General features: G+C 39.0%; 2 protein-coding genes across 2 annotated transcripts in view; both read right to left on the reverse strand.

Annotated features, from left to right (window-relative positions):
• Positions 1–1,021, reverse strand: part of LOC118802206 (class I histocompatibility antigen, F10 alpha chain-like) — a 9,249-nt gene extending 8,228 nt beyond the window's left edge. The window contains exon 1 of the mRNA XM_036562693.1: positions 854–1,021. Coding sequence (XP_036418586.1) covers positions 854–908 — 55 coding nt within the window. The 5' untranslated portion in view covers positions 909–1,021. The remainder of the gene's footprint in view (positions 1–853) is intronic.
• Positions 1,022–41,410: 40,389 nt separating this feature from the next.
• On the reverse strand, positions 41,411–52,268 carry LOC118802205 (H-2 class I histocompatibility antigen, Q9 alpha chain-like). Its single transcript, XM_036562692.1, has 6 exons — positions 52,193–52,268; positions 51,374–51,424; positions 47,248–47,508; positions 44,300–44,572; positions 41,639–41,932; positions 41,411–41,496 (listed from the first exon to the last, which is right to left on the reverse strand). The coding sequence occupies exons 1-6, from the start codon at positions 52,266–52,268 to the stop codon at positions 41,426–41,428; spliced, it is 1,026 nt and encodes a 341-aa protein (XP_036418585.1). The 3' UTR covers positions 41,411–41,425.
• Positions 52,269–61,362: the final 9,094 nt, after the last annotated feature.

A 61,362-nucleotide genomic window follows, 5' to 3' on the forward strand; every position in this document is an offset into this window, starting at 1 on the left:
AACGATTGATTAATCATGTCACACTCTTTACATCATGGAGTTTAAAAATGTGTGATCTGCTTTACTATGGCAACCCCTTACAAAAACCTCTGTCCAATCACACTTAGAGGAACTTAGCAGCATAGTTTCTTACTAAGATAAGTGAATTCTCCACATTGATCACAGAACTGACAGTAGACCAGAGGTGTGAGCAGCTGGTTTCCTGTCATACACTCATCTCAGCACAACCTCCCCCACCACACTGGTGTTACTGCTGCACTGACAGCCAGATCAAAGGGTTGTGAAAGACATAGTAAAATAATAGTTCATTAACTGCCCATGGAAATTAAACATTTTGTTAAAAAATAAGCCTTTTTCTGTTAAGAGATTTATAATTGAGCTTATAGAAAAAAAAGTGCTATTACTGGAAAAATGTGCCCAAATTTTTGTCAACACATCTGTATATTATACCCTGGATAGCCTGTGGTGTTTTTGTCCATCCTCAGCAGGATCTGAAATAATGCTTTGACTGTCAGACTCAGACCCACAGCAGCACCTTCTGCTTGAACATAATGTTGATTTACTGCTTTACATGATAGACAGACTTCCTGTTTACTCTAGTTCTACAACACAATCTGATGTGTTATTTGTAAGATGAAACACTTTTTCCCAGTCTGAATATTTCAGCACAGATTTAAGATTCCAACTCGACTTATGAAACAATAATATAGTTTAATCATGTGATAAACTACATGAATGAGCATCATCATCAAACACCACACGATGCAATTTCACATAGAAGAAGTTCGTCACGACATCACAGACTGACCGCATATTTAAGTACAAGATCATTTCTGACTCAGATCTGACTCACCTGATGACGCAAGATTAACATTAACCACCAGAAACAGCCAGAAAAACTTCTCCATTTCACTGCAGACCTGCGCCTCTTTGGGTGTATTGCAACATTCAATATCTACTCAGACAGTTCTTTCTCGGACACCGAGAACACGGTAGTAAATGAGGAAGTGACTAAGGTTGCCAGATTTTAAGACTTGTTATGCAAGTTAAGACTGTTTTAAGTCCTGTTTAATCCCTTTTTATAATAATTTCTCTTAAAGATCAAGAGAACATTCAGAATTGAAGTTCAGAACTGAAAGTGGAGCAGTGCAGTGAGCGGCTCCACCTTCAACGCATTATGAAATAAGTCAAATCTATTCCTTATCGCTCATTTGTAACTGTTTAAACCTTTGTATAATTTAGAACTCCAACCAATATTAAAAGAGTAACCAACTGCTTGACTGTCATAACTCCCAAAAAGAGGTTTCCTACAGGGCCAGCCACACCGAACACAAATATAGAAATACAAGTTCAACTGGGGGGAAACAGTTTTCGAGAAGATTCGAGAAGATTTATTACCCTTCTTTAATAAATTAACAAGAAAGAAAAGAACATTAAAAGCAAACAAACAATAAAAGAAACAATAAAAAAGCCTTAAAGTCCAGGAGCGGTCTGAACGGTGCAGGTGGCAGTTACAAGCAGTCCTTCACGGTCCACAGCGTGGGTGCGAACACCTGCCCGGAACAAGGAAAAACACTGGCAGTAACAGAGCAGAGTTCTCAACGCTAAAACATCGTTTACAGCACAACATCGGCGGCTTGATCGATAAGAAACTGGCCCAGGATTGATTCTTCACTGTCACTACGCACCACTGCATTCAGAGACTGTAGAAGAGGCTGCAGATACTCACGCCTGTCCAGGTAGCGATCGCGACCGCCACCCGGAGCTATAGCAACGCGCCAGTGGTGTGTGGCGCTGCTGTCGTCACCGCACGCTGGGGCTTTCGCCGAGGCTCTCGCGGTGCCACGTTTAACCGTTTTCTCTCTCTCTCTCTCTCCCTCCCTCCCTCTCTCCCTCTCTTCCTCTCTCTCCCTCCCTCCCTCTCTCCCTCTCTTCCTCTCTCTCCCTCCCTCTCTCTCTTCCTCTCCCTCCCTCTCTCTCCCTCCCTCCCTCTCGCGTGGCAGCTCTCCACTTCGTCCACGTGCTCTCCACGCCGCAGCCCCTTTAGCCACCCGCTTCCCGCTCTTCTCGCTGCACCTTGCTCTCCTTTACACAATTCATACCCAACTGGCCAAATACGCCTCTCCTCTGGACTGAAAAACAGCAACAAGGGCATTGGTGCATTATTATGTGCATCATTTCAAAGAGATGTTATTTTAGTTCTTTGTATTCTATAATACATTTGTGAAAGATCTGAACTGGAAGAAACTCTGGACTTTACCTCATATATTTCTGGTGACTAATCAAAAAAAAAAGAAGGCTTCATTTAAATTATTACACAGACACCCAACAGATCATTATTTGACTAAGTTTGAGAAAGATCTTAATCCAAACTGCTTCTTTTGTGATGTGCACCCTGATTTTCACTGTGAATGAGTAAAAATGTTTTGGAAAGACTTGGCCAGACTTCATTGATCATATTGATGCTGATTTTTCTCAGTACCTGGAAAATGTTTTGTTTGGTTGTAATAAAGTTTATGAAGATAAAGTAAAACAATATTATATTATTAACAGATGGACTTGTTTGCAGCGTAAAGCCCAGCAAATCGAATGTTACGGTAATGAATGCTTAACTTAAATTTCAGAAAGCAGATTCAGTCATATGAGTAACACTAATTAATAGTTTTCTTGAGTCCAACATGGTGAAGCTCCACTGCTGCACGCTGATGTTGCCATGGGAAAATCCTTTAGCTTTCACTTCTTGTCAGTGTAAGTTCTTTGATGGTCATTTCAACTGACTACCAATTTTTTAATAACTATTCCCTAATCTGTGCAGGGCACACAATCCTCTGTCTCATTTGAGTGGACTCTACCCATGATGATGGACAAAGGGGTTTCAGAGGTGTGTAACCTCATATTAATACTCTAGAGAAACAGGAGATTGTGCTAGATGACAGTGGAATACCAGGAGTAATAAAAAGGCAGATTTCTTCAGTTTTATTTAAAATATTCTTTAGGAATGTCAGTATTTTAGCCCCACATGTGAAAGATTTAAATAACACTCTTGTAGGAATGTTTTTGTATTATTATAAATGGTCAGCAATTTCTCTGAACATTGAGGAACGTTTGAAGATTTTATGTATTCTTTATTTTGAGGGGTGCTAATAATTCTGGAGTTGACTGTATGAATGGTAAAATGTCTTACAGTTGTACTCATTGCTTCCTGAAACAGAATTCACATCTTCAGAACAAAACATTTTGTTCATAAACAAGATTTCATAAGATTCATAACACTCAGCAGTAACAGCGCAGTGTCACACAAAATGTCCAGCATGATAAATAAGAGCTACTCATAAAGTCACTGTGAGCTCATACATATTAAAGAACCAAGCAAAGCTCCAGTTCGTGGCTAAATGGGACACAGTGAAATAAATGAAAACAAAGAAAACCAAAATTCTCAGAAACAGAGCTACATATTTGAAGAAGTGCTGTATGTAACAGTAAACTGTTTCTAAACATATTTAACTTTTAATCAAGAAACAAAGTTTCTTTATCAGAAAACACTATTGATATTACATAAATTACATGCATATAAAAATCAAATTCTAACATCTTTAAATTCAACTTTTAATTGTGGGAATTATGTTTTAGCATGTAAAATTTCCTTTGTCATTGGTACGAATTCAAGTGTGTTTCAAATTCATTATAATCGCATTAGCAATTTTTGCTAACATGAATTAAAGTTTTACATGTGGTTACTATGGGAAGCCATTTTAGGTTTTATTCCTTATTTTTCCTGATCTCAGGAATTCAGTTTACACATGCGGAAATTAAAATTCGACTACTAAATGTTTAATTCTTGATCTCAGGAATTCAGTTTATGTGTATTTTTCACTTGTAAAGGATTAAAGGCTAAAACTGCTGGCAATAAAGTCAATTCAAAGATCTTAACATTTCAGATTACTCTTATTTGGATTGCAACTTCTAAACCTACTTTCCACACTTAGGAAGGGATTCACCATTGAATCTGTGTCAGGAAGAAGAGGCTGTTTTAAACAAAGTGACACTTAAATCAGCTGATCTGAAATCTGCTGCTGTCTTTTTTCTACAGCAGTTAGAAGCATTACCATAATGCTCCATTCAAACTATGTCTTTAATATATGTAAACAGCGTGTGTGTGTGTGTGTGTGTGTGTGTGTGTGTATAATGTGTTGATTACCTGCATGTGTAATCCCACATGTTTTTGGAAACATTGTGGAAAATATTGTGGTGGCTGCCGCTTGCTCCATGTGAGAGAAGGGGCTTTTGGGGTGTGGTATGCAAAGCTGCTGAAACTAGAAATGAACATCCAGGAAAAGTCCAGAGCTATTATTGGGATAGAGCCTACGAGTCACTGTTAAATTCTATTGGTTCGTATACATTCTTCTTTGACATTTGCTGAGCATTTTACAAAATAACATCAGCACACATGATCCATGATGTGCCTCGTCAAGAGTTAATCTGTGGAACTGCTTGTCTTCTTGATGTGTTTGAGAAGATCAGCTGTGTTGTGTGGAGGCAGGGCTGGTACACAGTTCTATAGTTCTGTATTGAACTTTGTTCCTTCATAGTTTTGATGTCTTCAGTATTAATGTACAATGTAGAAAATGATAAACATAAAGAAAAAACACTGAATGAAAGGTGTGTCTTAACTTTTGACTATAAAAATACTTTTAAATCATCACTTTTAGTGAGCTCTTGACTTCTACTTATAACAATTATGAATCATTAAATAACAGAATAATTAAAGGTTACAAAGCCAGATAACACTGTGATTTGAGCTGCTCAGAAGGCAAAAGTGCGTGTCTCAGATCTTGTCGCAGCTTGTCTTCATCAGCCAGAGACAATGGTCTGGTAAATGATGTTATCTCTAAGGACAAACACTGTTTATCCAATAAATTGAGAATTAAAACAGTGCAAACCTTTTTTTAACGGTACAAATGGAGCACAAATGAATGAGACCATTTTTGAGAGATTTGGCTGCTGATGCTCTCTGAGTGACATCACTTATTAAAAAGTTATTCTTTAGCTTATGACTTACAATAAAACAGCACAAATGTTTAACAGCACAAACACAGTACAAATAAAAGATTTAGACGGTGATGGAGGGCTAAGTGATGTCACGTGAAATAAAATATAATATTTTTCAAGAAGGGTTGCAGCACAAGCGATGATTTGCAGGCACAAACCAGATCCAACACTGCCCAAAAGAACAGCAGTGTTTTTATTCAGTTTCTGATCATGTGGGGTGGCAGCTTCACAGAGGTGATTTTACTGCAGTAGTTTTAGTTTTCATCCTATTTTTCAATTTACATTTGATTTTAAGAAGAATTCAATTTGGAGATGACATTTATACTAGTAAACATTCATTTCTTACAAGTAAAAACTGAATTTTTACTCATCAAAATGAAATATTTGTGAATTGAATTTTAATGTTCACGTGTAAAATCTTTAATTAGTTTTATTTGTAAATTTGAAAGATATTTCCTTTAATTTTTTAATGTTACATGTTTAATTGTTACTCTGATGTTAGAACAGTTAATAGGAAATAGGATAAAGAAAAGAAATGTCAAATGTCAAACATAAAATGTGTATTATAGTTTTTGTAAGATCACATTTCAGGAGCTCCTGTTGGCTTTCTGAATGGGATTGGTATAAACAACTACTTAAATAATGAATTGTGGGTTAAATTTGAAGTTAAATATTTTAATATAGCTTCACTTTTCATATCAGTCATTTTGCAATTTTATTTCATGCATTGATTTTAGTACAGAAATCAACAAAAGATTAAGAAGTTATAGATTATTAAAAACCAAAAAAGGAATGAATAAATATAATGAAATAAATAAAAACAGTGATATATTTATTAAAAAAGATCACATACTACACAGTGTTCTGGTCTATTTCAGGTCAGTCTACAGGTCAGCATTCCTTACCATGCTATAGCCATAATACTGACAAGAAGTAAATCTGTCATTGAAATAAAGAGCAAAACAGCCACATCCAGCCAGTCATATAAAGACCAACCATTGCAGTAAACGATCGTAAGTAGCAGATATCAAACACTAAGATCAAAAAGCCTATACTCCTTTAAAAGATACAGGACTGCACAGCTATCATAAAACAATAACAATAACATTGTAAGGATATTCACTGGCTAACATTAGTTATGCTCACAAGACTGAGCTACAGTCGTACGCAAATGTCTGTGCACCCCTGGTCTCATTCCATGTTGCTGATTTTCTAAGTAAGAAAAAAGAACACATTTCTGCACATTTTAATTCACAATTACGGTTTGTTTACTGAATTTAGTATATTGAAAAATATTTATATAAAATGTGGCCTGGGCAAAAGTTATGGGAAATTATGTTGAGCTCAGCAAATAAATAGAAACTGTGCACTAAAATTTAGAGAAAATGTCACATTTTATTTTGTTCATTGATGTTAGTACAGCAAAAAACGGCTCTGTATCTATTAAAAAATGATGAAACACTATTATTTACTGGTATGTTATAATATACATAGCGTTTACTGAATTCAACTTTTGCGCAGGCCATATTTTTATTTTAATTTTGTCCCCAGTGACAAATTCAGTAAATAAACAGTAATTGTGTATAAAATTGTGCAGAAGTGTGCAGAAGTGAGAGATGTTCTAACATCTCGTCGCTGTCCAATGAAGAACATGTATCTCCATTTTTAGCGATTTCTACATTTCTGCATCATTTGACTTTATCAGCTGTCCTTTACGTTGTGTGAAATTCATGATGATTGGACAAATAGAAGTGCTTCAAAATTGCTTAGAATAAAAACTTTTTTCATTAACTTACATTAAAAGTAAAGAATGTTTTTGTCCTCTCCTGTGAAGTTACTATTTTGGAGATACTTGTTTTTCATTGGACAGCGACAATATTTTAACTTACAAAATCAACAAAATATGCAAACTGTAAATACAGAAAACCTGAAGCTTCTGCACAAAATCTCCATGATTGTGCTCTGTGTGTGCTGAGCGTTATTTACAGTTATTGTAAATGAACATGCTTTCAGCTGACACTACAGCTGGTTATAATAATGTAGAATTATGTATCTGTTCAAACACACAAAACTAATCACAATCCATTAGTAATTTACTGGATGTTACTCACAGTAGAATATATAACATTTGGATCCACATTTACATTTCTCTCTGATCTCTTGTTTTTCCTGTTGAAGTGTAGAGCAGCGTAGTTCACCGTTTCACCATCCTGCTCCTGCAGTAACACAGAACACAGATCACAAACAGTTAGAGAAGGAAAAATAACTGAAGAATTAAGCTATAGTCTGTGTATATTATTCATTATACCAATGAATCATTGTGTGGTTCGCTGAAACGTATGTTAAACCATTTAATCCCTTAACATTCCAGGCCTATTACATATAAAACCTGTTATTCAGTCTCTACAGGGACTTCAATGCAAACTCATGGAGCTCTTCATAGGTTATAGAAATGTTTAATAAGACTTTGGGCCCACCGACAGGCCAAGGCTTATTAAGGGTTAAAGAATGCGCTAAATCGAGTTTGTTCTTATCAAATTTACAAGCAGAGCTTAATGTAAGAATCAGGAGCCAATCAAATGAACAAACGTTTGATTTGTTCTCATTCTTTGATTAAGTGGTGGAACTGAATGTCTTGGTGTCAGACTTACCTCATTCTCTTCTTTCAGTTTAACATTAGAATCTGTGGAAATCAGTACAGATCAAAAGTTTTTTAACCCTTTTCTCGCCTACCTAGATACTTCAATCCATTATCTATAATGTGTTTTTAAATACTTTAATAAAAGTAGAAGCTGAAAAACAGATACACTCTCGATGTGCTTTAATGTTACAATACATATTACATTCATATATATTACATTATCATTTTGTTAAATGACCATATTTGACTTGTTAAAACTATATTTTACCATCTCTGTATTGTTTTCTGATGTACTTAACAAACATCCAGATGAGTAGAACTACGGTCACGGCCCCGAACGCCACAGTCAGCATTAAGAGGACAAGAGAGGGGTAGGCAACTGAAAAAACACCAGAGGAACTTTTTTTCATTTTCAAAATGTAAGTTTTGTTTAAGTGATGCCCAATTCATGAATAACGCAATAATAAGTGTGGTTGCTACGTGTAAAGTAGCCAAGACAATAAGCTAAGCAGTATCTGATCAATAAATGTGTGTGTTAATAAAATAATCAGCAAGCTTTATGATCAATATGGTAAAAGACAGACCTTCTTCGGGTTTATCTGGTGCCTTGGAAGATGTTTCAATTCTTTCTGAAAAATAAATGTTTATTGTGGATTGTTTTACATGATATAATTCAGTATCACGTTACAGCTTAATACCTTTTACTCAGTAACTCCACATCTTTGTTAATGACTAATGAAACAGTCAACATACCTCTGATTTGTAGATGTGTTGCGGTGCTGAAGATCATGTGTTTGTCCTTCTGACTGCTGCAGTAATAGAGTCCTGAATCAGAGTGATTAACTGCAGTTATAGTGAGAGAGGAGTTCATAGAGTTCACTCTCATCACTGATCTGTCACTGTCAGTTATAAAATTACAGCGTTTAGAGGAGGATGAGGATGACGATGATGATGATGATGATGATGATGATGATGATGATGTATAATATTTGCATGCAATGTAAATTGGTGTAGAGCTACATGTTTGCTTTAACCAGTATAAGTAATTTGCTGGAGTTACACTGTGTTGACACCAGAGGGTGACATCATCACCAGGTTCTGCTTCTACAGTTAAACCAGCCTGAGGACTCACACACACTGACAGCACACCTGAAACACACACAAATATGCAAAACATTTGTAGTGGATTTGAAGCACTGCAGGCATGTTCAATATATTTATTTGTATCTATTTGTTTTTGTTGGGTTAAAAACTCAGTGTTTAGCAGTGCTCTCAGTAGCCACTGTACAGTTTAAAGAGTTCTTGCTGGTGCAAGAAAACGTAGCATTTTTAGTTCTGTCCAAACAATCATTTGTTTCAGATTCAGGCACTGTATCTGCAAAACACTTCTAACAAAATGTTTTAATAAAAAACTCAAGATTTAATAAGATATGAATAAGCTTAGAAACACTTACCGATCACACAGAGCAGCAAAGCCATCACTGAAACGGGACCCATCACAGTTACACAGCGTATCAGTATCACAGAGGAAGGTTCATTGTCCTGGTGCTTATTCGTATGGAGTAGGCGGGGCCTATACATAACCTTGCAGTGATAAATGAGGTTAAACGGTGGTTAAACAAAAATCTTTGTGGTGTTTACAAGATTTGATCATTTTATACAATTCACTGGAAAATCAGTCCCAAACTCCCTGATAGTTGTTTATGGAATACCCCTAACAATGCAAATTTGTATCAGCCATAGTTATCATTGCACTTTCAAAAGCAAAACAGATCAGGGCTGTACCCTTTCGGGAGCCCTAAACAGGATTTTGCTAGCTGACATGTTGTAAAATTAGTGACTAAATGGTGACAATGACTATCACAAGCTACCACAAGCAATGTAAATGAGCAAAGAATTAAAAAAAAAAATAGCTACTTATCTGGAATTGTCCATATGCAGTGTCAGAGCAATGACTGAGACGTTTACAATAACTGAGGCTTTAGAGAACCTGCCTGGAAGAGAATGCAGGTTAGTTTTAGATCACTCATAGTGAGGAGAATGACAAGAAACATAAAAATATCTCCAAGGATCAGGGTTGGAGATTTGAAGAAGATGATAGGCTTTTGGTCTCCAAAACTACAATTATATGCCATCTCCATGACAGCCAGCTTTTTTAGACTGTGTGCCAGAAGAAAGCCTTAGTGGTTCACACATAGTGGTTCAATGACACAGAACCAATTTTTTGTTATGGTCATCCAATCCCCTGACCTATCCCCTGACCTGTTCTTGCTTCATTCGAACTGTTGTCCAATCACAAGTCATAAAGCCGTCAAGGGTAAACAAATGCATTGTGCTCTTTTACAATTTATTTAATTCAGCAAAGTAACTGATTTGATTATTTATTTGTGTGGAAAAGGGATGTATGTAGAATTTGCCTGCTGTACTATTCTGCAGAGCTTAACTGTATGTGTGAATGTGTGAAACTTATTCTGAATGGGTTTATGTTTGATGCAGAATGACAGAAGTGTGTATTTTAAAAGATCTAAATTTTACAAGGTTTAAATAACTAATTATTACTAGAAGTGTGGTACTTCACCCTCTCTCTGCTGCTCTCTCTGATCTTTACTGTCACTCTGTCCGATAAAGATCAGGAACAGAAGAGCACTGAGCAGAACCGCAGTCACAGCTCCAAACACCAGAGTCAGCATGGAGAACACTTCAGGAGGAGAACAGGGTTCTAAAACAACAGAAAAACACAATTTCAGCTTTAAAAATACACAGATTTAGAATAAGGTGTAAAGAATTAAGATTAGTTTCAAAACTGTCAAAACTGTGTCTGCAATTATAACAGCTTAACACTGTAAGTGGAGTGTTCTGTAATATACTCCACTCTTCTGGGAAGCTTTCTACAAGATGTTGGAGAGTGTCTGTGGGAATTTTTGCTCATTCATCCAGAAGAGCATTTGTGAGGTCAGACACTGATGTTGGACGAGAGAGACTGGCTCACAATCTCTGTTTTAGTTCATCCCAAAGGTGTTTGATGGGGTTGAGGTCAGGGCTCTGTGAGGGCCAGTCAAGTTCTTCCACACCAAACTCACCCAGCCAGGCCTTTATGGAGCTGCTTTGTGCTCTGGGGCTCAGTCACGCTGGAACAGAAAAGGTTCTTCCCCAAACTGTTCACACACAGTTGGAAGCGTACAATTGTCCAAAATGTCTTGGTGCTGAAGCATTAAGATTTCCCTTCATTGGAACTAAGGGTTCTAGACCAACCCCTGAAAAACAGCCCCATATCAGTGCAGTCCGGCAGGTAATGTTCTCCTGGCATTCGCCAAACCCAGACTCATCCATCAGACTGACAGATAGAGATGTTTTTTTAATGATTGTACTTTTATTCTATTATGTTTGTAATTAGGGTTCAGGCATGCAATGCATTGAACCCTATTGGAATTGTCAGGGTTTTTCTTATTATTATTTTTCTTCCCTAAAACGGAACGCACAGCCCAAACCGTAAGTCCTAGAGACACCAAACTTGGTCAATAGGTAGTACTCACTCCCGCTACTCAGGCGCAAGGAATCAGCCCATGGCTGCCATATGCAAATGAACCTTTCTGGATAAATTCAAAATAATTCAGAATTAATTTAAAATTCTGTAACTCGACAACCCTTCAGCCAAAAAATTTCAAACTTCAGAGGCGTAGTCAGTAGCCCATTCTGAGCTAGCAATTCGATTTTTGTGCGCATATGTAATTAGGGGGCGGAGTTAATGCTACATGGCTGTTTCTCAGCATTCGTACATCCAATCAGGCTGAAACTTTGTAAATACCATCTGTTGGCCAGACAATAAGTGAATTCATAAGGACAATTTGATTAATTGAAGTACATGGTCGCCATCGGCCAATCAGCATTTAGCAGGCTTTTGACAGGCTTAACATTGACCAATCATCATGAAACTTGAATGATCTCTACATATAGCCACTTTCTAACAATCAATAAAGTTTGAAAAAAATTGACCACTGGGGGCGCTATTCATAAAAATTAACATATTATTACATATTATTACTATTTTATTACAAGTTTGCTTGAAAATCCTTGTGTATCATATGCAGTACGTTATTCCAAACAATTTTGCAAATGCATATTTATTACAAAACTGCATAGTTTTTTTGTAATTCGTAACTGTTTAAAAAGCCTACTTTTCGAACTAGTCCCTGGATTTTGATCCAATCTTTTCGAACTTGGTCTGGAAAAATTCTTTGGCATGTGTAGGTAAATAATTATCAAAAATATTTTGACTTTTCTACTCAGGGTCGTTTGGATCAATCAATTAATTACTGTGACCATGGCATTGTTAGCTTGATTAGCTATAACTCAACAGTCATTGGTCAGATCATCTCCAAACTTTATGCATATATACAGGTTTAGCCTTGAATGGTGTATGCCAATTTTTGTCCAGATTGGCCTTTAGGGAGCGCTTTAGCACTCAAAAACACTTAAAAATCAATTAAAATGCTATTACAATGTTATTACAAGGTCTACAGATAAATACTTGGTGCCATGTGATTCAGTTCACTGACCTGAACAGCTTTCCAAGTACATGTTCTGTCACAAATTGTACTGGTTGTCTTGTATTTTGGCTTATTCATTCGAAGACTACATTATACGAAGGCTTATTATACAAAGGTCAAAAGGTCAATCTGACCAAAACTTGGTCCCTGATCAAGAATGGTACCATACTGTGGCCTTTTCACTAATTCTGACCCACTTTCACTGAGCTCCTCACACCAATAGGGCCTCTTATGAGTGCATTGGGCCTCATTATGGCCCACATCAAATCAATGGCTTAAATATAGAACCAATCCACTGTGCAAGTGCAACTTCTTGGATGTTCTACAAAGCAGTGTAGATCAGTACATATGAATGTATAGTACATATGAAAACCTATAATGTGTTTAAAACACCACTGCTTCTTGTTTATGGCAACTGAAGGCCTTTTGATGAACTGACTTCCTATCAGTTCTATTCACTCTGCCTATGAATAAGACCCACAGCTTGAGGCCTTTTTAGGCCTAATGAGCTAAACCTGCAGGAGGGCCCGTACTGCTGTTGCGTGCTTGAACCCGCTCATTGCCGCTCGCGGCTATATTTATTATTTTTCTTCCCTAAAACGGAACGCACAGACCAAACCGTAAGTCCTAGAGACACCAAACTTGGTCAATAGGTAGTAGTCCCTCCCACTACTCAGGCACAAGAAATCAGCCCAGTCAGCCACAAGGGGGCGCTATAGCACAGGAAAATCAGTTTTGCCTCATAACTCCTAAACCAGATTTTTGCTAGCTAAGTCATATTTTTTTCCTGGTTCCTTGGGTCCAAACAAACAACTTTGCCATTTGGACTATTTAGTTCCGCCCACTTAGATTTTTCGCAATATTGCCAAATATGCGAAACCTACTTTTGCGAACTAGTCCTACAATTTTCACCCAATCCTCATCTGTTTGGTGTCAAAAAATTCAGAAGAGCCTGAAGGTCAATAATTATCAAAAACATTTTGACTTTTCTAAACATCATGGCTGCCATATGCAAATGAACCCTTCTGGATAAATTCAAAATAATTCAGAATTAATTTAAAATTCTGTAACTCGACAACCCTTCAGCCAAAAAATTTCAAACTTCAGAGGCGTAGTCAGTAGCCCATTCTGAGGTAGCCATTCGATTTTTGTGCGCATACGTAATTAGGGGGCGGGGCAACAGAAACATGGCATTTTCTCTGCAGCTGTGCATGCGATCAAGCTGAAACTTTGCCTGCAGCATCCTTAGCCCAGACTACAAGTGACATTATAAGGACAGTTGGATACGTTGAAATTTGTGGTCACCATCGGCCAATAAGCATTCAGCAGGCCTTTTGACAGGCTTAACATTGACCAATCATGATGAAACTTGACTGGTGTCTAAATGTACCCACTTGCTAACAACCAGTCAAGTTTCAAAAGATTTGACCCTTGGGGGGCGCTATTCATAAAAATAAACCTATTATTACATGTCATTACTATATTATTACCGTTTTTTTGTGATCATTAAATGTTTGAAAACCATACTTTTCGAACTCTTCTCTGGATTTTGATCCAATCTTTTCAAAACTGGTCTAAAACAATTCTGTTGTATCTGTAGGTAAATAATTATCAACAACATTTTGAGTTTTTTACTCAGCATGGTGTGCAACAATCAATTAATTGCTGCAGCCATTGTATTGCTAGCTTGATTTGCTATAACTCAACAGCCATTGGTCAGATCATCTCCATTCTTTGTTGATTTGTGCAACTGAAGTCTATAATGGAGGATGCCAAGTTTGGTCCAGATTGGCCTTTAGTGGGCGCTTCAGCACTCAAAAACACTTGAAAATCAATTAAAATGCTATTACAATGTTATTACAAGGTCTGCAAACAAATAATTGGGGCCACTTGACCCAGTTCACTGACCTGAACAACTTTCTAATTACATATTGTTTGAAAATTTGTACTGCTTGTCTTTTATTTTGGTTTATTCATTCAAAGGCTACATTATACAAAGACTTATTATACAAAGGTCAAAAGGTCAGTCTACTCAAAACTTAGTTTACAGCCTCGTATATGGTCCCTGATCAATAATCATACCATATTGAAACCTTTTGACAAATTCTGACCCACTTTCACTGAGCTCCTCACACCATTACTGCGCCTTATGAGTGCATTAGGCCTCACTGTGGCCTACATCAAATCAAAGAGTAAATATAGAACCAATCCACTGTGCAAGTGCAACTTCTTGGATGTTCTACAAACCAGTGTAGATCAGTACATATGAATGTAAACCTATAATGTGTTTAAAGACCTCTACTCATTGTTTAAGGCAACTTAAGATCTTTTGATGAACTGAGTTCCTTTCAGTTCTATTCACTCTGCTTATGAATAAGACCCACAGCTTGAAGTCTTTTTAGGCCTAATGGGCTAAACGAAAAGCTTGAGGTCTTTTTAGGCCTAAAAATGTTTTCAGATAAAAACTCTGTATGGCTTTGATGCAGAAAAAAAAGGCTGAGGATTAACTCATTCTTGCAGGAGCTTACCAACACATTCAAAAGTTTGGCCACCCCTTGTCAAACTGCATATTTTGTTGATTTCTAACACAAAAACAAATACACTGTAGCAAAATGTTTTTTTTTTTTTAATTGTTGTTCAATTGTTGTTCAATTGTTAATGCACAGTTACTCCATTTTTGAGTGATAGAATAAAAATAGAACACAATAAAATAGTATTTTTAGAGAAGGTAAAAACTTGTAGTTTAATATCTCAGAACTTAATAAACTTGTTAGGCCTTAATTGACTCATTATTGCTGATTAGGCAGGTCAAGAACTGTGATGAGGATTTCTCAACTGAGCGTAATACATTTTAACTACCATGGGCTCCTCTTAGCAGCTGAATGAAGATTTGTAAATGAAGCTAACTGAAGCCTACAGTGCAGGGAGAGATGATAAAAAAGAGATTAAAGCACTTTCTATTGTCCAAAGTGCCATTAAGAAGTGGCAGTTATGTTACTGTGGAAGTGAAAGCAAGAGCTGGTAGATGATGAAAACAGGAGTGGTGGTGCACTGCTCTGCTAAGCAGTGCTGCTTGTGCAAACATGATGTGCATGGAAGAACCATCAGAAGAAAATCTTAGATTTAACCTCATCACAAAGTCAATATGTGAAGTATGCAAAACAACATCTCGATAAACCAGAGGCATTTTGGAAACCAGCGCTGTGGACTGACGAGTTAAATATTGAAAAGTTCGGATAAAAAGAGAAGCAGAATTTGATGAAAAGAACATCTTGCCACCTGTTAAGCATGGGGGAAATCTGTTATGTTTTGGGGTCGTGTGACTGACAGTAGCACAGAAAAAAATTGCAGAGGTAGATGGAAGAATGGCTTCTATGAAATATGAGTAATATCAGAAGCAAATGTGAGGCAATCAGTCATGAAACTGAAGCTGTAGAAGGCAGACTTCTATAACAGGACAATGATCCAAAACATACCTGAAAATCCACCATTAACTACATCAAGAAAAACAAGTTGAAGTTTTTAATGGTCCTCATGGTCCCCTGACTTGAACATCATTGAAAATGTGTGGGTAGATCTTAAACATGATGTGCATGCAAGATGGTCCAAGAATACTCCAGAACTAGAAATGTTCTGTAAGGAAGAGTGGGTGAAAATCCCTAAAACAAGAGCAGAACGACTCATAGCTGGCTACGAAAGGCATTTAAAAGCAATGTCATTGAAAACAAATGAATTGTATTTGTCAGACCGATGAACTTTTTCTGTGTTTTCCTGATGTGTAAAGGTGGTGGACAAGAGGGGCTTTTCTTTAAAAATACAACATGGTATCAAAAGGCCTCATAACAAAGAAGACCAAGAATACATACAGAGAATATATTGCTGTTGTCAGAAAAAAAACCTTGTATCTCCATTTTTGACATGATTTGAAAATGCCTGTTACCCTTTACATTGTGTGTAAATTTCATGATGAATGGACCAAAAGAAATGACCCAAAATGACTTGGAAAAAAAGTCTGGTTTCATCAATGTACATTAAAAGTAAAGTAGGTTTTTTCGTTCTCCTGTAAATGTATCATTTTGGAGATATAAGGTTTTTTTCTGACAACAGCGATATAATAATAAAGACTTTCTGTGGAGAAGAGTTGATAAGCTTATTTTGAAATCTGCAATTAGTAACATTCTTCCTAATGTGTGTCTTAAGACACTTCATGAGTGTTTTCTTAAGAAAGCTTTGATGCTTTTAGCTGCTGTTTGATGTTTGTTTCTGCTAATGGAACATGAGAGGTGTTGAAGTGTGGTTATGATGCAGCACACAGGTGAGAAAAGGTCAGTTTTGTGGTTGGAAAATGCTCAGACCAAGATGTGCTCACACAAACACCAGGGCTGCCAGCTTTTACATTTTCAGCCAGGTTAGGGCCTTAGCTTAGAACATACACTCGTGTTTTTTGGATTGTTTCTTAAAATGACTTAGTATCACAACAGTATCAATACTAAATACTGTAAAGAAAAAAATACAGGTACTTTTTTACACAGGGAATAAATGTAATTATTTTTTGACTGTTCATCACAAGTTTAAGTAGCTCATTATGTACTGTAGGGACTAAAACAGGCCAGTTGTACTTTCATTCTCTTTAGAAGGCATTCATTAACAATGAATAAATTTGTGGCAATAATTTGACTCTTTGTGTCTGACAGAAACATGGCAAAGGCGGAATGAGCTACTCTTTCTGTTTCTAAGTGAGATTAGCGTCTGTAGACAGAGTGGACATCTGGACTTGGATGATGACCAGAAGTGTGCTGTGTCTGGTTCCATGTAACATTCTGATGGATTTGCAATTTCCTGAGAATTTTCAAATAACACTTTTACTTCTACTAAAGAATATTAGTGTGGAAATTTTAACTTATTTACATTTTAGTTCCTAGTTTATTTGTTTATGTGTATTCTGTTGGGTTGGTGACATTGTCAGTACTGCTTTTTGAATAAACACACCTCAGCATTTTGTTCTAGATTGAGAGCACAACAAAAGAGAAGAACAGAGTCTAACAAATTTTAGTTTCTAGGCTGAGAGATGTTGGACAGGCCGAAAAGTTTCAGTGCAGTTCTGTAAGTTACCACAGCTGATGAAACATTTTGACCTTAATATGACGTAATTACCTAAAACTTATATTTTATATGATGAAATTATAAATTATAGAATGTAAAAAATCCTGCAACTCATAAAAATCCTGCTACTAACATGTTGCCATTTTGGTTCCACTTTGAGGTGGTAAAGTCAAACGGTTACACTGGACCCCTCACTTTTGACCATTCAGTGCACTTTTGACCATTCAGAGAGTGCTGTTTAGTTGGTTAGTATCTGCTGGTGAATCTTTTCAGACTGAGTAAGAGCAGAACATTCACCAAGCCTTCACACCGGTCACACACATTGAGCAGCAGCTACAGCTATAGCTACAGAATACAACATTCGTGCTGTACTGTGCAGTTTATATGCCCATATTCAAAACAGCATAGCAGCTGTATTTCAGCAGAATTACTCATTCACTACAAGAACGCACAGAAATGTGGACCGGACACTGATCTTCACTCTCTGTAAGTTATGTTTAGTCTGAATTAACAAGCCTCATGGTTCAGGGCTGACTGACTGGGTATACACAAGTTTGCAGATCCTGTAAAATCTAAGAAGCCTGATGAGAAAAGAATTTTCAATAATCTAATCACCTTGGTTTGCCCACTAACATTTTCCCCACTTTTTTCTCCTGTTCTTTGCTTACCTAAGCAAAAATGTGTTAATTATGTATTGTGTATTGTATTATGTAATGCAACACAACTGACTGGACACTTGTGGATGTAGATAGAAAAAGAGGCTTTACTATTCGAAACATGATCCAAGCTCATTGTCAGAAAACAGGCACAGGTCAAATCCAAAACAATCCAAAAATGCAAAAAGACAAACATCGCAGAAGCAGGCAAACAAGATCCAAAGGGCGAAGGCAAAAGTCAAAGTCAGAAGTCCAAAAATACAGTCCAAATATACAAAAGGCACAAACAATACAGAATGCTCAGTAGCTCATGGGAAAGAAGCAATACCTCACAAAGTTCTAACCTAAAAGCCCAGGCTTATATGCAAACTACTCAATCATGTGACAAACAGAACAGGTGTGACAGATTAATATTCGGGTGAAGTCCGGATGTTGGGCGTGGAAGTCCTCGATCAATCTTAGTCCACCAGGTATTGAAGTTGACCTCCATGTCTCTGGGAGTCCAGCAACCACCGAACAGCGTAGACTGGGGCTCCATCTACCACTGCTGGTGGGGAAGGGGTGTCATCAGGTGAATCCTCATCCAACAGACCTGAAACTATAGATTTGAGAAGGGAGACATGAAAGGAGTGGGACACATGATAACAAGGAGGTAAATCAAGTTTGTATGGGACATCATTCATTTTCTCAAGGATTTTAAATAGACAAATATACTTGGGATTCAATTTCTTACTCCCCTCAGCAAACCTTAAGTCCCTGGTTGAGAGCCATATCCGGTCTCCAGGTAGGTGAGAGGGAGTCTCTCCTTGACGGTGGTCAGCCTGGTTTTTGTGTCAGTGGAGAATGGCTTCATTCCTTTAAAACATCTCCTCTGCGCTGCATTGAACCAGCAGGAACATCTGAGGAGATTCCTGTCCAAGGGGCTACAGGAGGTTGGTAACCGAGAACACACTGGTATGGAGTGAGTCCAGTACTAGAGCTTATTAGTGAGTTCTGTGCCATTTCTGCTCAGATCAGAAATCTTGCCTATGGCAGTAAAGATGTGGAAATTTGTCTAATTCTTGGTTTACCCACTCACATTGATCACTGGACTGCAGGTGATACCCAGAAGTTAAACTCACTGACTCTCCCAAATGCTTGAAGAATGCTAACCATACATGTGATGTGAACTGGGGCCCTATCAGAGATAATGTCTTCTGGTATGCCAAAGTAATGAAAAACTTGGTTAACTAAGGTCTCAACAGTTTGGAACACAGTGGGCAAAGACGTGAATGAGATAAAATGTACACTATGGGAGAATCTATCTATCACGGTGAGTGTATCCCTGAGAGTTTGGTAGGACTGTAACAAAGTCTAGTGCTAAATGTGACGAAGGTCTATTGGGAACAGGTAAGGGTATGACTTTGCTTGCTGGCAGCGTTTTTGGAGTCTTGCACTGAGAGCATTTAGAGCAAGAGGCTATGAATTTATGAATGTCCTTAATCATGGATTCCCACCAGTGTCTACTGGAGATGAGTTGTTGCGTATGTGTTTCACCTGGATGACCAGCAGTGAGTGATGAATGGATCTGTCTCGAAACTCTTCAGGAATGTAAATCTTTTCTGAGGGACATTGATCAGGAACAGAAACATTCTCTAACGCCTTTTCTATCTCCTTATCTACAGACCAGCAAATAGATGAAATTGAAACATGTGGTGGCAGGATGTTTTCAGGGATTTGCTTTCTCCTGGTAGATCCTGGGTAGTGCATCAGCTTTGACCCAGGGCGAAAAGATATGTTAAAACTAAACCTGGAAAAGAATAGCGACCATCTTTCTTGACAGGGATTTAAAGGTTTAGTGGAGCAAAGATTTTTGAGGTTCTTATGGTCAGTTAGAACAATGAATGGATGATCAGCCCCCTCTAACCAATGTCTCCATTCCTTCAATGCTAGTTTCACAGCCAAGAGCTCTTGATTACCTATTCCATAATTACTTTTGGCTGGAAAGAGCTTGTGAGAGTAAAACACTATAGGATGTAATTTGGGGGGATTGTTCTCTGAGATAGAACTGCTCCCACCCCGGTTTCTGAAGTTCGTTGTTTGAGTTTGTTGAATGCGCTTTCAGCTTGTGAGGACCAAGACAAGTGACAAGGACTGCCCTTCAAAAGGGTCATTAACGGCACCGCTATAGTACTAAAATTGTGAAAGAAATGGCGATATAACTTAACAAATCCTAGAAAGCACTGTACCTGTTTGACTGACTTGGGTTTGGGTCAATTCACCACTGCTTCAATCTTATTGTCATCCATCAAAATCCCAAGATAACCAAGAAAGGCCACAGACCATAAATTAAATTCACATTTTTCACCCTTGACAAAGAGATTTTTCTCCAGAAGACGACTTCAGACAAATGAGGTCTATATAAGCAATCACAAACTTGCCTATTATGTCACGTAAAGCATCATTGATGAAGGCCTGAAACATGGACGGAGCCTTGGAAAGGCCAAACAGCATTACTAAATATTTGTAGGGCCTCCTAGTGGTGACAAATGCAATTTTCCATTTGTCACCTTCCTGCAATGACTCCTGCTGTGCCAGGAGAGTTGATCCAAATTAATGGATATTGATCAGCTTATCAACTGTCAATGCATCATCTTGACAAGCAGGTTCTGTGAGTATGTCTGGATTGAGTCCTTGATAGAACATAACTAACAAAGCTGGCTTATTCCGACCGCTACTAGCCAAGTATGAAACTCTAGTGTGTATTCTGCTACAGTACGTTTCCCTTGACGTCATTACAAAAGGAGTTCTCCACTAACCTTTCCATAATAGGGTGACTGAGTACAGAAACTCCTTTACAAACTGTTCATACACTAAGGACTGTAACTTGGGCCAGATGGCAGTAGCCCACTCCAAAGCCCTAGCATAAATCTGATAAACAACAAAAAAAAATTTGGTCAAATCTGAACTCGGTGGTGAGTTGTTAAAAATAATGGAACACTGGAGTAAAAATCAACCCCTGAGAGATGCCAACCTATATCGATAAAATTGGCTTTATTGGTGGCGTGGATCTCCCTCGACTCCCAAATAGTATGGAGTAATGATCTAGACCTGCTAACATTTCCTCCTCTTCCTTTCACAGATGATTCCTAGCTGGTGTGAGGCTTCAGGGCCTGGTCTTTTAAGTAATTCAGAATTTTCAAGTTACTCGAAGCCCATGGATGGTTTCCAAAAGGTTATTTCACTCACTCACTGGCAGATTTAACCCAGTTACTGACACATTTCACTCACTGGCATATTTCACTCAGTTAATAGAAAACCCCATTGTAAGTGGTCTTTTAAGCAGACAGTGCTTGCCTAGCAAGTTAGCAACCTAATAACAACATTACTGTTATATATATTAAAGGTTTTACTCCATTATATCTATATGATTAGATCTATAAAATAAGCTTGATGTATATCTGCACGCTCACTATGATGCTTTGTATGTTCTGTTTAACTAGAGCTGCTCCTAAATGGCTGAATGAACCTTCCTTTCCAATCTGCTTCTCTTGATTTTGCACTGATCTTTGAGCTTGTTGATGTAGATCAGTGGTCTCCAGTCCTGGTCCTAGAAAGCTACATTCCTGCAGAGTTTAGTTCCAACATGTATCCAGTCAGCTGCCCCGCCCCCTTACTTAACGCTAATACATCTGATCCGGCCAATCAGGAACTTGGAAAGAGGTTGATTAGCTGGAGCAGGTGGAACTAGGCTCTTCAGGAAAGTAGCTCTCCAAGAGGGTTGGAGGCCACTGATGTAAATCCACATCTGCAAACAAATTTAATGGACTATAGGTCAGCCAAATCAATAAAAGCAGAGAGGAAATGAAGATTCATTCAATATTAGACTACAAATAACAGCTTCATCATAATCACAGCAGGGTGTGGGCTAACACTTACCTGTGGAACATCTTCGGTCATGTCAGTTAGCCTTATCAGGTCCTCTTGAAAACTAATAGGACACTAGAACCTGCCAGTGAGCACGGTGGAAAGAGACTGAACTCAAAATATGTCAAATACAGTGAAAAAAAAAACAACTCTTCCTGAATCCTTTTCGATTCAATTGTTGCACAGTTGAGCTAGTTAGTTTGTAGTTTTAACAAAAATATCCCAACTATTAGGTGTGTACAAATATATACGTGTGCACAAAGTGAGCACGAGAAATGTTTCAGAAATCCACAAATGAAGGCAGGCAGTTTGAACAAGTGACATGATGTGTAAATGCACATGAATGAAGGCAGCTGGTTATGCCTGCATTTAAACTAAAACATGCACAGCTGTTAGTTTAACACTAGCATACCACTCGAAACCCTGTGGCAGAGTTTTAGTGTTTAGTATTTTAATGAACACTGTGATAGCAGATATTTGGTAAGGGTAGAATAAAATCGATACACAGTAGACTGTTTGTCATGTTTTTTAAAGCTGACATTTTTATTTTTATTTCAGTTAACAAGTACACTTTTTCACTGCTAGTTCATTTTAGTGATAGCTTTAGTTAACTATAGTAACCCTGCTCCATGGAAGTGCTGATAGAAATGAGTAAATGTGGGTTATTTTCTCATAATTATATCCCCCAAGCACTTCAAGCATTGGACATATTAATTTCAGAATCTCACATTAACTGATCAGACCTTCATACTATCCCACAATTTTCCCAAAAAATCACTATACTGTATAATGCCAACTCCATTTGTTATATGTCATTGTGAAACTCTTTTTTCTGTCCTGTTCTCATTTAGAGGATGAACATACCGCATACTCTCACTCCTTTTATCTCCTTTTATATAGCTTCTTCTCTCTGTCACACATATGTTTTTTAGAATAAATAGACCAAAAACGTTGAAAGCAAAGAGGACCTTATTCTAATTTTAGGGATCTCCAGAAGTTCAGAAGAGCAGCAGCAGGTAGATATAGCGCTCGACAAAGATAATAAGCAATACACAGTTATAGGCTGCCTGAAGGTTATTAGAGACTCTTGATTCTCTGTCAGTTCTATATGGAGTGAAGTTATTTAGAGCTACATCTGCAGGGAAACCATTAAATTTGACTTCTTTATTGACATTTCTTTTGTGCTGATGTAAAAAGCTGGTCCTAGGTCTACTAGTAATAACTACTGGAATATTTGAGCAAATATTGTTGGCACTGCATAGTCATCTAGCATTAAAAACAGAATAAAACATGTCCTGAAATCTGTGAACCAAGCCTGTTCGAGTGAAATCCATCGAAACTGTAGAACAGTGATCGGTTCCAGAAGAGGTTAAAATTGTCAATAGAAGTGAAGCCAGTGCAGAGGCAGGTTTTTTAAGCCAATTCTGAAGTTTTAAATTGTGACTGAAACATCCTGCTCCTCTAGCCAGGGGTGGAATTGTCCCAGAGATAAAAAAACAGCTTTCCTGCAGTCTTTAGAAGATAGAAAGGATGTAAAGTCTCTTTTTAACAGTGCTGTGCTTTGAGCTCTGATATCGCTGCATCCAGCATGTATGATTATCTCCTGTACAGAACGGTATCTCTTTAAAAGACGGAGAAGCTGCAGTTTAATGTCCGAGACCTTTGCACCAGAAACTGAGTGAACAATGGCTGAGATGTTTAGTGTTTCTGATAATACAGTCACTCTACTGTCAAAGTAGTATTTTAGCAGAAATAAAATAAAAACGAACCAATGAGATATCCCCAACCCCACCTGCAGTGGGCCCTTCTCCTAACATTCCCACAAGTAATCTACAAGCCCCCAGGGCTGAGCCTAATTTGCCCCCTCCAGAAATATATAACAGAGACCCTGGGCATTGTAGGGGGTTCTCCTGCAATGCACACTGGCATTTGAGTAGCAGCCCTCTAGGTTCCCCACAGAACATTCTAAAGTAGCCTACATCATCTTGAAAAAAATGTCCAAGAGGCACTTAAAACTGAGCCCGACCCTGGAGGTGGACCTTCTGGACGATTGTACCTTCCATTCTCTGTTAGGGCCCGGGTTCTCCAGTGGGGGCATTCCTCTCATTTTTGTTAGTCATTGTTTCTGTGATACTTTGTAATACATGTTTTAGGCCCACTCATGCATGCTGAATTTATAGAGTTTTTCAGCCTAGACAGCTTTTTAAAGGAAGCACGGCAGTGTATTGAGAGAACAGAGATCATTTATATATGTCTTAAATGTTCAAAAACAAAAACAGCTTTATATATATATATATATATATATATATATATATATATATATATATATATATATATGCGCAGTCATTGAGTCAATATCCAGGGTGTGACCTGTTCCTGTTGCCCAGAGAGCCCCATAATCACTAAATGCACATAAATGATTATACTGCTGTGGTGTTGCAGTTCCTTAAATTATTAACAGATCTTAATTATTAATTGAATTTTAGAATAACTATGTTTAAGAGGCCTTCTTCCCCCATTTTCCCCCATTGAGTTGACCTGTACTAAATTAAATTAAGATAAAGATCCAGGATTCATTTACTTTCTTTAAAAATGTTTTATTCAGTGTTTTATTAATGGAATATTAACTATAGTTACAGTAAAAGTTTATTACATTTATTATTGTTCTCTTCTGGTTCAATGGCGATGCACTGATTACACTGTAATGCAGTTGTGTTCCACCACTGTATAGTAACACTGAACATGGTGATCCAGCAGTCTGAACTCTGCAGATCCTGCAGTAAAACAGTACAGAGAGCTGATAGAGACCTAATAAACAATCATCCACTGTAGACCATCTGTTAGATTACAAACACAGTGAATTCACTGTTAAATAATAATTGCAATAAACTACAGTCAAATTCCATGTTGTTGTATAGATAAGCCAACATATCCTCTATAGAGAACAGACATCCACACAATTACTGTGTAGAATACAAAATTAATGATATTTTACTGAATTTAACACATTGAGGGAAAAAAATTATAAAATCCTGTCCTGTGCAAAGATAGACACAAACAGTGCTGTGATAAAGTATTTGCCCCTTCCCAGTTTCTTCTATTTTTGGCATATTTGTCACACTTCAAAGTTTCAGATCATCAAACAACTTTTTAAATTAGACAAAGATAAAACAAGTAAACACAAAATGCAGTTTTTAAATTATTTCATTTATTATATGGAAAATGCTGTTCAGCCCTACCTGGCCCTATGTGAAAAAGTAATTGTCTCTAATTGTCCCTGTAATGGCTACTAAATCAACCAGTTAACCAAATTCAACTGACTATTGTGTTCATTTTCATTACACACCACCTGATATGATCACTGCCAGACCTGCTGAATCTAAACATCACTAAAGCAGAACCTGTCTGGCAATGTGAAGCAGCTAGAGGGTCTCAAAAAGCAGGACATTATTCCACTTTTTAAAAAGATTTAAATACAAATGCCATTGCTAAGCCTCTGGGACTGCAGCAAACCACAGTGAGATCCATTATCCACAAATGGAGAAAACTTGGAACAGTGCTGAACCTTCCCAGGAGTGGCCGGCCTACCAAAATTTCACAGAGTGTATGGATGAATCATTCAGGATTTCACAAAAGAACGCAGACGAACATCTAAAGTTCAGGCCTCACTTACCTCAGCTAAGGTCATCGTACATGATTCCACATTAAGAAAGACACTGGACAAAAACAGCATCCATGGGAGAGCTGCAAAGCAGAAAACACTGCTGACCAAAAAGAACACAAAGGCTCATCTCACATTTGCTCAAAAACATCTAGATGACCCCCAAGACTTTTGGGATAATATTCTGTGGACTGATGAGTCAAAGGTCGAACTTTTTGGAAGACATGGGTCCCGTTACATCTGGCGTAAAGCTCATACTGTATTCCACTAAGAACATCATACCAACAGTGAAACATGGTGGTGGCAGTGTGATGGTCTGGGGCTGCTTTGCTTCTGCAGGACCTGGATGACTTGCCATAACTGATGGAATCATGAATTCTGTTCTCCATCAGAAAATCCTAAAGGAGAGTGTCCACATGTCACTTGGTGACCTGAAGCTCAAATGCAGTTGGGTTATACAGCAGGACAAAGATCCGGAGCACACAAGTCAGTCCACCTCTCAAAGGTTGTGGAGTGGTCTATAAGTCAAAATCCTGACTTGAATCCCATTGAGACGCTGTGACAAGACCTTAAACAAGCAATTTGTGCTCGAAAACCCTCCAATGTAGCCACATTAAAACAATTTTGCAAAGATGAGTGGGCTTGAATTCCTCCAGGTGATGTAAAAGACTCAATGCAAGTCACTGCAATCATTTGGTTGCAGTTGTTACTGCCAAGGGTGGCACAACCAGTTGGTAGGTTTGGAGGCAATTACTTTTTCACTCGGGTATAGGTTTTGAATAAATCTCTATCTGGAATAGATCATTCAGAAGCTGCATGTTGTGTTTACTCATGTTGTGTTTATCTCCTATTTAACTTGGTTGGATGATCTGAGACATTTAAATTTGACAAATTAGCAAAAATAGAAGAAATTGGGTGAGGGGCAAATACTTTTTCACAGCACTGTGTGTGTGTGTATATATATACATATATATTACTGTGTACATATAAATGCAGGTACTATTTGGGTGGTGGATCATTCTCAGCACTGGCAAATTCATAGAAAATATGAATGTCTGGTATGAGTCAATCAGATTTGCCACAGTGCTTGTTCTCCAGCTCTCATATCTGTTTGAGATATTAGTTTACAAGTTTAAATAAGTCACTTTACCGTCTTTGTGCTGCTCTTTCTGATCACTCGGTCTGGTGAAGATCAGGATGAGAAGAGCACTGAGCAGAACCGCAATCACAGCTCCAAACACCAGAGTCAGCATGGGGAACACATCAGGAGGAGATCCAGCTTCTAAAAACACCACAGGAGATCATTTTCAGCTTATAATACACAAATTAGACTTAAGAATAAAGATTGAAACTGTCTCTGATGATAAAATCTTAGTTTTTTAATATTTTTCTGGATCATCTGAAGATATCTGACTTCTCTCTGTAAAACAATGTGAATTAGTCATTTTACATCATGCAATTAAATATTCGTTATCATTGCTTCATGTAGCTTAATACATTTCCACTTGAGCTGTTTGTAGTAAATAAAACTGTACCTTTGATTTGTAAATATGTTTTGTTACTGAAGATCATCCGCTTTCCTTTCAGAGTGCTGCAGTAATAGAGTCCTGAATCAGAGTGATTAACTGCAGTTATAGTGAGAGAGGAGTTCATAGAGTTCACACTCATCACTGATCTGTTACTCTCAGCTATAAAATTACAGGGTTTTGACGATGATGTGTAATACATGCAGTATAAACTGGTACTGAATTATTTGTGTGTTTGATCCAGTATAAATAATCTGGTGGAGTTAAGCTGTGCTGACACCAGAGAGTGACATCATCACCAGGTTCTGCTTCTACGTCTTCTGGTCCCAGTCACTCCATTTGCAGAACAGATTTGATCGACTGCCAGGCCTCACTGAGTGTCCTAAGGGCAGTGATCAGAATGCAAACAGAACCAGAAGTTTTAGCTGGTCAGAGCACCCTGGTAGAATCACTGGGCCTCGGTCTGCGGCCAAAGCAGACACCCTTGTTTTTGGAGATGACTGTTAATGGTGTAAAAAGCACAATGGTGTAAATTCATAGTTTGATGTGAGCCCAACATCACAGTGTCTGAGCTGAACAAAAAGCTAGGACATTACTGGCCTAATGCACAACAGTGAAGCGGATCATTGTTCATGCTGGCAAGAATGACACAAGGAAGCATTAAAAAGTGAGTTTAGTGATCTCTTTAACACACCCAGGAAGCTCCTCGTGCAGTCATTCATCAGTCCTCTGCCTGCAGGAAGAAGCAAAATGTTCTCAAGGCTACTTGGATCAAACAACAGGCTACAGAAAAGCTGCAGGACAAACGGGCTGAACTTCATTGGCAGCTATAACCTGCCAGAGACAAATCTCTGACAGAGAACCTCTTTTTTCCCTGCACAACTTATCCACCCCTGTTGGAGTCACATCAACACATAATGACCCTGTCACAACATCCTTAGCCACAACATCCCCACCCCACCGAGAACATCCTGACAGAGCTGCACTCATTGGATGAAAGCCACAACAAGCAACTGGAGACACCAAAACCACACGAACAATCCGCACCTTCCTTCATCTCCACCTCCTCCTCACCCCATCTTAATCTCTCACCAATGATGGAGCAGCTGGTTTTAACTGGGACAAGGCTGTCGCTCTCCCCGTCAGTCAGCCCTCACGTTCAGCAAAAAACTACTCCGATTTCACATCCTTTGAGTATCTCTGTGCAGTCTTGATGTTATTGCTGGTGATTTTATCATTCATATTGACAATTCTGATTATGCCAAGAAGCTCTGTGCTATATTGGACTGTTTTGGACTCTCTCAGCATGTGACCGGGAGCAGGCACTGTCATTGTCACACTCTGGATGTGGTTCTCTCAAAGGGTCTCAACATATCAGCCACTGTTAAGGATGTCACTTTGTCAGATCACATTTCTTTGAAATGTGGACCTCACTAGATATCAAGACCAGACACATTAGCTTTAAGAAAAGGTTTATAAGCGACAGCACAGCTACACTTTTCATGAGCAAAATTTGCTCTGCACCATGCAAGCCATCTGACTCCGTTGATGCTTTGCTGGATAGCTTCAACTCAAAAATTGTCAATGTTATGGATGAGATTGCAGCAGGTAAAGCTAAAACTATGTCATGCCAACAGAAAGCACCTTGGAGCAATGCTACTACAGTTCAACTCCAAAAGAGAGAATGAAGGAAGGCTGAATGCAGATGGTGTAAAACTAAGCTTCAGATCCACAAAGAAATCTTCAAAGGCTGCATGATTACAACACAATAATGCGCAAGGCTAGGCAATCTTTTTTCTCTAGCATTGTGAACAGTAATATTAACAACAGCAGAATTCTCTTCGCCATGGTTCACCTACATATATGGACCCTGAATTAGTATCACCAGAGAAATGCAGTGAGTTTGCTACCTTTTTAAAACATAATATCATCCAAGCCGTTAGTATCTATATCCACCAAAGAGTCCATGTCCTCTCTATCCCCACATAAAGATATCATGCTTAAAGTGTCCCAATTTAATGCCATCAATAATGAAATTTCAATCAATACAGTGAGTCATCTCAAATCCTCTACTTGTGGTCTTGATGTATTAACACCCAACTTTTTAAATAACATGTTTCATTAACTCAATAGCATCGGACATACTTTAGGTAGTAAACACCTCACTCCTGTCGGGGGGGTTTCCTAACAAATTAAAAACTGAAGTTGTGAAGTCTCTCTTATAAAAAAAGAAAGTTAGAAGCAATTTCAAATCTACCTTTCATTGGAATAAACATTGAGAAAATTGTCTTTAAGCAACTTACTGGTTTTCTGTCCTTAAATAGCTGTCTAGAAAATTTCAGTCAGGTTTTCAGCCTAATCATAGTACCGAAACAGCTCTAATTAAACTTATTGACATTCATTTAAATACAGACAATGGAAAAACATCTGTTCTATCACTGCTCGATCTCAGCGCTGCCTTTGACACCATTGATGATAAAATTCTCATAGATAGACTTCAGAACTGGGTTGGGTGTTGAGTTCATACCTGCAAGGAAGGGACTACTTTGTGGAAATAGAAAATAATGTTTCTGAGAGAGCGCCAGTGACCTGTGGTGTACTCCAAGGTTCAATTCTTGGGCCACTTTTATTCAATTTTATTCAATTGGTCTCTTGGCCAGATACTGTGGGCTATAGGCTATCTTACCATAGCTATGCAGATAATACTCAGATCTGCTTGAGATCTACTTAATGATTTTCCCTTTTAAATCTATTGTTTTAACCACACTTTAATCACATTTCTAATTTCTATTCTCCTTTACCTTAGTTTATTTAAACAACTGTGTATTTTCTGAATGACAGCAGTGTATGAAATCTGCTATTTAAATAAACTTGCCTTGCCTTGCCTAATGATTGATCCCGACATCAGGGGAGTTTGAACCCGAGGAAGCCCAAGAGGACAAAATACCTGATGAGATTGTGTGATGGAGACAATTATATATTGTCAGAATATAATATAATATAATACTGTTTACTTAACTGAGATGCAGACCTAGAGTATTAAGAGAACTTTTGACTAAACTAAAAAGTTGAATGTGTCCTCAAGCCGAGTTGCCTCAAGAAAAGCTGTGTAATCAGTTACTTTATTATGTTAATTTGAGCTAACTTCTAATTTCTTACTGCATTGAGTTGATTGAAACCAGTCAAATTGCTTGTTACCACAATAAGTTTTAGACTGAACTGATGAACCAGTGTAGCCCTGTAAAACTGCAGCACTGTCACTTTTTAATCCTGCTGGGCTTATACATTGTTTGTTCTTAAGAAAAGCATTAGAGCAATCATTTTAAGATGGCACGAAAAATTCTTATGTACAACCCAATGTCCTATTTATATGAACGGATTTGACAGAAACTGAAATTAAGATTATTTTAAAAAAAGGCGGCCTGGTCGGAAGGAGGCTTCCTCATTGCATTGCCGTTTGTGTACACTTTGTAGTCCTCTTCTTGATTCCTTGCCTGATTCACTTGTTACTAACCATGATTTGGCCTGTCTCCTAATAAAAGGATGTTCAACAAAAGACTCTGACTGAACATTTAATACCAAAAGTATTTCTTCAGTTTGTTCACTGTGAAAAAGCAGCTGTTGTAGAAACTGAAGTGATAAAACTGTTCGTGTGGCTTTGATGCAGCATTTCTTGTGAAAAGAAAAGCAGGCGGGCAGTTTGCGGTTAGACACCATGCAAACATACAAACACAGCCACGCAGATGCCCACCCACACACACACACACAAAGTGTCAGGGGGGCTGGTAACAAAGGGCCAATATCCAGCACAGGGTTCTATATAGTACCAAAAAAGGGATTTTCTAAGCAAAAATAAGTGGAACACCTTCCCTGTAGAGAAAAAAAAAATCTTTTGCAATTTTAGTGCAAAATTTATTTAATTTATATTTATTTATTTATATTGAATCCCATTCTAAATCCATAGGCATTAATATGGAGTTGGTCCCCCTTTGCAGCTCTAACAGCTTCCACTCTTCTGGGAAACTTTCCACAAGATTTTGTAGTGTGTCTGTGGGAAGAGAGACAAACTAATTTCTGTCAGGGCAAAATCTGTATGTTGTGTCAGGTTTCGGGAACAGAAGGCAAGGGGAACACCATAGGCTGTTACTGAGAACTGCAAAACCATTTTTCAGTTAGTACTGCGTTCAGTGGGGTTAAGATCAAGGCTTGAATGGCCCACATAAAGTTCTTCCACACCAAACTTACCTGGAACTAGAGGTGAGAGCTTGTGTGAGAAAACAGCTATGGGATGAAGTTTAGGGGGGTCCACGCTATGCTGGGACAAAACTGCACCAACTCCTGATTCTGATACATCTACCTCTACAACAAAAGGCAACAATGGGTCTGGGTGTCTGAGAATGGGGGCATTAGTGAAGACTGTCGAGTGCATTGAACGCTTCCTCTGCACTGGGACTCCAAACTAACTTCTTAGGGCCCCCTTTATAAAGAGCAGTAAGGGGAGCGGCGATGGAACTAATGAACGTTCAATAAAAGTTTGCAAAACCTAGAAATCTCTGACGTTCTTCTACAGATATGGGGACAGGCCAATTAAAAGCCTCTACTTTGTGGTAGACTGGTGAGTGTTACCAGTCAGATATTGAATCTGGTTAGACAGATCTTTAACAGCAGTGATAAGCTGAGCCATTTGAGACTGTTGCTTGACCTGCTGTAATTTTAACTCACCAATTGATGGAGTAAATCTGACGAGAAGCTGGTGGTGTTGTCCCAGGAGCTGGCCCTGGGTCTGCATGATGGCAAAGTATTCTGTCAGTCTTCAGAATTCAGATGCTTGCAGACCACATTGAAGTAAAATAGGTCTTTAACAAAAGGTGTATACAAAATGAAGGTCAACCAGTTCAAAGTCAATGAAACAAGGTAAGGGTCATACATGGACAAGCACACAAACTGACAGGAAGGCTCAGTAAGGCTCTGTGAAACAAGCCCAGGCTTATAAACTAAACTAATAGGTCACATGAAACAAGGAACAGGTGAGGTGAATCAGCGGTCAGATGAAGCAGACTGGTGGAGAGTCATGTGAGGGCGATCTGATGTCATGTGAAACCCATCCTCTATGGACCCTTCTATGTGCACTGGGGCAGTCATGCTGGAACAGAAGAGGGCACAGAAACTGTGATAGTCAAAGTCCTCTTTACCACTGCAGGGCTGAACGGTTCTGAGCATGGCCGGTAACCATGCTCACTGTTTCCAGTGGTGTTTCCACATGGACACAGTTCGATATGGAACCCTTAAAAGCCAGGCTCAGCCCAGTTTTTTCAGCATGGTTAGCAAACCATACTCAGGGCCACAGAACCATTCCATGGGATGACGTAACGACATAGCTATTCAGTGGTTCTATGTTTATGTCAGCATCCTGCTGCGATATTTCAAACATGAAAACTCGCGCACACGAACGCCACATAAATGAAAGCAGGATTTTAAACCCACCATTCAATAAACATCAAAGCTTCAATCTAACCACAAATTCTTAATATTAGATGACGCTGATAACAAGGAGAGAGTAACTGGTCAGTGTTAGCTTAGCTAGCATGGTGTCAGCTCTGCTAACTACAGAACAGGTTCGATTCTGACAAAAACTTTACTGACACAATTTTAGATGATAACGACTCAAATCTGAGGAAGCGACGCTGAGCGGCTGTTGTTAGAGGGACTTTAAGGTGTAGCCTGCTACGTGTGCTGAGTGATGCTAATGCTAATGTAGCTAGTTATCCAGCTACTGGTGAAATCCACCACAGTACAAGCTGTTTCAGTACCAGATGCTCAAATAACACCTGTTTAGAGGATAAAGAAGATGAGAGCACACTGAGAGCCCGGAGTTGGAATGACAGATGGAATCAAACATGTTTAGTGGTGGGTGGTGTGCGTGGCTATTAGCCTGTTAGCAGTTTTAGCAGCAGTAGTTTTCTTGGGTATTTCCTGGTTCTTTAGCGGTACAACAGCTGGAAAAAGAAACTGTGACCGTTCTCACGAGTCCAGACCAGCACAGAACAGTCCGGTATGGCCCTGAGAGCCATTTGGCTCGATAGTGGAAAAGCGGCCAAAGTGTGTGAGAACTCTTGCTGAGTGATCTCTGTTTGGAGACTGTTTTGGACAACTGCTTTAGTGGATTAAACACAGCGAGCAGGTGATCATAGCTGATGGTCAGTTCTGCGGTTGGAAAGTGAGATGTGCAGCAACAAAGAGACACACATTCACACTAACACACTAACACACACCTCATCTGCACTGAGAGTTCACACATGTTGCCTTCATGCACAAATGATCAACAAATGATCCACAGTTTCTGTTTATAGTCCTAATAAGAGAACTTGAACTGAGTAGAATTTCTAGATGTGACGTAACATCACAACTAACAACTTTGGAACAAATGAGCAACATGTTTAAACTTGAGGGGAATCATTTATAATTTAAATGTATACTCAATTAAAGTCATTGTATGAACGTAATTCAATCATGCCACACATTACCATTCAGTCAAACAGAGTAGAGTTAATATATACTCTATATATCTATATACAGTCTTTATAGTATACACACTATATAGACATTTTACTTCAATGAAAAGTTCTAGTGCTGATAGAAGTAAATTGAAGCATTTCAGTGCAGTTTATTTGAGGTTTTCAGTACAATTCAATAATTCACCACAATGTACTGATTCTCTTTTGTCCATTTCATGTAAAACATTTACTCACAGTTAAATCAGTTATTTAAAGGTAACTGTGTGTTAAACTGTGCTGAAGTGTCTCTGTAGAAAATGTGTTCACTTATTTACACTCAGAAAATCAACAACAATGTGGGATTTGATGAGGAGCGCACAAACTTTTGCACATGACTGCAATGGCCTGGTTTTAGTGCTGCAACAGTTAGCTGGTGGTCAGACGTTGTGTTGAGGGGACAGATGTAGGTGTGACAGAATGTGTCAGGTGCACAGAAACGTGAGTGTGTGAGAGCTCATAACTGTGAACTGTGTACAGAATAACCTGACCTGCTTCAACAAGGCCATGAAGTAAATATGTTCAGTTTGTTTTAAAATTTCAGAAATATGCCACATTTAAGTGTGTTCTCTGGAGGATGTCTTACCTTATTGACACCAACAAAATCAAACTTTTGCAACTTTTGACCTTATATCTGAAACCTTTTTGAGAGGCTTGAGTGTTTTATATCTCTTGCTTAGAGGAACACTAGAGTCACTGCCAGACTAACAGTCTTGCTGGACAAATTTGCTATCACTCAATTTAAAGCATTAATTAAAATAATAATTTAAAATATTTTAAAATGACAGCAAACTATTATATTTTTATTTTTATTATAATTTTTATTTTTTAAAAGTCCTGCGAGCTTCTCCCAAAACCCAGTCATAATAGCCATGTCTACATGCAGCCTCATAATCCAATCTGACTAATAGCTCAATTGGAACAGGATACGTCCATGTAAACACCTCAGTCTGAATAGTCTAGTCCAATTGAGGCCATTCAGGATACAATTTTCATTCCATTGACTGAGGTGGGTTTTAATCCTGTAAATGATCCATTAAAAAAGAATACTAGTTGTGTAAACGTCTGTATCTGATTACATTCCCTATCGGAAAGCTTAGCATGGCGGAGCAGAAACTGGTCTGCAGAGGAGACGAAGTTTATGCTCTGATCTTTAAAAGACGGCGGTGGGACGGACGTCCAGCTTATGTGTCTCAGAACACGACGTCTTCCTCTCGGCCTTCTTTAATAAGGACAGGAGAAGGAGAGTCTGACATCATTTTAAAGCAGTTAAAAACACAAGCGCTGCTCACTGCTGATCATCTCACTCTGACTGGACTCACGTGATGCTCGCTGTCATGGTAACATCTACACTAAGCGGTTTTCTACTCATGCGCATAGTTTTGCATCGGAAAGCTTGTAGTGAGCATGTAAACCGAGATTTACCATCAGATTGTTGAGTAGAGTGAGAATATAAACACATCAGTCTTAATGTATAAACAGAATGTATTCAATTAGATTGGCAAAAATCTTTGCATGTAAACACAGACACAGTCACTAACATTGCTGCTTGTGTAGCCACAAGCTCTCCTAGTCGATCAAGAATCACTTCTGCACAAAGCAACAGGAAATGACTTTGGACAGAATTCTCTTCAACCTGTTAAAATGTCAATAGCAGCGGTTTTTAATCAGCATTTTAAAAAAATTGCATTTAAATTTGAAAAAAGCTCTGCAATGAGCTCCCATAACTGTTTTCCATAAAATAGAATGTTGTGTAGCCACCAGGCGGCCTTTCAGCACTGAGTTTATATGTCGGATGGCTTTTCCGTCCATTTTTCACTGGTTGAGTTTTTATTCCTGCCATTAAAAACAGACCCTGTCGAGCTGATTAACTGATTAACTGAGTATAACAGTCTGAAATAAAACAGGTCTCAGGTTTTGTTAGTAAGGTATCAGGGTCACATTTGCACCATGACTGTATGAGTTTTCTCACAAAGAGGGGCGTCGCCTGTTCTGACTTCCGGAGGGGAAATGAAGCACGTGCCATATCTCACATCTCATCTAGGGTTTATTCAGGAGGGCTTTCACCCACTCCTCAAACTCCAGAGCCACTCAAACACAGAGCTACAGCTCTGTATTATTACATTACTAAAGAGAGAGAGAGAGAGAGAGAGAGAGAGAGAGAGAGAGAGATACAGAGAGAGACTCAGCAGAGGAAGCTTTTCTATGTCTCAACAAACCAGAAGCATTTCTGTATCTCTTCTGGAACCGCAGGGACTTTCCATCTCCCTCTGAACACTCACACACACACACACTCACACACACACACACACCACACACACACACACACACACACACAGGTTAAAGCCTGTTTCGCCCACAGAGTGTCAAACAGCACCAGGGAGTTTACAGACTTTATACTGAGCAGAGAAAGACACACTTACACTTTATCAGTCTATTATTTTATAAGAGTGATAACCAGACTTTATCTGAGGACAGACTTCTTCTGTTTCTTCAGTGCGTATGAATGTCTTCAACTGTATCAAACAGAGTCAGTGTGAAGCATCTCCACTCAGCACAATCTGACCTCATCTGACCACCAACACTCAGTTTATTTACAACACAAACACACCTTCTTTTACATTTCTTTTGATTTCTTTAATAGCTTGAAGATTAAATCAGTTCGTCCATTAGTGTCCAACCACACACCAGAATTTCATTAAAAATAATAAGAATTAGTAAAGAAACTATTTGTTTATAGCTTTTAAACGTCTCTCTCTGGTGTTCAGACCCTTAATCTTTATTTCAGAATACAATGAAATGCAAAATAGGACTTAAATTGATGTCTAGTGAAAGCAGTTTCCTTAAATGTTGCTTCAAATGTCCATAGTACAGTGGTGTACACTGACTTCACATGAATGAAGTGTGTTACATCAGAATAATCACTATGTGTCAGGTTTTTATTGTGTATTGATTGATTGATTGACTAATTTATTTGAGGGGCTGCTAAGGCCTCACAATACCATGATCCGACCACTTGCTCCCACCCAATACAGGCCTGATAACCACTAGAGGGCCCAGCTGTTGAGAAACTATATTACATGACTCATGAAGAGTCCAACCGGAGCCTGGAGTGAAAAATGTATACTGAAACCCAAAGTTTCTCATAAAATAATCAATGATGGAGTTTGTTTGTTTTAACAAGATCCTTTTATATTTAAATATTGTTTGGAGTTTTTTAGGTTATAAGAGTTTTGATGAATAATTTGCATTGCAAAGCATCTGTGAAATAAAATTATAAACAAAGTGTACATTAGAGAGGAGAAGAGATGGATGATGAGACTGAGGAAATGTGAGACGACTTTAAGAATAACATCACTGGAGAATCAACAAAGTGTTGACCTATTTTTAATTTGTATTTTCTGTTATAAGCAGTGTTTTTACTCGCTTTTAGTTTTTTTCAAGACACGACAATCCACATTTCTGTATTCCTGCGAGTGTTGTTGACGTGTAGATCCTCACGTTAAGTAAAACAGTACAAGTCACACGTTTTACAGGTAGGTTAAAACAGTCTGGGAGAGGATGTTCCAAAACAATCCTACAGTGAACTGGTGGGCATTTCACAAAGCAGGATTTTCTCAGTAAGCTGGTTAAGTTAAGCCAAAAGTTGAGGTCCAATAGGAATCTTCTGCTAATGTACAGGTTTGTCTTTTGGCTTATGTTTTCAGGTGTTACGTCCAACGACATATTGTTTAAATGCTTTTTTTTCTCTCTTCTCTTATGTGTAAGCTCCCGCTTTCTTCAGCTTCTTGCTCTCCTGTCTATAATAACCTTCAGGTGTTGCTGCTGATGGCAGTGCAATGGCATGCACTGATTGGCTGTACTGAGATAAGGGCAAGAGCTTATAAGCCTGGTGAACAGCTTCCTTGAGGCTCCTCCTTCTTCCCTTCATGTAGCTGCAGTTTGAGTGTGATTGTTCTGGCGAGTTGGTCATGGGAAGTTGTGGGAGACGCTTTCATGTTGCGGCCTACCCTAGACCGGTCATGACATCAGGTTACCAAGAAATCCTGCTTTGTGAAAAACACCTCTGAGCTATTTACATGCTGACACACACCACTGACCATCAATGGTGACCCACCACAAAGAAGAGTGAAAGATAAGCAGCAAGTGTCCTCAAAAGAGCTCAACCCTATACTAATACCTCTCTTAGCAACAGCATGTAATTTATATTAGAGGCATTTACATTTATACACAAGTGACTTGGGTCCTAAAACAGTCTGAAAACAGCAGATAACAGCAGTGAGGTCTTTAGCTGTAACCAGTCCATGTTGAGTCAATTTCCATGTACACAGCCATGACGAGCTGAACGTTAAAGACTGTCCTGTAGTTTCAGTAGATCTTCTTATAAGACGCGACCAATAAAGCCACTTGTGTATGAACTGATCACACAGAGCTCTGTTGTGAGGTAGAAGAAGTGAAGGTGTCTGAGGGTCTTTCATTTCAGACTGATTCCCCTCATTACTGCACCAGCCATAAACAACAACAAATGTGATAAACTACTGCAGATTCTGAACATCTACAGTCTATCAGAATCTGCATGCCCTTATTCTATATTGCTTCATCTACATCTTATACAATAAGTTACACATGAATGATTTGTTTTTATATCATAAATACAGACACCAGTCCGGTCCTGATGTGTACACATTTTAAAATAGCTTTCAGGATAATGATAAATAAGTGAATACTGTAAACAAGACCTGAGGAGTTTGAGGAAGCATCTCATCAGAGAGGCTGTTACAGCTTGATATCCATCGGTTTGATATGATGAAGAATCACAAAGGTGACTAATCAGTATAAAAAAGCACAATTTAACAATTTTCTTTAAAATACAAAATGGACTGGGGTCAGTCTATTATGCTTTGGGGTTGTGTGGCAGCCAATGGCACAAGAATAAGAGTTATAAAAAGCAGTCATTTACTGCTAATTATTATATTAATAGCAAATATTATCTTCACCCTCTGCTGCATGAATCATTAATTAAACATGATAAATATTTCTAAAAATTTAGTGGATTACTTGGTAAATTGTTGCCATTTGGCAACAATGTGAAATCATACCATAAAATCTAAAAAAAAGCACCAAAAAATTAAATTTCTCTAAAAGCATCCTTTTATCCTTTTATTGAAAAAAAGAACAAACAAATCCAACTTATACTTACTGAAATTTATGACCCAATATTTACAAATACTGGAAATTAATACAATTTCAGTTGGTATTTGGAATGTATGGTAATAACAACATCATAATAAGAATTCCTGGTCATGTGATGTCATGAAGTATTTGTTCTTTCAAAGTAAAAGACCCTTTTCCACAATTAAATAAGAAAACACAGATTTTATATTACTGCTTTTTAGTAAAATTAGGATAAAGTACGTGTGTAGTGAGGGTTAATCCATACCTGTACCTTGTCAAGCATAAACAAAGTCAGATCAGTTGTAGTAATATCATATATAAATGACCTATAAATGAAGTGTGAACTAAATGAACAGGTTGTTTCAGTAAATGGAGAGAACTGGACTTTAAAAGGGTTTGTTTGAATGGGTTACATGGTTGGTGTAGTATAGTGGCTAATACTGCCCTCCACTGAGCAGCCTGGGTTCAATCTCCTGCTTGGCCAAGCACATCACACTACATCAGTTAAAAGTCATTGGGGGGAGATGCTACATTCATCTACCTCTGTTACATGTTTAAAACTGTAGGCGGCTTCAGAAAAGAGCGTCAGCTAAATGCAGGTTTCTTACACAAACACACCTGCTGACCATCCTGTCAGTCAGAATTTGAACAAGCCTATAATATCAGCAAAGGTCAGGCAGAGCCCACTGTATATACAGGTGAACCCTCGAAGTCACCGGGTAGTGGAATGTAGTTGCAGGCTGAAGATGTGACGACTCTGGACGATTCTTTGCAATCAGTAAGATTTATTTACACGGTGAAACACACAAAAGAAAAACTGTACAAACACAAAGTAAATGGAGGTTAAAATGTTGACCTGACTCGATCAGTACAGGTAAGTATAAGTAGTCTTAGGCCGCAAGGCCACAGGACTATACTCTTTCTAGCTTGGCTCTTACTCCCTTCTCCTCAGTCTCCTCGCAGTCTGAGGTGAGTAACCTCGAGCTAACCCCTTACTAAACCTTTCCCCTACCTCTTATAGGGTTAGCCCCACCCCTGCATCACCTGAGCTGAAGCAAGAGTGGTTAAAAACAAGGGTAAATAAAATAATACTTTCACATCACAAGGCCCTAATGTATAACATTACCGGTAAGATATTTCATATGGTGCGCACATTTACTAGCCTGTCTCACTCTGTCTTCTGTGCCCTAGGTAGAGACATCACCCCTCTCATGAGCTAGCCGTGGGCCCTCCGGCACGCTCATGAGTGAGCTCCGTCTGCTCTGCCTCCCATTTGCTGCTGGTGTTAGGAAACAGACAACAGGTGAGTATTACAGGTAGGCGTTCAGGTAAGTATTACAAACACACACACACACACACACACACAGCCCTTGGTGATGGGTAACACATTTGCCTCATCACACAGTGATGTCTCAGCTTCTTGGATTGTGAAGAGCAAGAAGCAATTCCCATCTATGTGTGGAGTGCAGCAGATAAATAAAGTACTACTCAAAATATTCAATGGAAAACAGTCTTTATAGTGCTCTCTCAATAGATCACAGTAACTTCATGTAATGAACAACTGGCTAAATAAATATAACCACAACATGGCAAAAATAAGAGGCCCTACAGCCTTTACTCTTTACAGCAGGAAGCTCATTAACGTTGTCTCAGGATATTATTTCCTTCTGATCAGGTTCCCTTATGTCACACAAAGGATTCATGATCATAGTGCAAATGCAAAATTAAGGCACAAGATCAGAGCACGGCCACTGTGAGGGTGCAAATGACTTAACCTGGTATATTCTTCACAGAACATGACTTGATTCATATCAGCTTTCTTTAGCTGTTCGTTTGGCTTTATAGAAATCAATGGGAGGAAAAATGAAAATGCTTTGCTCTGCTGTAATGAAATGCTCTCACATAAGCACATAGTCAGTATGAACTGAGCCCTAGTGCGTTACGGCAAGTAGAGGCATCAACATCATCTGAATCAAATACAACATAAACGCACACATACACACACATCGTCTAAGCTACGTATCCTTCTGGGTCACAGGGGGAACTGGAGCCTATCTCAGCGGTCATTGGGCTGAAGGCAGGATATTTAAAATACAGTACTGCACAAATCTTCATGTTGTTGTTCAAGTATGTTCAAGTTGTTGGATGATGATTCTTCCTCAGAGACTATAAAACGTAAAATATTCAGCATTAACGCTCAGGGACTCATAAAGAGGATTAAGCTGTATAACTTTATTACTTGTTAATATGGTAAAAGTATGACAAATACTCACTTATCATCACAGGTTTTTCCTGACACAGACTGGATGCCTAAAGGTAAATGTAAGATACAAAATTAACAGCATGAACACTGTAAATGAACTGCTACACATATGAACTGTAAATGAAAATGTGATATAAAGAGCTTCAGAAGGTCAGCAACACTGAACACATCCTCAATAACACATTCATAGTGAATAACAGTCAGTCAGTTTTAAAAATGTTCAGTTTAGTGTTATAGCATGATTATAACGAATAGATCCTGGAGAAAGAATCTACAAAGTTCTAGATTCATTCTGTCCAGCAAGACATCTGCCTTACTGGATGTCCCGTCTTCTTCCACACAAACACTCAAATAACAACGATGACAAGGAGAAGAAGACCACCCACGACTGAGCCAACAGTGACACCCACAGATCCACCTGAAGAGATTAGTGTAAGAGCACAATTACTGACCATATCAGTGATTTTAAAGCTGAAATATACTGTATAGTCCGTGTGATTAAACACTGGTAGCTGACTGATAGTTAGCTTTTAATTCCATTTAGAATCAGATTCTCCTACCTCTCAGGACTCTGCGATCAGTCACAGGCAGCACCATCTCCTCCTCCAGTCCACCATGCTGAACAACACAGCTGTACTGATTCCTGTTCAGCTCCTCAGGTGAGACAGTCAGAACGCTCCTCTTCTGGAAGGTTCCATCCTGGTTGGGTAGCGTCTCTCTGAGCTCCACGTCCTCATGCAGATCCTCTCCATTCTTCTGCCAGGAGATCATCACTGCTTTGGGGAAGAAACCTGTAGCATGACACACCACTGCAGAAGAAGAGTCCTTCTGGAACAGAGACACCTCAGGAGAGACTGGAGAGAGAGAGAGACAGAGAGAGAGAGAGAGAGAGAGAGAGAGAGAGAGAGAGAGGTATATTAAGATGAGAAATGTTCACTTTAGTTTATTAAAATGATGCAATAATGAGCAGAACAATGAAGGTTTCTTTCACTGCAGTGACAGTGTTGTTTGTGCATTCTTTCCAGGGCTGGGATAACTACTGAAAAATTAGTAGTTAGCTTCTTTGTAGCTACTTTCCCAAAATTTGTAGCTGCTACAATTTAGCTACTTTTCCAGAAAAGGTAGTGGCTACTTTTTAGCTATTTTTTGAAAAGTAGTGGCTACTTTTGAAAAGTAGTGGCTACTTTTTAGCCAGTTTTTGAAAAGTAGTGGCTACTTTTTAGCTACTTTTAAAGCGAGACTGTCAGAACGTTTGTGAATCTCCACCTGACACACGAAACAAGCCCAACTGAAAGTGTGAACAAGACACTGCATTTAATGATGAGCCAGAAAGAAACACAACTGAAAAGCTGCAAATATACAAAAAAAATCACAAAAAAGTGGGTTTAAGTGTAAACAACAATCAAACTTCCACAACCAAAGACCTGATATCCAACAAAAATTTAGACTAAAGGCAAAGTTAATCATTCCAGGTTTTTCTTACCAAAAATCAACAAAAATAACCGAATACACTCCAAACAACTTTGTGTGAAGAACTGTCAACTGTTGAAATAAAACTGCTCCAATTTAAACATTTCAGCAAGATATACAGACACGACATTCAGAGTCTTAAAACTTCATTAACATTAAACTTCAGCAACACTTTAGCCTCAAATTCTCATCAGTGACCCTGACTCTGCGCAGTACTGTTAGTAATAGTCTATTATGGTTTTTTCCACTTTAGCTAAGCCAGGGCAACACGGCTCCACAGCAGAACTAGATTTTTAGGTAAAAAAACAATCCTCCTTTGCTGTAAAACAAAGCTCTGCTGATCGTTATAACACACAGTTCTAACACAGTTCTAAGACAGGAGTTAATGTTGAACTGCTAATTCACTCTTTAACCCTGAAGGTTGGTGCACAGACTGCTGGTCACCATAGCAACACAGTCTCGCTGAGCTAGTAGCTCACAAAAAGGCAAAGAGACTAAATACGAACACTGATAATTTGGACATGAATGGACTTTATAATCACTCCAGCTGGTTTCCTGATATGTTTGATCTGCAATGAGAAACTGTCAAACACTAAAACGCTGTGAAGCTGCCAGTTCCTCTTTTGCCAGCTTCTTTCCTGTTCCACCTTAAATGGCGCAGCAGTACAATCTGGCACCTCAGGCACCATTTAGGTTGCAACGGGACAATTAGAACAAGAAGCTGGTGAATGAGAAGCGACTTCAGCCTCGCAAAAAATGTAATGTTGAGAGACATTTTACAAGAAACCTTTTCAGAAAAGTTTCCTGAGATGCGAAAAAAGTGGCTACAGTTGAGCTAAAGGTTAAAGCAGAGCAAAGTAAGTCTGCGTTTGTGTTTATATTATATTTTTAGCCTGAAATAGCTCATTAGCACATACTGAGACATAATTACAGCCAAGATGGTAAATATAACATGGTAGTTGCTCCCAAGGTGGTTTCATTTTTGTTGAAAGGATAAAATGGCTCTTGTTAACATTTTGGTTGTGACCCCTGAGCTAATCCTGCTTGTAAGGGGTGATCAGCGCATGCCTGTTTTGTGGCACAGTCAGGATTGCAGTCAACACCAGCCCAGTTAACGGCTGCGTTCTGTGGTTCAGATTTTGCGTGTTTTGTCTGAAGTCTGTAGCGAAATTGTAGCGAAAATTATCGCTATAGCTACACAAAAATTGCAGGCATTACAGTTTTTAGCTACATTTCATAAAACTGTAGTGGCTACAGCTATTAGATACAAAAATCTGTAGCTAACTACAAAAAGTAGTGCGCTACTTAGCTCCTCCCCCATCCCTGATTCTTTATTTGAATATGCAAGAGAGTCTACGGTATTCACTATATCAGACTATTTCCTGTATTAATGTAACAGGTTAATTAATTAGTAACAGGTGTATCAAGGCTGACTTCCTTCCTCTGTGTAAATTCTAGGCAACATATGATCTGTTGTGGCCTTCTGATGTTTCAATATGGCTTTAATTTAATGTAGAAATGGAGTCGCTGTCAGTGTGCACACCTCCGTTGAAACAATGGTTTCAAATTTGTGGAAGCTGGGTGATGCAAGACGTTGTGTCCGGTGTGTGACGACCTTAAGTGTGCAGTGGATGGAAGTTTCTCCTCCATGTTCTGGTGAGTAATCAGTGAGTAAATGATCAGCAGGTTTTCAGTGATGAGGGTGAAACAGTGAGACTGAACAGTTACAGTAACAGATCAGATCACTGTACCTTTCCTCTCCAGACTGGATCTGCTGTAACCCACATACTTCTGTAACCATGCAGTGCATTCATTCTGCAGGTAGGCTTCAACATGAAGAGCTTCATCTTCACTCTCCCACCTCCTTTTGGTAATAACAGCTATAGCATTAGTGGCAGTCCAGGTTTCAGTGTTCAGATCAAAGCTGATGTAGTCTTTTCCATCATAACCGTACAGCCAGAATCCTCTAATAGTACCATCTTCATCCAGCTCACAGCCGTATATCTGCTGCAGTGTGTGAACTCCTGCAGACACACACGCACATATACACACACTCATCAACTACAAAATGCAAAAAATACAATCACAAAAACTCTCAGGCCCTCTCAGTACATATTACAGTGACGGCTGTATCAATACATAAATTTGATTTTATACATTTAAAACTTGAGTGAAGTCATTTTATATTATCCAACATGTGGATATTTATATAGCAATTTGTATAAAAAGCCATGTTGGACAACATTTTTACACTGGTTCCTTTCTGTACATGACATGTTTAGGAGAAACCAAACTTGGAGTGAAGTTAAATTGTTAGTTTATCATCTGTTGTTGATTGAATGAAGTTAGTATCATTTGTAACTGCTGTCAAGGCCAGTATCTTTGTTAGCTGCGTATTCAAGATACAACCCCATTTCCAAAACATTTGGGATACAAAATGTAAATAAAAAACAAAATGCAATGATGTGCAAATCATGTTTTCCCTATATTTCACTGAAAATAGTACAAAGACAACATATCAAATGTTGAAACTGAGAAATTATATTGTTTTTTGAAAAATATTTGCCCATTTTGAATTTGATGCCCACAACACGTTCCAAAAAAGTTGGAACGGGGGCAACAAAAGGCTGGTAAAGTTGTGTAACGCTAAAAAAAAATCTGGTTGTTGATTGACAACAGGTCAGTTACGTGACTGAGTCCAAAAGAGCATCTCACTGCATTAAAAACAGACATGATTCTGTAGTGGAAATCACTGTAGAAGCTCAGAAACACTTCTGAAAACCACTGTCTGTGAAAACAGTTCATCACTGCATCCACAAATGCAAGTTAAAACTCTAAAATGCAAAGAAGAAATCATATATAAACAGGATCTCAAAACTCCACCGCCTTCTCTGGGCAGGAGCTCATTTAGAATGGACTGAGGTGAAGTGGAAAAGTGTCCTGTGGTCCAACAAAATTAAAATTTGAAATTGTTTTTGGAAATCATGGACACTGCATCCTCCAGGCTAAAGACCAGTCAGCTTGTTATCAGTGCACAGTTGAAAAGCCAGTATTTATGATGGTATAGGGGGGCATTGCTGCACATGGCATGGGTGACGTGCTCATCTGTGAAGGCACCATTAATGCTGAATGATATATACATGTTTCATGCGGCCACTCAGACAACGTCTTTTTCAGAGAAAGCCTTGATTATTTCAGCAAGACAGAGTCAAACCACATTCTGCATGTAATATAACAGCATTGCTCCATAGTAAAAGAGTCCGGGCACTAAACTGGCCTGCCTGGAGTCCAGACCTGTCACCCTGAAAACATTTTGTGCATAATGAAATGAAAAATATGATAAAGGAGACCCGAAACAGTTGATCAGCTGAAATCCTGTATGAAACAAAAGCAGGAAAACATATCACTTTCAAAACTCCAGCAGTGTCTCTTCAGCTCCCAAACACTTACAGAGTGTTGTTAAAGAAGAGGTGATGAAACGCAGTGGTAAACAGGCCCCCGTCCCAACTATTTTTGGAACATGTTGTTGGCATCAAATTCAAAATGTGCATATAATTTTCAAAAAACAGTAAAATTTCTCAGTTTCAACATTTGATTTGTTGTCTTTGTAGTATTTTTCTTTAAAAACATGGTAAACATGATTTGCACATCATTGCATCTTATTTCATTTACATTCTGCACAGCGTCCCAACTTTTTTGGAAATGGTTTCACTTTCACAGACATGATTTAGTTTACTGTTGTAGTGAGTTTTAAGTTTGTAGCCTGTTGTGATTAGAAATTAGAGCTGTTTCATGTTGTGGAGCTGTTAAAACTAAACAGACGATGTTACTGAGCTGAATGTGATCTGTGGCACACATTAGTGTTAGTTATTTTATTGTTCACTTTTTTTAATTTACAGCCACAGCGTCTCTCACACTCACATATGCAGCCAAATACTGTCTGCTGCCTCACAGGCTACTGCATCTGTAATTAAAACTACAGAAAGTTCACTCTTCTGCTTATCTGTGCTCTGACCACATCCTTGGCTCTAACTTACCTTTAAAATTTTAACCAACCATCAAAACCAAAAACATCATTATCATTCTCCCTAATTTTATATATTTCCTTGTTTGTTTGTTTATACTATTGTTTTTAGAAAAAAAAGGTAAACTTTGACCAAAAATGTCTGTTGTACATCTGGTGTGTTTTGTCACTGTATTGTGACACTTGTGATATTTATCGTGTCATGGAGTTGAGGACAATTTCATTAATATTTAGTTCAGTTCAGTGCATGTCTCACATAAAAATGTTCTGTGTTATCAGCTACATTAGTATATTAGCTCTTTACTCTCATCACTGTTGCTCAATCTCATGATCCCTGTTGCATTACAGAGGAATAGCCAATCAAAAGGGTCAAAAGAGGTTATTTTGTAAGCGTTCCTAGCTGCAGGTAGCTCACAGCAAGCAACAAAAATAGACTAGAAGCTTTGAGTGTAATGAGTGCACTTCTCTTCAGTTGTAGTTTGCGTGACCCTTAATGATAACTGCACTTTTTTTCTTTTTGCTATAACAGCCTCAAAATTAGTACATCAATACTCAAAATTAGTACACCACACAATTCAGTAACACTCTGTGCTGTTCTACGCACTCTTTCAACTACATCACTTCAACACACTCTACACTTGTTCTACACACTCCTTCAATCATCAGTAGACAAACCTTCAGTCTGGTTGAAGAGCTTCATTAGAGTCGTCACGTCACGTCTGAACTTGTGCTGATGATCCTGACTGGTCTGTGTCTCTTCATTCCAGTAATCTTTCCCCTCATTCTTCTCAATCCACTCTGTCTTTGGGATCTTCTTTGTGATCTTACTGTCATAGTAAACAAACTGCTCTCCATCCACCAGACCCACTGAAATGAACTCTGGGAAATGTAGTCCTGGTGTGATTGTTATATAAAGGTACTGCAGAGAGTGTGAGTCTGTAAAGATAAAAAGAAGTATTGACGTCACTGCACAGTCAGTTTCATTGTTTACTGTAATTATATGTATACACATGTATATAGTGCAACAAAATGCATTCTGTCTGTTTTAAGGAAGATGTTGATGTACACAGTACCACAGTTACATAAAGAGGTTTCAGTGTGAAATTACAGTAAAAAGTGGTCGTCCAGAGTATAAAAAAGTTCTCCTGAATTTTTCCGCTACAGCAGTTTCTAGTAGCAAAACAGATACTGCAGCAGTTTACAGTGTGCACTGTCTAGACATTTTCAATAGTCAGTGTATTCTACAGAACCTCATTTCCTCCAGGTTGATGTAGAGGAGTTTTTATTTTCTCAGTTTCTGGCAGCAATATGTTACGTTATATATGTTATAAGTTTGGCTATTTCAAAATAAGGATTTATTTTCTCAAAATATTTACTATCTCAAAATAATTTGTTATTTTCACAAAACATTGACTTAGTGTCACAAAATAATCACATTTTCCCAAAATGTTTGAGTAGCATCCCAAACAAATGCTTATTCCTTAAAAATTTCACTTAGTAACCAAAATAATGACTTTTTTCAAATTTGGACTTTAACCTTTCAAGAAAGTTATCAAAAATTTGCAATAGTTTGTTGATGCTTTTCATTTATATAACAATATAATGAAAGTATATTATGAGGATTGAAAGAACTGAAGATGTCACCAAAGCTGGAAGTCAGCAAAGATGCCTGAAAGGCAGCACACTGTAAACCTCATGATTGCCTAAAATGTCAAAACTCAAATCTTTACACCATCAATAATCCTATCTATCTATCAATTTGTCTGTCTGTATATCAATTTCTCTTTCTGTCTATCCATCCATCCATCCATCCATCTATCCATTTGTCTATCTATCTATCTATCTATCTATCTATCTATCTATCTATCTACCTATCTATCTATCTATCATTTGTCAATCTGTCTATCTATGCATCTATCTATCTATCTATCTATCTATCTATCTATCTATCTTGCTATCTATCTATCTTGCTATCTAGCTATCTGTCTATCCATTAGTCAATCTATCTATCCATTTGTCTATCTTTCTATCTATCATTTGTCAATCTGTCTATCTATCTATCTATCTATCTATCTATCTATCTTGCTATCTAGCTATCTAGCTATCTTGCTATCTAGCTATCTGTCTATCCATTAGTCAATCTATCTATCCATTTGTCTATCTTTCTATCTATCATTTGTCAATCTGTCTGTCTATCTATCTATCTATCTATCTATCTATCTATCTATCTATCTATCTTGCTATCTAGCTATCTTGCTATCTAGCTATCTGTCTATCCATTAGTCAATCTGTCTATCTATCCATTTGTCTGTCTGTCTATCTATCTATCTATCTATCTATCTATCTATCTAGCTATCTATCTATCGAACTAATGTAACGCTAAGCTACAACTAATAATTTGAATTGCATCACATCTTGAGCTTTGGAGCAAAAACATCGTCAATACAGCTCTGTTTATTCATGAATATTATTCAAATAGACAACATGAGCGGAGCCTATAGGGGAGATATGAGGCAGCGAATGTGTCACTTTCATTTACATAATCAGAGGTTAAAGGGAGACCATCTTATTTTAAAGCAATTCAACTCAATCCCATTTCAGTGTATATATAAGAAGGTTTGTGAGTAATATGTGCATAAGAAATATTAAATATTATTTAATTACACAGTAAACTACAGGATTAAGCATCGTCATCAAACTTCACTCGATAGTTTATCAACTGTACTGAGTGCATGACGGCACAAAGCAGCAGATTGAATCATTTTTAACTGAGATCGGACTCACCTGATGATGCCAGATGAATGTTGACCATTACAAACAGCCAACCGATGAATTTATTCATGTTTAACCAGTGTAGACGAACGCCTTTTTGTTTTTAGCGTGATATATTCATTTTTCTTTCAGGCAACACTAAAATGAGCAAGCGGAAGTGACTTTGGTTTAAACCAAAACAAAACCCAGTCCTTCCTGTGAGGCGACAGCGTTACCCACTGCGTCACCATGTGTTATCTTATTTACACTTAGAAATCCACAACACATGGAATTTGACTGAGGAGCACATTTTTGTCTATGTGCAAACGTTTAATTAAAGAGAAGATAAAGAACAACACACAGTATGAGTTTGTAATTCTACACAGTGCTGCTTATACAAATCTCATACTCACATCTGTCCTCACTGTATCACTGTTTCTATCTATCCATTTGTCTATCATCATCTGCTGGACAGATGGAGCTCAGACTTTCTATTTACTTTAACACTCACTTCTCCTAAACATTCACTTTACTGTACAGCTTAGTGTACAACACAGTTGTACACCACAGACATCTTTTGATCAGTGCTACAAAGTCTTGAAGTCTTATTTGTAATATGAAGTCTTTTTCTAATATTCTGAACACTTCAGAACACTTTTATGATCACAATTCTAAATATGAAATATTAATATCATTGTAGAATTACTCAATAAACTGCATAAGTAAGCATCGTCATCAAATATCACACAGTGTAATTTCACATACAGCTTCTTCAGAATCTGCACAAGATAGCAGCTCAGATCATTTCTAACTGAGATCAGACTCACCTGATGATGTCAGATGAACATTAGCCACCAGAAATAGCCAACACCAGAAACAGCCCCCAGAAGTATTTATCCATGTTTAGTGCGGACCTACACCTTGTTCTTTAATCATGATATATTTATTGTTTAGTCAGGCAGTTCTTTTTTGCATACCGAGAACTCTGTAGCAATTGAGGAAGTGACTAAGGCAGATTATTCTCTCTTCCGCTTTTGAGACATTAATACACGGGGCTGCTGGAGTCTAACCCAGCACTCATTGGGCAGGAAACGATTATAATCTCCAGTTGGCCTGGACACAGTCCAACAGAACACACAGGACATGCAAACTTCACATACCAGACCCTGGTTAGTCACCCGGGAATTGAACCTTCCTGCTGTGAGGCAACAGCGCTACCCACTGCACCACCATACTGAGTTTAGACACCCTTGACTTTGTTGATTTTCTAGGTTAAAAGAAGTTCAAAGAGCACGAATGTAATTATGCAATTTTTCTGCTACTTTTAGTGCACAATGTCTATTTATTTCTTTAACAAGTTGTAAAAAAAAAGAACCAAAATATTAAATGTGCCAAAACATTTGGACAGTCTATGGTTTATGTTTTTTTCTCTCATTATGTTAAATTCACTAAATGAACAGTAACTGTGTATGAAAATGTGCAAAGGTTTTGTTTGTTTGTTTGTTTTTTGTCTGTGGATGAAGTGTTAATTTATTTATAGTTAGAAAACACATTGAATTTGACAGGGGGTGCTATTTCCTGCAGAGTTAAAAGATAAGTCATTTTCCTTAACATGGAAACCCTGCAGGTCTCCACCCCTATGTTTTTTTGAACAGGCCTCCATCTTTAGAGAAACTCCTCCAACTACATTTAGCATTACGTTTAGCATCACGTGTCACTAAGATCAAGTGAACTGAGAGTAGATCAGTGCAGCTGGTTTCCCCTAAACCCCATCTTTCATGTAGTTCAAGTGCTGCTGCAACCTGCAATCTGGAAAATGTATAAATACATTTACAAATATACAAATATAGATACATACACAAACATATGTGAACAGATATGTGAACCTGAACTGCCACTATATATAAATACCACATCACTTATAACTATACAGTATGTGGGTGTATACATATGTATGTATGTATATATATATATATATTGGCAGGTGTAGTGTTGCACATCTTGGTCTGAACATTTTCCAACCGCAAAACTGACCTTCAGCTTTTCTCACCTGTGTGCTGCATCAAAACCACACTGTAGCCTGAACACCTCTCATGTTCCCCTAGCAGAGACGAACATCAAGCAGCAGCTCAACATCAAAGCTTTCCTAAGAAAAAACTTATGAAGGGTCATAAGACAAATGTTAAGAAGAAAGTTACTAAGACTAACACTAAGAAGAAAGTTACTAACTGCAGCTTTCAGAATAAACTTTTCCACTCTTCTCCACAGAAAGTCTTTTGTTGTGTTCTTGGTCTTATTTGTTATGTAGTCTATTGATACCATGTTCCCTTTTACAGTGTACAAATGATGCAAGATACCCTTTGAATTTGAATGCAGTCTCAACACTGAACTGAAAGAGTTTACACACTTTTTCACCTGCTGAAAATCCTATTTCACTTTGTTCTGTTTTAGGTTATTCAAGTATAAAGTGACTGTGCCTGAACATTTCAAGAGGTTGTGTTTACTTGTTTTGCTGTCATAAATCAACAAAAATATGCAATTTTACAAGGGGTACCCAAACTTTTGTATGTGTCTAAGCACATGTTGAGTTAACCTTCAGTTTTTTTTTCTTGAATCAAAACTATACATAGCCTGTTTTTATCTGAAACTGTTTTCTATTTGTTTCCACAGTCAGTGGAACTTTCCATACTGTTTAAATAGGATTAACATATTTGAAAACTGTCATCACGTAATTCACCAACACCGACTGTATTTTTCTCATTTTAAAGCCTCCAAAAAATACCTTAACAAAAACGTCTACATTCTGACAGAGCAGTCTGTACTTTTTTCTAGAGATTCATGTTTTTCTTTTTCTTTTAAAGGACTTTACCTTGAATCTGCATGCAGTCAGTTATTTCCAACGCCACAGTGTCCAGTAGAGTGACCATTCCTGACTGCTTGCACATCACGGTCAATAGAGGTTTAATATGTGTAGCAAATACTGACACACTCATCAGGGTTTACAGCATTTGTGTGTGTGTGTGTGTGTGTGTGTGTGAGTGTGTGTGTGTGTGTGTGTGTATATCCCCATTTCCAGTGGTATGATATGCAAATCATGTAAACCATATTTCTAAAAGGAAATACTACAAATGCAGCATATCAAATGTTAAAAAATATATGTCTATACTGAATTTGATGCCAACAACACGTTCCAAAAGTGTTGGGACGGGGGCCTGTTTACCACTGTGTTTCATCACCTCTTCTTTTAACAACACTCTGTAAGGGTTTGGGAACTGAGGAGACACTGCTGTAGTTTTGAAAGTAAAATGTTTTCCATTCTTGTTTGATACAGGATTTCAGCTGATCAACAGTTCGGGGTCTACTTTGTTGTATTTTTCATTTCATAATGCGCAAAGTGTTATCAGTGGTGACAGATCTGGACTGTAGGCAGGTCAGTTTAGCACCCGGACTCTTTTAATACAGAGCCATGCTGTTGTAATACATGCAGAATGTGGTTTTACATTGTCTTTCTGAAATAATCAAGGTCTTCCCTGAAAAAGACGTCGCCTAGATGGCAAGATATGTTGCCCAAACATGTATTGTTCAGCATTAATGGCGCCTTCATAGATGTGCAAGTCACTCACACCATGTACACTAATTCTCCTCTATACCATCATGAATACTGGCTTTTGAACTGTGCACTGATAACAAGCTGACTGGTCTTAAGCCCGGAGGACACAGTGTCCATGATTTCCAAAAAGAATTTCAAATGTTGATTCATCAGAACACAGGACACTTTTCCACTTCCCCTCAGTCCATTTTAAATGAGCTCAGGCCCAGAGAAGGTGGCAGTGTTTCTGGATCCTGTTTATATTTGGTTTCTTCTTTGCATTTTAGAGTTTTAACTTGTATTTGTGCAGTGATGAACTGTTTTCACAGACAGTGGTTTTCAGAAGTGTTTCTGAGCTCATGCAGTGATTTCCACTACAGAATCATGTCTGTTTTTTATGCAGTGCCGTCTGAGGGCCCAAAGATCACAGCAAGCAAATACTGGTTTTTGGTCTTGTCGCTTACATACAGAGATTTCTCCAGATTCTCTGACTCTTTTAATGATATTTTGTACCGTAGACAATGAAAAGCAAGTTCTTTGCTATTTTTAGAAAAGTTCTTGAATTGTTGCACTATTTGATCAGTCTTTCACAGAGTGGTGAACCCCTCCTCATCTTTACTTCTGAAAGACTCCGCCTCTCTGAGATGCTTTTTTATACCCAATCAATACGGACCTGTTGCCAATTAACCACCAGGTGTTTTTTAGCAGTACACAACTTTACCAGCCCTTTGTCGTCAACTGAGTTTCTCAGTCTCAGGGTTTAAATAATTTGCACATCATTGCATTTTGTTCTTATGTATATTTTGCACAGCGTCCCAACTTTTTGGAAATGAGGTTGTGTATATTAAGTTTCTCTAGAACGGAGCGTTTCACACCAAACCACTCTGAACGACTCTGTTTACATCTTAACCACTTCATTATGGAGAAATTTCGAAAAATCTGTGGAGTTCTCCTTTAAAGCCTTTCTTCAATGTACAGCCGTGTGTTTTCACTTTAGATGATGATGTCATACAGTACAGGCTCGATGTTGTATCACGTCTTAGATTAAAACAGCAGCAGATCACTTGACAGATGATTCACAGACAGCGTGAAGAGGAATTTGATAGATATTTGGACCTAATAGTCAAAGTTACAAACACCTGCTTACACATCCAACATGATCTCTGAGAAAGACGTGTTTCTTTTTTTATTATTTTAAATGCAGATGTGCAAATATGATAAGAAAGAATCAATCAAAAGACACCAACAATGAAATAAAACCAAAATAGAAAAACAAAAACAGACATATCAAAAAACATAATCAACAATATCATAAGATCTATTTAATTTCAGTGTTTTAACAGCTTTCTTACTGTTAGGGATCCAGTCAATGTTTTCAGTTCAAATACTGTCTGTCATCATTCACAAATAAGGTCTTTAGATTTGAATATTTACATTTATGAATATGGAATTTAGTTATCAATAACATAAGATTGCATTGTATAGATTGTATAGTATTTATCTGCCTTGTTATGGGAGATCTTTGTAAAATCAAACAAATCAAAACAAAGAGAAAAGTTACTGTCAACTTTCTGTATAATAAAAGAACAGATATCTTCCTATATGGAAAAAATATGGACATATATTTTTATATATTTGAAATATATGTCAAATACACTGCAGTACTGAAATACTGAAATACATTCTGAACACGAACATGTATTTCAGAATATTTAGCCATATTAACCAAATATATTTTAACATACGTTTATGGGGAAATATTACACATAGAAATGCAGCAGATGAGCGTAAATGTGTGAAAATCCACTGAAAATGTATGAGAACCAAAATCCTGTCTGATGCTCTTCACTGTCTGATCCCTTTAGAAATAAATCTGTGTTCCAGTCTCTTCATTTTAAATCTGATCAGATGATCCTTTAACAGGACAGAAGCGAGTGATGTAGGTATTGATACTCTGTGAAATGCAGTTATGATCTGGTATCTTGTTTATGTGAAATACATTGTGTGTGAGAGTCTCACTGCAGATGTACATGGTTACTGTAAAGTACAGTGCAGATCACAGAAGTCAGTACGTTTAGTTACATCTGTAACCTTCATTACACACAACTGAACACATATAATAATAAATATAACTGAGAGCTTTTTAAAAATAGACTTAACAAACACTTTTTTGGCCATTTTGAATGTATCTTGAATATATCTTTTCTCCATATGGGTGGGACTCCCCCAGTCACATGATACCAAAGAGGACAAAGGCAAACACAAGCTTCCTCTGAGTCACGTGAAACGTCATTGGGCAGCTAAACGCGCTCGGAGGGGAACACGAACCTCCAGTTCTGTTACGCCAGCTAACAGACGTCTGTGCTGGTCAGTATTCAGAGGAGTACAGAGGACTGAAAATCCCTACTCAAGTACAAGTACTGTTACTGTAGTGCGGATGTGGTTCCTGCATTCCAGCTTCAACTCCACATACGCACAGTCCATCTCTACCTCCCTCTGCAAGCGCCTGTTCCTCAAGAGTTGAATCTGGAACGCAGGAACCACATACGCACAGTCCATCTCTACCTCCCTCTGCAAGCACCTGTTCCTCAAGAGTTGAATCTGGAACGCAGGAAATTCTTCTGCTACAATTCTGATGTCAAGCTTGTATAGAATAGCAGAACCCTTTTTGGTGCTATACAGGTACAACATGTTCTCCATTAATCTGAAGAACCTTTTCAACATCCAAAGAACCATTTAAGGATGAAGTCGTTCTTCAGATAAATGGAGAACATGTTAGGTTCTTTTAAGAAAAATGTAAGTGGTTCTACGTAGCACCAGAAAGGGTTCTGCAATTGTATATACAACTTTGACATCGTAACAGTAGCAGAATGCTTTTTGATGCTGTATAGAACCATATTCAACACATTCTCCATCAACCTGAAGAACCATTTTACCATCTAAAGAACCCTTTAATAACGGTTCTATATAAGATTCATAGTTCTAAATAGAACCATTTCCTCTATAAACTGTTCTTTCAGTTTGTTCCCACACTGATAAAAAGCCACCACAGTATTGTACTGAAGTACATGTACTTAAAGGTATCTAGTTCCTTCACTCCTCTGATCATGTGATCGGTCAGCGTTTTCCTGATAGACGATCTGGAGTTTGATTTTGTTGTTAAATATTCTACATAATTCATTTCTTCATGTTTTCCAGCCTCTCTTTACTCCTTACAGTCAAACAGGCTGCTTTTGTTACAGTGCCTTTAATACTGATATATATGTAAATAAGCTCTGTTGTGATTGGCTGTCCTGTATTGTGCATCGTTCAAAAACCAACTCAATTCAGTTTTGAATGGGCGGGGCTAAACTGCTGTAGGCTGAATAGGTGGATACATACATGAATGGGCTGCAGCTTGTTGTCCATGTTTGGACTGTATGGACTGCTGGACGTCTGAAACTGCAGCAGTGTTTCTAAACAACATCAAACTCATTTATTTTTCAAAAGTGAGGAAAAAGCTTTTCTGTGATCTGGAGCCTTTAAATAAACCACACCTCTAATAAAGCCTGTATTCTCTCAGCAGGGTGTTCAATAACACATCTGAACAACGGATCATAGGAACAATAAAGAACAAAGAGGCTGAAGATATTTTAATATTTTATTATTTTGTTTTTGTTCATGTTTGTGTGTGTGTGTGTTTGTGTTTGTGTGTGTGTGTGTTTGTGTGTGTTTGTCATTTTTTGTCTTTTGTGTGTTTGTGCATGTCAATTTGTGTAAGTGATTTCATTTTATATGTGTGTGTGTTTGTGTGGTTGTGTGTATAATTTGTGTGTGTGTGTGTTTCTCTGTGTGATTTCTTTGTTTTAAATGTGGGTTATTCTGTGTGTATGAGGATCACTTCTTTTTCTGTGTGTGTCATTTTGTGTGTGTGTGTGTGTGTGTGATGTCTATGGGTGGCCGTTTAAGGTGAAATACACTGAAACATTCACACGCCACTGAAACACTCGCACACACCACTGACACACTCGCACACACCACTGAAACACTCGCACACACCACTGAAACACTCGCACACACCACTGAAACACTCGCACACACCACTGACACACTCAGACACACCACTGAAACACTCACACACACCACTGACACACTCACACACACCACTGACACACTCAGACACACCACTGACACACTCACACACACCACTGACACACTCACACACACCACTGAAACATTCACACACACCACTGAAACACTCGCACACACCACTGAAACACTCGCACACACCACTGACACACTCACACACACCACTGAAACACTCACACACACCACTGACACACTCACACACACCACTGAAACACTCGCACACACCACTGAAACACTCGCACACACCACTGAAACATTCACACACACCACTGACACACTCACACACCACTGAAACACTCACACACACCACTGACACACTCACACACACCACTGAAACACTCACACACACCACTGACACACTCACACACACCACTGAAACACTCACACACACCACTGAAACACACACACACACTACTGAAACACTCACACACACCACTGACACACTCACACACACCACTGACACACTCACACACCACTGAAACACTCACACACACCACTGACACACTCACACACACCACTGACACACTCACACACCACTGAAACACTCACACACACCACTGAAACACTCACACACACCACTGACACACTCACACACCACTGAAACACTCACACACACCACTGACACACTCACACACACCACTGACACACTCACACACCACTGAAACACTCACACACACCACTGACACACTCGCACACACCACTGACACACTCACACACACCACTGACACACTCACACACACCACTGAAACACTCACACACCACTGAAACACTCACACACACCACTGACACACTCACACACACCACTGAAACACTCACACACCACTGAAACACTCACACACCACTGACACACTCACACACCACTGAAACACTCGCACACACCACTGACACACTCACACACACCACTGACACACTCACACACCACTGAAACACTCACACACACCACTGAAACACTCACACACACCACTGAAACACTCTCACTCACCGCTGAAACACTCGCACTCGCCACTGAAACACTCACACACGCCACTGAAACACTCACACTCACCGCTGAAACACTCGCACACGCCGCTGAAACACTCGCACACGCCGCTGAAACACTCGCACACACCACTGAAACACTCGTACATGCCGCTGAAACACTCACACACACCACTAAAACACTCATACATGCCGCTGAAACACTCGCACACGCCACTGAAACACTCGCACACACCGCTGAAGCACTCGCACACACCGCTGAAACATTCGTGCACACTGCTGAAACACTCTCATGCGTCGTTGAAACACTCGCACACACCACTGAAACACTCGCACATGCCGCTGAAACACTCACACACACCCCTGAAACACTCACACACATTTTGCTGAAACACTTGCACACACCACTGTAACACTTGCACACACCACTGAAACACTCGCACACACCATGGAAACACTTGCCAATGCCTCTGAAACACTCGCACATGCCACTGAAACACTCGCACCCCCCACTGAAACACTTGCACACACAGCTGAAACACTTGCATCCATCACTGTGCAAGTGTTTCAGCGGCACGCCCGAGTGTTTTCAGTGGTGTGTGTGAGTGTGTCAGTGGTGTGTGTGAGTGTTGCAGTGGTGTGTGTGAGTGTGTCAGTGGTGTGTGTGAGTGTCTCAGTGGTGTGTGTGAGTGTGTCAGTGGTGTGTGTGAGTGTCTCAGTGGTGTGTGAGTGTTTCAGCAAAATGTGTGTGAGTGTTTCAGGGGTGTGTGTGAGTGTTTCAGTAGTGTGTGTGAGTGTCTCAGTGGTGTGTGTGAGTGTGTCAGTGGTGTGTGTGAGTGTGTCAGTGGTGTGTGTGAGTGTTGCAGTGGTGTGTGTGAGTGTTTCAGTGGTGTGTGTGAGTGTTTCAGTAGTGTGTGTGAGTGTCTCAGTGGTGTGTGTGAGTGTGTCAGTGGTGTGTGTGAGTGTTGCAGTGGTGTGTGTGAGTGTTTCAGTGGTGTGTGTGAGTGTTTCAGTAGTGTGTGTGAGTGTCTCAGTGGTGTGTGTGAGTGTTTCAGTGGTGTGTGTGAGTGTTTCAGTGGTGTGTGTGAGTGTTTCGGTAGTGTGTGTGAGTGTCTCAGTGGTGTGTGTGAGTGTGTCAGTGCTGTGTGTGAGTGTGTCAGTTGTGTGTGCGAGTGTTTCAGCGGCATGTGCGAGTGTTTCAGTGGTGTGTGCGAGTGTGTCAGTAGTGTGTGTGAGTGTGTCAGTAGTGTGTGTGAGTGTTTCAGTGGTGTGTGTGAGTGTTTCAGTAGTGTGTGTGAGTGTCTCAGTGGTGTGTGTGAGTGTTTCAGTGGTGTGTGTGAGTGTTTCAGTGGTGTGTGTGAGTGTTTCGGTAGTGTGTGTGAGTGTCTCAGTGGTGTGTGTGAGTGTGTCAGTGCTGTGTGTGAGTGTGTCAGTTGTGTGTGCGAGTGTGTCAGTTGTGTGTGCGAGTGTTTCAGCGGCATGTGCGAGTGTTTCAGTGGTGTGTGCGAGTGTGTCAGTAGTGTGTGTGAGTGTGTCAGTGCTGTATGTGAGTGTGTCAGTGGTGTGTGTGAGTGTCTCAGTGGTGTGTGAGTGTGTCAGTGGTGTGTGTGAGTGTGTCAGTGTTGTGTGTGAGTGTGTCAGTGGTGTGTGAGTGTGTCAGTGGTGTGTGTGAGTGTGTCAGTGGTGTGTGTGAGTGTTTCAGTGGTGTGTGTGTGTGTGTGTGTCAGTGGTGTGTGTGAGAGTGTGTGTGAGTGTGTCAGTGGTGTGTGTGAGTGTGTCAGTGGTGTGTGTGAGTGTCTCAGTGGTGTGTGTGAGTGTTTCAGTGGTGTGTGTGTGTGTGTGTGTCAGTGGTGTGTGTGAGAGTGTGTGTGAGTGTTGCAGTGGTGTGTGTGAGTGTGTCAGTGGTGTGAGTGTGTCAGTAGTGTGTGTGAGTGTTTCAGTGGTGTGTGTGAGTGTTTCAGTGGTGTGTGTGTGTGTGTGAGTGTTGCAGTGGTGTGTGAGTGTGTCAGTGGTGTGTGTGAGTGTGTCAGTGGTGTGTGCGAGTGTGTCAGTGGTGTGTGTGAGTGTGTCAGTAGTGTGTGTGAGTGTTTCAGTGCTGTGTGTGAGTGTGTCAGTGGTGTGAGTGTGTCAGTAGTGTGAGTGTGTCAGTAGTGTGTGTGAGTGTGTCAGTGGTGTGTGTGAGTGTGTCAGTGGTGTGTGTGAGTGTCTCAGTGGTGTGTGTGAGTGTTTCAGTGGTGTGTGTGTGTCAGTGGTGTGTGTGAGAGTGTGTGTGAGTGTTGCAGTGGTGTGTGTGAGTGTGCCAGTGGTGTGTGTGAGTGTTGCAGTGGTGTGTGTGAGTGTGTCAGTGGTGTGTGCGAGTGTGTCAGTGGTGTGTGTGAGTGTGTCAGTAGTGTGTGTGAGTGTTTCAGTGCTGTGTGTGAGTGTGTCAGTGGTGTGTGTGAGTGTCTCAGTGGTGTGTGAGTGTGTCAGTGGTGTGTGTGAGTGTGTCAGTGGTGTGTGTGTGTCAGTAGTGTGAGTGTGTCAGTGGTGTGTGTGAGTGTGTCAGTGGTGTGTGTGAGTGTGTCAGTGGTGTGTGAGTGTGTCAGTGGTGTGTGTGAGTCTGTCAGTGGTGTGTGTGAGTGTGTCAGTGGTGTGTGAGTGTGTCAGTGGTGTGTGTGAGTGTTTCAGGGGTGTGTGAGTGTGTCAGTGGTGTGTGAGTGTGTCAGTGGTGTTTGTGAGTGTGTCAGGGGTGTGTGTGAGTGTTTCAGGGGTGTGTGAGTGTGTCAGTGGTGTGTGAGTGTGTCAGTGGTGTGTGAGTGTCTCAGTGGTGTGTGTGTGTGTCTCAGTGGTGTGTGTGAGTGTGTCAGTGGTGTGTGTGAGTGTGCCCATGGTGTGTGAGTGTGTCAGTGGTGTGTGAGTGTGTCAGTGGTGTGTGTGAGTGTCTCAGTGGTGTGTGAGTGTGTCAGTGGTGTGTGAGTGTGTCAGTGGTGTGTGAGTGTTTCAGTGGTGTCTGAGTGTGTCAGTGGTGTGTGAGTGTGTCAGTGGTGTGTGTGAGTGTGTCAGTGGTGTGTGAGTGTGTCAGTGGTGTGTGAGTGTGTCAGTGGTGTGTGAGTGTGTCAGTGGTGTGTGTGAGTGTGTCAGTGGTGTGTGAGTGTGTCAGTGGTGTGTGTGAGTGTGTCAGTGGTGTGTGTGAGCGTGTCAGTGGTGTGTGTGAGTGTGTCAGTGGTGTGTGAGTGTGTCAGTGGTGTGTGTGACTGTGTCAGTGGTGTGTGAGTTCAAGTGAATCAGTGTATTTCAGTGTAAACAGCCCCCACAGATTTCTTCTTCCACTTTTTTGTGTTCCTCCATTTTTTCTTCTCTCTGTG

This window comes from Colossoma macropomum, unplaced genomic scaffold (assembly GCF_904425465.1).
Source record: "Colossoma macropomum unplaced genomic scaffold, Colossoma_macropomum, whole genome shotgun sequence".
NCBI classification, from domain to species: domain Eukaryota; kingdom Metazoa; phylum Chordata; class Actinopteri; order Characiformes; family Serrasalmidae; genus Colossoma; species Colossoma macropomum.

Excerpts from the sequence above, each read along its gene's own strand:
- LOC118802205 (XM_036562692.1), bottom strand. The coding sequence starts at position 52,268 with ATGTGCAAGCAGTCAGGAATGGTCACTCTACTGGACACTGTGGCGTTG. Across the intron at positions 51,425-52,192 it reads TGACTGCATGCAGATTCAAG|GGGAACATGAGAGGTGTTCA; the intron begins GTAAAGTCCTTT and ends CGTCTCTGCTAG. Across the intron at positions 44,573-47,247 it reads GCTCTTCAACCAGACTGAAG|GAGTTCACACACTGCAGCAG; the intron begins GTTTGTCTACTG and ends GTGTGTCTGCAG.